Source organism: Ictidomys tridecemlineatus, chromosome 15 (assembly GCF_052094955.1).
Source record: "Ictidomys tridecemlineatus isolate mIctTri1 chromosome 15, mIctTri1.hap1, whole genome shotgun sequence".
NCBI classification, from domain to species: Eukaryota; Metazoa; Chordata; class Mammalia; order Rodentia; family Sciuridae; genus Ictidomys; species Ictidomys tridecemlineatus.
Window position 1 is genome coordinate 3,087,727 of NC_135491.1, and position 70,118 is coordinate 3,157,844.

The following is a 70,118-nucleotide window of genomic DNA, read 5'->3' on the forward strand; positions in this document are numbered from 1 at the left end:
TTTTTTATTTTTATTTTTTTTAGTTTGAGGTAGGATCTCTCTAAGTGGCCCAGGCTGACCTTGAACTTGGGAGTCTTCTGCCTTAGCCTCCTGATTAGCTGGGGATTATACATACAGGATTACTCCTGCCACTGTGCCCAGATAGAATATTATAATTTCAATATCTAACAGATACAAGAATGTATTAATGAGACTTGTCACTTTTTTCATACCAACTCTTTGAAATCAGGGGTGTATTTTGCACTCAGAGAATATCTTCATTCAGACTTGCCGCAGTTCAAGTGCTCAACAGCTACTTGTGGTTGGTGGCTATTGTATAGGATTACTGGGGTTGGAAAAATGGTAGCCTTGAAACCCAAATGTACTCAGATCAGGCTTAAGGCTCTGTGCAAGTGCTCTGCTAAAACACAATTGATTTCACCTTCTTCATATGGAACAACCCTATTTAATAAACACCTGGTCCTTTCCCCCATACATATCAGACCACTGTCGTTGCTCCTCCAAGCTGGTTTTTTTCTTCCCTGCTGTGTGCTGTACTCCTCTCTGTTCCTCAACTCTTTTCCCAGGATCATAGTCCCATCTTCTTTCTCCATCTGCATGATGCTTTTAGCCCACACCCCCGTATTTTTTCCTACTCCCTAGCTGACTTTCTACCCAACAGACTTTTATACCCAGCTGTGTGGTCCCAACATATCTACTTTCTTCTTCCCTGGGAAGTCCCTCCCTCACTAGCCACATTTCTCTTTACCAAACCAGATGCTCTTCCTCTCACAACCTCTCCCTTTTCTGCCTCTGTTACTTGCTCTTTGCCTACCCCCCATTTCTCCTGGAACAAGCTCCTTCTCTCTTGTTATCACTGTGTCTCTCCTTTTGCATGCTTACTCTCTCCCGTACTCTGCACTCTTTCCTCCAAGACTTATTATCTACACACTCTCTTTGCGCCCTTTTCTTCCAGTCCTCATGTAAGAAAAATGGAATCCAGGTGCTGGAATTGTGGCTCAGTGGTAGAGCACTTGCCTAACATGTGTGAGGTACTGGGTTCAATTCTCAGCACCACATATAAATAAAGTAAAAGTCCATCAACAACTAAAAAAATACTTAAAAGAAAAATGGAATCAATCAGGCTCCCTCGCCAAGGAAGCAATGACTAAGATGTCCTACGTAAGTCGGGAACAATAGAGCATGCTCATTCTTATATAACCACACATCACATTTGGCATGCAGCTGGCTCGTTGTAATTCTGTATATAAGCTGAGCAGGGACTTTCTGCAGCATGGATTGAATGAAGATCTGTCAGACCTCCCTGCAGCTCTGCATGTCTTCTGTAGACATATATAGACTATCTCATCCATCAATGATGGAATACACTTTCATCCCAGCTGCACACGGACCCTTCTCCAACACAGACCACGTTATGTAAGCTATCACATATGTTGGCATGCAATTGTAATATTACCTTAAAAGATTTTTTGGCACCTGTAGGGTCATTTTGATGGCTCCCTTTCCATTGGTATTAATTTTTTAAATTCTTGCTTTTTTCTTGATTTGACTTATTTATTTTTAAATCAAACTTTAGCTATATATATTATTTTTCTCTATTTTATATATTTCTGCCCCTGCTCTTACTTTTTCCTTCCTACAACATAATCTGAAAATAACTTGATTGTTATTCTAGCTTCTTTCTGATACAAAGACTCTAAGTTGCAAATATTCATCTGAGTACTGTTTCATCCCAGAGATCCTGATTTTAATCTTTTGGTATCACTTAGTTTGAAGCATTTTTTATTTGCTTTTACTGTGCTTTCTTCCTTGACCTCTGAGATATTTATATGTGCCATTTAATTTTGAAGTAGTTGACATGTGGAGGTGAGGTTCTATATAACTTTTTTTTTTTAGAGAGAGAATTTTAATATTTATTTTTTAGTTATCGGTGGACACAACACCATTGTTTGTATGTGGTGCTGAGGATCGAACCCAGGCCGCACGCATGCCAGGCGAGCGTGCTACCACTTGAGCCACATCCCCAGCCCGGTTCTATATAACTTAAGGTGATTGATTTCTAATGTAATAACTCATTTGGAAAACACAGTCTGCACAATTTCAATTTTTTTAAAAAAGTAATGGAAATGCTTTTATTTTAATTGTATTGGTTACATACATGTCAAAACTGATCAAATTGCAAACTTCAAATATGGGCATTTTATTGTGCTTAGATTTTACCTCAATAAAACTATGAAAAAAATGTAAACAAATAAAGTACACAGGGGTCAAGCTAATATTCTCTGTATCGTTCCAATTTTATTTTATGTCATAAATAAATACTGCAAAGCCAAAAAATATAAGTAAATAAAGAGCAAGCCAGGTGGACGCCCTCCAAGGCTTATGGAGGAGGGCTTCGCTGCGTGTCCGAGCTGTATCTAACGGCAGTGGTGGGGGCGTGGGGGATCCCCGGTGCTTCACTGCCACCACCAGACACATCGCCAACAACAAGCAATGTCAACTTGCAGGGCATGGAGAGAGACTGTGGCCGTGGCAGAGCTGGGAGGGCGGGCACAGTGCCACCGGCCCGTAGTCCCTTCAGCTCCCCAGTGTGGACAGTGAAGAAACCGGATAGATCCCGGAGAACAACTGTGGACTGTTGTGGGCTTAGTAAAGTGGCTCCCCCAGGTCCTGCTGCCGTTCCTTGACTGGCTGACCTGAGGGACGTATTGACTCACGACTTATGGGCATCCATTTTGATTTAGCCAATGCCTTCTCTCCCACAGATATCGCTGTTGGTGGCCAAGACCAATTTTCTTTCATGTGGGATGGGTGGCAGTGCACCATTCCCTTGCTGCCTCGGGGATATTTGCATAGACCATCTATGTACCTTGGTCCAGGAGCCTCTGACTTGGCCATGGCCAAAGCCATCCCCTGTGCGTCAATTCCACTATAATTGGGGATCGTTTGTTACCAGTGGTTCCTTTGCAGATTTAGTGGATGCTGTGCTGAAATCGCTAGTCCATCTGGCAACATGTAGTCTGTCTATCAATGGGAACAAGTTGCAAGGACCTGGATTGTCTGTCAATTTCTTGGGGGCATAAAGTTATTCCCAATGCAGTTATTGATAGGTTCCAGGCCCACCACATTTCCACAACCATAAAGCAATTACAAACCCTTTAGGGATTGTCAGGGTATTGGAGAGTGTTTTTTCCCCTCTCTGGCCCAAATGATACCGACTCTTCTGCCCTAGTAAAGAAGGGAGAAAAGTGGGACTGGGCTATAGGAAGTGACCAGGCACTCAAGGGAGCCAAGCAGACTGTGCAGAGCGCCCAGGGTCCCCTGTTGTCATCCCACAACCTCTGCCTGGACCTGGAGCATGCTGACCCTCAATGGAACTATACAAGGAGTCATATTTTTGCAGGTGTACAACAGTGGGCAACTCCATCACAGCCCTTTAGAGTTATTCAGTGTGGGATGGTGTAAGATGGCGTCCTACTGAAGCTGTGGAGCTTAACCAGAAGGCACCCCAGTGTGACAATAGGGGGCCAGGAGGATCTATGGGGTGGACCCTGCACGTCTTTTTCACTATAACAGTAAAAGGTTCTAACACTGGGAGTCATGAAATGGTGGCTGTGCCTACCTCTTGCCCCTGGGATATTTATGGGTATGTGGACAATGTAGGTAGCCATATTTACCTACCAACTGGACTGGTCCATGCACTGGGGGAAAGCCATACCTCACAGCAAAGTTTCCAAATTCCTATCCAAATGCTATCCAGTTGGGAAATGTAGTAGACACGGCTCTCCAGAGGAACAGTATCAACAGGAAGTATAATTATAAAAAGGGGATTCATTAGGCTGGCTTACCTGACCAGAAGCTGGATAGTCCACAATGGCCATCTGCAGTCTGGACAGCTGGAAGAACCAATAGCTGAAGCCCCAGACAAGAGGAATTAAAGGTGCTACCTGAGTCTGAGACTGAAGGCTTCTGGAGAATCGCTGGCAGAGTCTGGCTTGTGAAAATGAAGAAATGAGAGTCTGATATCCTCAGAGGATGACAGCAGCAACCAAGAGCCCCCTCAAGAAGAACCGAGCTTGCATCTGCTGCTGCTTCCTTGTTCTTCCAACTTTTATCCCATCCAAGCCATCATCCTATTGGACGGTGCTGCCCATGCTTAGGTGGGTCTCCATTTCAGTTGGCTCTCCCACATGCCAATCATTCCTGGACACACCCTCACGGACACACCCATAAGCCTCTTAATCATCAGCATATCTCAATCCAAGCAAGTTGACAATTCAAATTAAACCTTAGGGGACACTTTCAAGAGAAGGCTTTGTGTGAAGTGCACTCCACAGTGGTACTACCCCTTAGCCTTGCTTTCACCACAAGTGGCCACCATTGTTCATGAGGTGGAGAGTACAGCTCTGGCACTGCACACAGCCAGAGCCCTCAATGCCACTGTGAGTCCTTTGCCTTCTTAAATGAAGAAATGTGCCAAATGAAGAAAGCAGGTCAGGGAAATAGGATGGCGCTTGACACACTGACCACCTCCCAAGGTGGAGTATGCACCCTCTTGGCACTGTACCCATGGACCAGAGTGTCCCTGAACTCCTACCTCATAGTGGTGCATGCCTGTAATCCCAGTTACTGGAGAGGCTGAGGCAGGAGGACCACAAGTTCAAGACCAGCCTCAGCAACTTAGCAACGAAGCAACTTAGTGAGACCTTGTCTCACAACAAAAAATTAAAAGTTCTGGGGATATGGCTTAGGGGTTAAGCACCCTGGGTGCAATCCCTGCTACCAAAAAACAAACAAACAAAAAAGCATGCACATTCTTTTTTTTTTTTTTTAAGTAGTTGTTGATGGACCTTTATTTTATTTGTTTATTCACACACGGTACTGAGAATTGAATCTCGTGCCTCACATGCGCGCTACTACTGCGGCACAACCGAGCCCCAGAGCATGCACATTCTTATGAAACCACAGGATACATCTGGCGTGCTGCTGGCTTTGCTGTGACCCGGTATATAAAGCTGAGTGAGACTTTGAGCTGTGCGATGGCCACCCACTGAATAAGGTCACGTGGGGGCTCCTTACAGCCTGGCCAGTCTCCTTGGGGCTGCCTGGATCTGGATCAACCTGTCTGGGATAGAGGATGCACCACACCTGGAACCCTCTGCCCTTGCTCTCTGACAGCCCTCCCCCTGTCCCCGGTCTTCCCACTCCTCCTGCCACCTCCAAGCTCCATTGCTTCCCCGCCAGGCCTCGCCCTTACTCTGCCTCTTCTCTCAGTGGAGCCTGATCATGCTCTCTTCTTGGAGAAAAGCAAACAAAGGAAGAAAAGGAAAAAAGACTTTTCACAAAACTTGAGCCCCCAAACAAGTTCCCATGAGCCATGTTTGAAGAAGTGGAGTCAATCAGTCCCTTCAGGAGGAGGGTCCCTGAGGGAGGGTCCTGAGGCCTGACCCTCTCCCACTTGGAGTCCCTGGAGGGAGGAGGAGTTGGGAGACTAGCCAGGGGGGAACAACTCCCCAGGTTGACATTTGGGTGGGACCTGGAACGGCGTGGCCTCCGGAGAACAAGACAGCTCAGTCCTGAACAAGGACCTCAAATACCGAGTGCTCTTCTCGCTGTGCCCACTCGGGGTCCCTCTGGCCCCCACATTCTCCTGGGTCTTCCGCCTCATTCGCCTTGATTTATCAGCCCTTCTTGTGCCGCGTCCTTCCTCTGCTTGGCGCTCTGGCTCCCCCTTGCTTGGTCTGCACTTCATCCATCTACTCCCAGGGTTTCCCTGCCTTTCTCTTTTCTTTCTGTGTCTGCCTGTCTGTCTGTCTGACCTGGTGTGTCTCCTTCCTCGCTGGGGCCTTTCCGCATCTCTGTCACTTGGCTGTTTACCTAATGACCTGCTCCTTTTGACCATCTCACACCATGTTCCTCTCTGGAAAAATTATAGAATCAGACCCTCCCTGATACAGGTGTCAATCCCAGGTGAGACACTGGGGTCACGTGGGCCCCCTTCGTGCCATCTCTAGGAGCCTGGGGCCGAGCAGGAGGGAGCCACTGACGTCGGAGGAGGAGCAGAGCTGGTGAAGCCCTCCTGGAGTCGGGGGTGAGAGGGCGGTGGGTGGCGATTCCTCTCCTGCAGGTTCTGAGAGATTGCTCGGTTGTCCCGGCCTGAAGAGGTGGGAGCAGCCAGGTTTCCTGCAGGGCCAGGGTCACAGATTCGGAAGATGAACCTTGAGCTGGACAGAGCCCACGCTGGGAGTGAACTGTGCCGCCCGACAGAGGAAATGAGCTTGTTTTCACAGCCCCCCTGCTCACCTGCATGTCCTAGGTGTCCTGTGGGTCCTGCAGCAGTGAAGGACACGCCAGAGCAGGTGTCAGTCTCCTCTGAGAGGGGATCGCTGAGGCATAGACCACCTCTGCAGGCCCCATACCTGATGCCTGGCCGCACCAGGGCTCCTACCTGGACCCGCCTGTTCCCTCAGTTCTGGCTGAGGAGGATCCCTCCCGGGGTTTGCTTGTGTTTTCCCTGGAGGTGATGGGGTAAATCCTTTCAAGGATTCTGGGGAATTCAGGGTGTCTGAGCCTGGTCCCAAACTTCACATTTCCTCTGCAGCCTTATTTCATTAACCAATTCACCCAATGATTCGTTTTCTCACATTCATCATTTATCTGATTTTTATTCACTATTCGGAGAACTCGTTACTCATTTGTTCAATAATTATCATTTATTGGCTGAGTATCTGTGATTCTCGGGCTCTGTGCTGGGGCATAACCAGGGGCATAATGAGGAGTTGGAGAAGTCCTGACCTCCTGGTGATGACAATAAGGCCCGTGTATATGCAGTGCGTATGCCTGTATACACACATTCATTGACATCTGTGCATATACACTTGTGATGGGTAGGCTAGATAGCTATCGTACACATACATATATTCACTGGTACACACATATGCATTCAATACAAAGTGATCTGTATTTTTTCTCTGTGGATTGGAGAGTATATTGTGTGTAGAACACAGATAATATATGATTATATGAATGTTATATATGATAAATGATTAGAGAATTATAGGATGAAATGCACATAAAAAAAATTCAGCTTATCTTATCAGTGGGAATGGCTGTTCATCAAATCCAGTTTTTGTTTCTAAAACACACATTGACACCTTGCGAGCAGATCCCCAGCCAGGGGCTGTATTTCCAGCCCCCTTGCATGCAGGCGTGACCCTGTGACAGTTGCGTTCACTGGAGTGTTGGTGGGAATGATGGGCACTGCTGCCAACATCGTACCCCTGCAGCTGGAGGCACAGATGGCAGGAGCCTGTGTCTCCACCCCCCTCAGGGAAGGCAGAGATGCCAGGCACCCTGGGCCTTCTGGGAGTGAGCCCGGCCTGGCGCAGGTGCACCCCAGCCGCTCAGAAGGTGGTCGGGATCTGTTTCCCACTGACCCGCCTCTTCGCACACAGCAAATAAACCCACTCAGAAGCAGCTGCCGTATTCTACTTTCTAAATGTATGGATCGTCTCCTTCCAAGTCTTCAAACTTTGTAAGAGGGAAAAAGTCCGTTTGAAATGCAGTCTCCAATGAGAAGTCGTTAGCTTATCATTAGGTCAACAGATTCAACTCCCCACTGAGGTTTTCTAACTTTGCTACTAATATGAATAAAGCTAGCTGGGGACATAGCTCCTTTTCAACCTATTTGTGAAGCCATCAAGATATGGAGCAGTCCTCAACAAGTCTATTTTTCTTTCTTTCTTTTCTTTTTTTTTTTTTTTTTTTTGGTGGTGCTGGGGATTGAACCCAGGGCCTTTTGCATCCAAGAATCCAAGACAAACACTCTACCAACTGAGCTATATCCCCAGCCCCCTAACAAGTATATTTTTCAAGGGATCATCTCTAAGATATAAAAAATATGATTCTATTATTTCAGGAAAGTTGTCTGATTTTTATGGAATCTATGAATTTATGTCTATACCTCAGTAATCAAAGGCAACTTGTCTTTTTGGTCTAATTTGTTTACTGTCTCATTCTGAACTCCTATCTGTTACTCAAGGCTGACGAAGCCAAATTTTGAGTATGAAAGCTTTTTGTTTTAGAACACATTTGAGAAGGGCCTGAGAATAGAATTACAAAGACACAAATTCCTTCCTGAAAGCTGATTTTTTAGCTTAAGCCAGCATGGTGGCACATACCTGTGACTGCAGCTACTTGGGAAGCTAAGGCAAGTTCATGGCCTGCCTCAGCTATTTAGTGAGCTCCTGCCTCCAGATAAAAAGGACTAAGGATGTAGCTCAGTCGTCCAATGCTTACCTAGCATGTGAGAGGGCCTGACTTCCAACCCCTGAACTGCAAAACACACACACACACACACACACACACACACACACACACACACTAGCTCAGTGACTATCAATTAGTTCAGACTGAATAAATATCAATGATTTTATTACTGTGTTCATATTGGGGACATCTTTCTCCTCCCTTCAGATACCCAGAGCATCCAACACTTAGTGCTGTGAGGGGATGCAGAGTCCCCTGTCCGCCACTGGCTCCCCCTGTTTGGGCAGGAACTATGGGCCTTCACTCCCCATCAGCCAGCCTCCACTGGTCCCCTGCTTGCTGATTCCAGCCCAGGATCCGTGGCTTGCTGGTCCAGGAGGAGGCCAGCTCCTCTCTGCTCTCTGTTCTCTCCCGAGCCTAATTCAACTGTTGTCCACGCAGGTGGTCCTGGAGTTGACTCACTCGGGTAGAGACAGGTGGACACTTGGTTTAGCCAGAGGCTACCGCAGGTGAATGTGCTCAGAAGGGGGACACAGATGACATCGATGGAGGAGAAGAAGGGACAAACTGTAGAGATCAGCTGGGGTCCCATCCTGGGGGGCCTGGAATGGCAAGCTGGGAAGCTGGGACTTGATCCTCAGGGAGATGGGGAGCCAAGGAAGAGCTCTGAGCAGAGGAGAGACACAGGCTCAGCTCTGAGAGTTAGAGATCTCCCTGAGGTTGATGTGCAAGATGCAATGGCAGGGTGACAGTGGACACCCGAGTCCAGGACACTGGAGAAATGGGCCAGACCTTGGCTGTCCAGTGTGGCGAGCATGAGGCACATGTGCTGTTGAGAACTGGACCGCAGCTCATGGGAAGCGAGGTGTGCTTCACATGCACTCCAGCAGTCAGCGTGGAAATTGTGGATGATCCCCTCCTATCGACTTCATGCTGAAATCATTGTCTTGGACATTCTGAGTTAAATGAAAGACATCACTAACACTAATTCCACTTCTTGTTTTCTTTCTCTCTCCCTCTCTCTCTCCCTTTCCCCCCCTCTCTCTCAACACTAGGGAGAGAACCCAGAGTTGCTCTACTATCGAGCTGCACCTCTGGCTGCTTGAGGCCGGGTCTTGCTGAGTTGCCCAGGCTGGCCTTGAACTTGCCAACCTTCTGCCTAGGCAAGTGGTTGGGATGAAGGTGTGTGCCATGGCCCCTGGCTTTACTTCACTGTTCCTTGTAATGTGACTACTGCAAAACGTTAAAGGAGGTATGCATGCGTCTCGTGTTTGTGGCCCACATTCTATTTCTGCTGGGCATCCCTGCTCTCGATGAGTGGGTATGCCTCTTAGAGGAGGCTGGGGAGGCATCTGCCAGCCACACTCTGCTCAGAGAACTGATGTGGGGAGAAGGTAACAGAAGTCCAGAGTCCTCGGGTTTCTCCCAACCCACCGCCTTGTCCTGACGGCCTTGGGGAGGGCGGCTGACTGCAGGAGCAGAGGGCGCTGCCCTGGTGAGTTTCTTCATCTGTGGCTGCAAGGTGCGGCCTGTTTGTGGACACTGAGCAGATGGTACGGCAGTGATGCTGGCCGTTTCAAAGTGTACGTGAAATCACCATTCAAACGTGAAGCAGGCAGGGATCAGGACAGCAGCACAAGCAAAATCCAAAATCTCTATGTTATCAGAGTTAGTTCCAAACAGTACTAACTCATCTGAATGGAATAAAGTCCCTGGAAATAACAGATCTCATTGCAAAGGGGTTCTTCAAAGCTTTCACTCAGCAAATAACTGACTTCTCCCCAAATAGTGGGGAGCAGGAGGCAAACCCTGTGCTGTCCCATGTCACTGTGCTCCCTGAGCCAGTGTTCCTGCCGTGTTCGTACTGTGCCCAGCAGCCTTCTCAATGTTACCAGAGACCAGCGCTGAGTGTCCCCACGTTATGGAGAAGCCACAGAGACACAGAGACCAAGGACAGGCCAGGAGCAAAGTAAGGAATGGGCTAGGAGAGTGTCTGCCTCCAGCCTCAGCAACACAACTAGGCCCTGTCTTAAGGTAAAATTATTTATTTATTTATTTATTTATTTGAGAGAGAGAGAGAAAGAGAGAATTTTAATATTTATTTTTTGGTTTTCGGTGGACACAACATCTTTGTTGGTACGTGGTGCTGAGGATCAAACCCGGGCCGCACACATGCCAGGCGAGTGCGCTACCGCTTGAGCCACATTCCCAGCCCTCAACATAAAACTTAAAAAGGGCCCAGGATGGGGGCTGGGATTGTGGCTCAGCAGTAGAGCCTTTGCCTAGCACCTGTAAGGCCCTGGGTTCGATCCTCAGAACCACATAAAAATAAATAAATAAAATAAAGGTGTTGTGTTCAACTACCAGTAAAAAATAAATATTTAAAAAAGGGGAGCCGCGGAGGTAGGTCAGTGGTTAGGCACCCCTGGGTCCTACCCCAGCACCAAAGAGAGGAACAAGAAAGAGAAACAGGGCTGGGGTATCTCTCAGGGTAGAGGTCTTGCCTACATGCAGGACACCCTGGGCTCAGTCCCTAGTGCTGCAAACATAATTAATTGATTTTAATGAGAGTTTGTTCCACCTGTGGTGTGTGACTTCCCTACAGGCAAAACCTGGCCTCCATGTCCAGCTGGTCACTGAGCCCTTCTGATTCTACTTTATTAATCCTTTTCAATTTACTCTCTTCCTTTCCACTCCCAGAGCCCTGGCCCAACTCTGGCCTCATCTTGCTCCTCCTGAACATGAATGGCACTGCCAACCACAGGATGGTTCCGGTGTCCTAGGCTAACTGGACAAGGACAAGGTGCTAATCTAAGCCACAGCAAGTCCAGGATTCAGGGAAAGCCTGTGACTGGCAGCGCGAGGGTTAATCATGTGTCGACTTGATTGTCATGAGAGGCCCAGAAGCTGCTAAACACAGTTGCTGGCTGGGTCTGTGAGGGTCTTTCTGGAAGAGATTAGCCTTCGAATCCATAGACCAAGTAAAGAAGGTTGCCCTGGACAGCTGTGGGGCACGCCTGTAATCCCAGTGACTTGGCAGCCTGAGGCAGGAGGATCCCAAGTTCAAGTGCGAGGCCATCCTTTGTGCAATTAAGTGAGGCCCTAAGCAACTCAACAAGACCCTGTCTCCAAATAAAAAAATAAAAATAAAAAGGACTGGGGATGCAGCTCAGTGGTAAAATACCCCTGGTTCTAATCCACCGTACCCAAAAAAATAAATAAATAAATAAGGAAGACTGCCCTGGTCAGTGTGGGCAAGCCTCAGGCAACCTTGGGAGTCCCGAATAGGACCAGCAGGTGGGGGAAGGGTGGATGCACTCTCCTCTTGAATTGGGAGCTTCATGAGGTTCTCTGGCCCTGGGACACTGGAGCTCCTGATCTCAGGGCCTTGGACTTGGACTGTAGCTCTGCCTTCCTGGTTCTCCAGCTTGCAGATGGCAGATGGGAGCCTTCTAGGCCTCCAGGATTGGGGGACCCAATGCCCAGAATAGACCCCTCTCTTTCCCTCTACACTCTTGGGTGGGTTTGCATATCTTTATGGACGTCATGCAATCTCTCTATCCTGGTGGCTCATCTCTGCAGATCCCTGATGTGTCAAGGGGAGATGATGGGTCTGAGAAGTGAGGAACATGAGCCGTTTTCTGGGTGCCTGCCCCTCCTCCTTCACTGTTTTAACATCAGTGGTGTCTGAGTCTTCCTGATTGACAGGGACACGTGGGGGGAGCCTGAAGGCCAGACTGTTTGCCTGTCCCTCAAACCCATGGGGGAGGGGACAGCCAGAAGAGGAGCTTCCCGCCAGGGTCAGTGGTCAGGGAGTGAAGACACCGCTCACAGGAGAGGAAGTTTCACAAGCTCAGGCCCCATGATGTGTGACTGTGCCTTGGGATGTGGAGCCCTGGACAGCTGATGGCTTTGGGGTGCTGTGTGAGGTCTGCCGGGAAGATGTCACTGGCTCAGCTTGCCCCCCTCCTGGGTGGGAGCCTGGCCTGGCGGGTGGGTGTACAAGCACCAGCGTGGTCTCTGGCGCCAGGCAGACCAAGGTGGAGGTCAGCGCGTCCTCTGCCACCTCTGCTGTGTAGGTCCGTCTCTGAGCCTCCGTGCCCCCTCTGTACCTTAGGAAGATGCTTTCCCTCTTCTGGCAGGCTGGCTGAGAGCTGCTGCTGCTGCTGCTGGGGAGGCAATGGTGAGGGCAGCGCTGAGCTCTCCAGGTGTCAGCAAGGTGGTATGGAAACCCAGGATGTGACGGCCACGGGCCAACCCTGGTCTCAGCCAGCGCCTCCCAAGACCTGGGCATTTTGTGACATCCCCGGTAAAAGGTAGTCCATTTCCACACCCCGTTACTGAGCACAGACCTCACTGATGGTGGGTTCAACTGGGGTGGGAGATGGCCCGTCCTTCATACTCTATGCACTAGTCCCTCCAGAAACCCACCAAAGCGTTCCTCCAGGCATCTGAAGTTGGTTTTTTGGTCTTGTTTTTGTTTTTTTCTCTTTCCTTCTGTCCTTCTCCAAGTGACTTCAAAGATGTATTTTTTATCCCACCTGATTTAGCTCCACCTGCAAACAAGCACCCTCAGCTCACCCAGCCCTGCCACAGAGAGGACCCCCACAGGTGGCCTTTGGATGTGTTCCCTCAACAGAAACCAGTCTCTTCTGGAATGAGAAAAGGGGAATTCTATTGATAGGAGCACTTTTTTTCCCTGTTCCTTTACAGTTTATTGTAGAGAAGTGTTTCAGAGCAGAATCTCTTAGGGAGCTTCATGAACAAAAAGCATTTGCCAGGCCCAGTGGCACACGCCTGTAATCCCAGTGGCTCGGGAGGCTGAGGCAGGAGGATGGTGAGTTCATAGCCAGCCTTAGCAACTTAGGCCCTAAGCAACTCAGTGAGACCTTATCTCTAAATAAAATATAAAATAGGGCTGGGGATGTGGATTAGTGGTTAGGCACCTTGGGTTTAATCCCAGATACCAAAAAATAAATAAATAAATAAACCAGCACTTGGTGCCTGACATCTCTCAGTCCCTGCCCCACCCCCACTGCTTCAGGAGGCCCAGGAAGCGCCCAGGTGGTGTATCTACATGCTCATAACTATGCCTATAATTTATGTACAAGAATATAATATTGTATTGCATATGTCTTTGAAAATGTCCTTGGTGATCATTTTTTAAAACATTTATCTAGAAGTAGTTGGACACAATACCTTTTTTTTACTTATTCATTTTTATGTGGTGCTGAGGATTGAAGTCAGGGCCTTGCATGTGCTAGGCAAGTGCTCTACCACTGAGCCACACTCCCAGCCCCTCCTTGGTGATCATAACGTGCACTCTTAGCTGAGAACCGAGGGTGACCACCACCACCAGCTTTAGAGGGCCTTAGCCTGGACCTGCCTCTCACTATGATGGTCAGGGGACACTGAGAAAGTGACCTCAGAGTAGATCTACTTCTCAGTGTACAACAGTCAAAATGCAGAGTCCCTACACAGGGTTGCATGAGGCGTCAGTGGGGTCGTAGAGGAAATGTGCGCAGATCCACTCACTCAGTCCCCACTCACCCACTCCTGCACCAATTTAGTCCATGTACTCCACATTGAATGAGCATCTCCATGAACCCAGCCCTAGGGACCCAGAGGTCACGCTCAGGCAGGGGCCATTCATTCTCACCTCATTGGTGACGGTTGCTCTTTGTGACATCTGAACCCAGAGACAGCCTGTGACCTCTGTCCTTGGCTTCCACTAGGAATCAGTCACAGCAAAAATGACACCTGCCATTGGCTGTAGCTCAATTATATGGATCTGTTCTACCCCCACACGGAATGGGCCTTAGCCTGCTCAGGCGGCTCTAACAAGTTACCACAACCCAGGTGCTGAAGCAGGGCCCATGTTTCCCACTGTGGAGGCTGGGAAGCCCAAGACCAAGGTGCCAGGAGAATCAGTTCTGGGGAACACCCTCTCTGGCTCTGCAGGTGGCTAACCTCTTATTGCCTCCTCACAAGCGCAGAGCAGGTGCACCACCATCTCTCCTTAGAACAGCACTAGCCCCACTCGGGGGCTCCACCCTCAGCTCCTCATTACCTGCCCAATCCCAGCTCCAGGTGCCATCACATGGGGTACCAGAGGTTGCACCTATGAAATGCAGGGGACCTAAAACCTGCAGTCCATGACAATCCTGTAAAGGTGGCTGTGGCGTTCCTCATGACTACAACCTCAGGGTCACTTCAGGGAACAAAGCTGCACAAAATAATCACACAAGAGACAGAGATACCCGTGACGTCCTGTGACGGCTCCTCTGACCTTAGGGGTCTGCAGAAAAGAGAGAAAGCGCACTCTGACCCCTTTTATTGAGGAGAAGCCATTCAAATGAGGCCAGGGGTCAGGTTTCAGGGGGCTGAGTCTAGCCTTGTGATGTCCGCTGTCAGCAGGTTGACTGACATCTAGGAAGGCCACACCAAGGGCAGAGCAAGAGAAGGGGACACACAAAGGGAATTTTTATGGAAAACAGGGCAAGTGGTAATATGACAAAGGAATGAGTGAATGCAGCTCAATCATGGGGTAACTCACCTACATCTGAAGACTCGTCCTCAAACTTCCAGGACGGGAGCAATGTCCAGGTCAATACGAGACGTAGTGACCGTCAAAGCCTCGCTCTCTTCTCCAGGAAGGAGAACGTTAATCATTCAGAGTGGCTCCCCACAGCTGTGTTTTGAGATGAGAAACTGAAGCTCAGGCAGGAGGTGAGAAGAGGTAAATCCTTAGAGTCAACCAGCGATGGTGGGCACCAGGAGCTGGAGAGAGGAGGGTGGAGGTGGCTGCCTCATGACTATGGGATTTTCTTTGGGGGTAAAGATGCACTTCTAGAAATGGGGAGTGGGGATGGTCACACAGGTCTCCCGGGGGTAAATGAGGGAACCAGAATTTGCACCTGGGTCTGAGTCTGATCCTACACGTCCCCTTCTGGGTGGTGTCAGAAATTAAACTCAGCCCCTCGTTGGACTTCTCCATATGAGGGGAAATCCATTCACATCAAACATTCCTGAGAGCGGGGCCGGTGGCGCCCGCCTGTAATCCCAGCGGCTTGGGAGGCTGAGGCAGGAGAATCGCGAGTTCAAAGCCAGCCTCAGCAACTGGGAGGCGCTAAGCAACTCAGTGAGTCCCTGTCCCTAAATGAAATCCAAAACAGGGCTAGGGATGTGGTCAGTGGAAACCCCTGAGTTCAATCCCTGGTACCAAAATAAATAAATAATTAAAAATTTAAATAATTTTTAAAAAATTCCTGCGAAGAGTCCATCTACTGAAGACTCGGTTCAACAGGGAGATGGAGGAGAAATTTACAGCACAGAAATGGCAGCGTCTGCAGAATACGCGTCGCTCTTTAAAACGTCTGGAGATACCCCACACTCCACTCCTGGGGGCATACATCCTCATTCTCTCTTCTCATTCCCCTTTCTCCCAGTTCTATCAGCATCTCACTTTCAGCTGTCAGTCTTTTTTGGCTGACCAATCAGAGACTCAGAAATAGGTCCGTAACGGAGTCTGGCCAATGAGCGCTCTGGAGGGTGGCGCCCTTTCTGGTCCGTGAGTTCCCAGCGGTTCAGCCTAGGGATGCGAACTTCGGCCTTTGACATGGGCAGCTGGGGGTGCTTTAAACGGAAAGGAAAGACAGTCCAGCCAAGAGCGCTGGACCTGCATATCCAGGCCAGCTGTGCCGGTAGTGATGACAATCTCGGGACCTTCCTGCCTCTCAATTTTTTTCATTTTTATTGAGACATTACTCACACGCCACCAATTCGCCCTTCTAAAGTGTTCAGTTCAGTGGCTTCTTTTGCATATTTGTGAAGAAGAACATCTTAATCTCCTAAAAAAGATCCCATGCTGACCTGTCCCTCCTGTTGTCCCTCCCCCACCCCTTCCAGGTCGGGGCACCCGTCGGCTTTACCTCTCCCTGGCCTGTCTCCTCTGCTGTTTGCTCTCGGTGGACTCATCCATTACCTGACCTTTCGTGTCTGGTTTCTTTCACGTTGAAACGTTTTTAAGTTTCCTCCCGTTGCAGCATGAGCCAGGACTAGATTCTTGATTTATGACTGAATAAGATTTCTTTGTGTAACCAGACTTTGTTTTCTTCAATCGCCCAGCATGGACGGTTGAGGGGCTTTCACTAATCAGCTGGGATGAGTAACGCTGCTGCGAACACCCTTGGCAGGTTTTTGTGCGGATCGACTCTGACTCTTCGGGGTATACACCCAGGAGTGGAACTGCTGGGTCCTGTGATAGCTCTGTTTAGTTTTCTGATGGTGGGTGCCAGGAGCTGGAGGGGGGAGGTTGGGGTGACTGTCTCACGGGACCGGGATTTCCTCTTGGGGTAGAGATGCAGTCCTAGAAATGGGGAGTGGTGATGGTGGCACAATCTTCTCAACCTATTTCAAGTCCATGAATTGGATGGGCATAGGGGCCACACCTGTAATCCCAGCACTGTGGGAGGCTGAGGCAGGAGGACCTCAAGTTCGATGCAAAAATGGGCAATTCAGTGAGACTCTGTCTCAAAAGAAAAAAAAATGGTGTGTGGGGTGGAAATGGGGCGGCTGGGGATGTGGCTCACTGGTAAAGGACCCCTGTGTTTAATCCCTAGTAGCCCAACCCTCCCCCCAAAGAATCCCTCTGTGGGAAACGCCACTGTGGGTTTAAGAGGAAACAGTAGCCCACCTGAGATGTTTTCTTGGTTGGTTTGTTTGGTTGGTCCAGGGGGTTAGACCCAGGGGTGCTTAACCACTGAGCCACATCCTCAGCCCTATTTTATACTTTATTAGAGGCAGGGCCTCACTAAATCGCTGAGGCTGGCTTTGAACTCGCCATTCACCTGCCTCAGCCTCCCCAGCTGCTGGGATTACAGGCGTACATCACGGCCACTGGCCCTTTTCGTTTTTTATTTTGGGATGAGGTCTCACCAAGTTGCCCTGGCTGGCCTCAAACTGGCAATCCTCCTGCCTCGGCCTCCAGAATGGGAGGGATTACGGGGATGCGCGTAAGTTCTTGTGGCGCCTCCCCAGAAGAGGCCCAGCCACACTGAGATGACGCAATCCACCAGAACGCGTGAGGGGAGGAGGGTAGGAGGGGGGACGAAGAAGAGGGGCCGGTGTGTGGAGGGAGCCGGGAAGACAGAGCAGAAGTGAAGGTCCAGGGCTGGTGGGTTGCCTCACCGCCTCAGCTTCCCCTTTCTCGAGCCCCTCCCCGCTGTGAGCCGGGCAGGCAGGGGACCCGCAGGTGAGGAAGCCTGTCTCCGCAGCTGTCTCCTCTCTGAGATTGCAGTAGCCTGTCCTCGGGCCTGCGGACCGTCGCGGCGGGCATGCTGGAACCGCCCGCTCTCCTGTGTGCCCCAGCAGCCAGGTCTCTGGCCGGTCCAGAGGGCCCCATGCTGCCGGCCACAGCGGGGGATGGCCTCTGCCGCCTGTCCACCTACCTGGAAGAACTGGAGGCTGTGGAACTGAAGAAGTTCAAGCTGTACCTGGGGACTGCCGCGGAGCTGGGGGAGGACAAGATCCCCTGGGGACGTCTGGAGCCCGCTGGGCCCCTGGAAATGGCCCAGCTGCTCGTGACCCACCTGGGGACCAGGGAGGCCTGGCTGCTGACTCTCCGCATCTTTGATCAAATCCACAGGAAGGACCTGTGGGAGAGAGGACAGAGAGAGGACCTGGTGAGGGGTAAGGAGGTGGTGGGACTGTCACGGCGTCCCTCTTCTCCCACAGACACCTGAGCCTGGGGACATGGGGCCCCACTCTGTCCCTTGGTTTTGTTCTTGTTGTCTTCTGCCCTGGGCACACTCTACCTCCGGTGCCCGGAAAGTTCTTATTTATCCACCAGAACCTTGAGCCACAGGTCAAGTGTCTCTTAGCTGAAAGGCTTGGGATGGGAAGTGTTTTGGAGCTGGGATTATTTTGGATTTGGGAACATTGGCAAATACACAGTGATGTATGTTGGGATGGGACTGAAATCTGAGCATGAAATCCACTGTGCTTCATGTGCACCTCGGATGCAGAGCCTGGAGGGACGTCATACAGAATTTTTATTTGTCTCCATGGTCACCCATGTTCAGGTGTGGAATTTTCTATCCGTGGCATCAAGCCAGCCCTAAAATCTTTGTATTTGTTGGTTTCTGAGTTTCAGATTTTCAGATGAGGGATGCTCAACCTAGGTTCTAGCTTCTCTACAAATTTGTACTCCCTGCTCCTTCCGCTCCCTACCACTGACCGCCTGACTGCTCTAACAGTCCTTTCCGCTGCTTCCTTGACAATTCTCAGTTTCTTGTATTCTGCTTCCATCTTGTGAAATCGTCACAAGGGTGCCAACCCGTGTGGATTCCTTTCTGTGCCCTGTGCATGGTATCCCAGGGCGTGTTTAAAATGCTGGGTGAACCCGGGCATGGTGGTCTACAACTGTGCTCCCAGAGACTCCGGAGCGTGAGGGAGAAGAACGTCACAGATTCAAGGACAGCCTGGGCAACTCCGTGAAACCCTAAGCAACTCAGTGAGACCCTGTCTCAAATAAAAAGCAGAATGGGCTAGACATGGAGCGCAGAGGTAGAGCACCCTGGGCTCCATCCCAGTGCAGAAAAGACCCAGCACATGGAAAAGGCTCAGCATGGCAGGCAGCAAGGGCTCTCAGGCTCCAGCTCTTGCTGGATGGGGCAGAGCTCTGTCTCCTCTCCCTCTGCTCAAGAACAGGGAGCAGCAGGCACAGTGGGAGTCTGAGGCGGGAGGAGCAAAGTTTGAGGACAATTTAAAGAATACTGGTCTCAAAATAAAAAATAAAAATAAAAAGGATTGGGGGTAGCTCAGTGGTACTCAGTGCCCTGACTTTAATCTCCACCCAAGTACCAAAAGAAAAAAAGAAAGAAAGGAAAGAAAGGAAGGAAGAGAAAAGAAAAGAAGAAAAGATAAAGAACATCTTTTGTCATATATCTGACCCTTGCCACTCAGGTCTCATGTTCAATATCTCACCCCCTCTTCTGAGCACCTCCTATTTACCCCATTTATGGAGAAATCTGTCACCCTACCTCGTATGAGATGGCTTCTCACGTGACACACAGCCCTGGATAGATGGGACCGACAACAGTTGATTAGTCACAGGCAGTGGTTCCTCCTTATCCACAGGGGACTCCATGCAAGCCCCAAATAGGTGTCTAAAACCGCAGCTAGGACCAAACCCTATTTTCCCCCTGAGCACACATACCCATAATAAAGCTTAATTTATGAATCAAGCACAGTAAGAGATGCACAACAACTAATAACAAAATAGAATGATTATAACAAGATTCTGCAATAAAATTCACAAAGCACATCCAAATTGCCAGAATTGCTACTCTCATGTTTGGGGGCCATTATCAAGTAAAATAAGGATTACTTGGACACAAGGACTGCAGTACTGCAACAGTGGATCCGAGATGTTTGCTAAAGGACTAATGGGTAGAGAGCACACAGAGCGTGGATACGCTGGGCGGGCAAAGGGATGATTCACATCCTGGGTGGAACAGCGAGGATGGCCTCAGATTCCTTCATGCTAGTCAGATGGGGGCAACTGAAAACTTACGAGTTGCTTATGTCTGGAAAACTCCAGTTCATGTTTTCAGGCCACTGTTGACCGTGGGCAACTGAAACCGCAGAAAGTGAAATGGAGAAGGGGGACTCCTGCAGACTCAGAGCCCGGGGGGATAGGAACCCCACCCACCAGGAGAAGTCACGAGGAGTCACACAGTTACCTGGGGACCGAGTGGACCAGCAGGGGCAGGCTTTCTAGTTAGAGGGCAGGTGCAGTCGCTTGTTTGAATGACTTCCTGGCCTGGCAGGGAGGGAAAGCTGCTGGGCTGGGGACCAGGCAAGGTGCAGCTGGTCCAGAGGATAGGAGAACTGGCCCCCTGGGAGCCTTGCCACCCCCAGGGCCATCGGGAAGAGGCCTGGGGGCGGGCTCTTCATTAACTTCTGTCACTCACCATCTGAGGTCACGGTGGCTGTGTATTTTCTGTGCACCCAGATCCACAGCGCATTGGAATATAAGTCCGGGTGCGATGCAGTCTGCGAGGCGAGTCCCACACGCTCCAGGGAGGAGGCACCAGGGGAGCGAAGCAGCTTGCAGATGTAACAGCAGCGAATGTCGCTTTGTGCTTCCTGATCCCCCCAAATTTCTCTTCCAGTTGCTCCACCGCGTGGTTCCTGCCCACTGGGGAGCCTGTCAGCGGGCCTTGTGGACGTCTGTCCCAACCCTCCAAGAAAAGGTGAGCCACGCTCCGGGTACCCACTAGCTACACCATCGGCGGGCGCCAGCGGCACCGCAGCCCCCACGTCTTCCTGTGCTGCACTTCAGTCAGACCCTGTAAGACACACTTGTCATCTCACGGCTGAACAGTGGCTACCAAGGGATCTCACACCAGGGAATCACGAGCCAGGACAAAGGGGAGGGCCAGGTCTTTCATCCTCAAGAGGCTCAAGAGTCTGCCACTTAGCAGCTGTGGTGGCACAGGACTGTAATTCCAGGGACCCTGGAGGCTGAGACAGGAGGATTGCAAGCTCAAGCCCAGCCTGGCCAACTCTGAGACCACATCTCAAAATACAACAAAACAGTAATCGTAGTAGTAAAAACGACAATGATAAAAGAACCTGTCACTTTATCCAGAAATGCAGTCACTCCAGTGAGCTCTCTGGCTCTTAGCAGTCAAGCTGGGCGGCTCACTGGTCAGCACTGGGGTCCATGTGCCTCCTCCGCTAGTCCCGGGTGTACAAAGCAAGACTTCTCATGACGGGTCTGACAAAGCCACAGTTCACCCTCTGGGGCTTGTGAAGGGGCAACACTGACCGTTCACCAGGACAGTGGTCAACACCCACTGTGTGAGCAGTTTCCTGTTGGTGGGAAGGAAATGGGGCTGATGATGCTGGGATGTGGCTTGTGAGAGAGCACGTGCCCCAAAGCACAACCGCGGGGCACAGGAGCCCTCACCTGTAACCCCAGTGGCTCGACGGGTGAGACTCCAAAGTCCTGTTGCCAGTGGGCTCCTGAAATACAAGCTAGAACACAGAAAGCTCTGCTTCAACAAACTGTGTCACCCAGTGATCCCCTTGAGGACACTTCATCGCCCCAAAGATTGGGGATCCCGGAAGGGAGAGAGTGATGGCCTCAAGATAAGAGGGCGACTGAGTTCCTGTGGGAGAGGCCTCCCACACACACACCAGAAGGCAGCATTCTGTAGATGTTACATCAAGGGCATGGGAAGGTCACAGAGCACATGGACAGTGAAGATCTTTAATATTTTCCCTAGCCCTCCGCCCCCAGAGACTTTCAGCAGAGGATTCCTGGAAGAGATAGCTCTCCTGCACTACAGACATGCATCTGCGGGTTGCCAAAGGGGTGCAGATAAAGGGGCTCTGCTCCTCCAACCAGCCCCGGGTTTTGTTGGGATGCAGCCTCTGACTGAGCTGGTGGGCAGCCTCCAGCCAGCTCCCAGGAAATGCTGCTGCTCTGGGGACTGCCCTTGGAGTCGAAGGCATGGAGTGTGTACTTACCCACCACGTCTGGTAATGCCTCACCTTCTCGTGACAAGGTGACAAGGACTTTATAAAGAAGGGCCAAGGCCCTCAGACTCCAAAACGGCTCCAGGGCCGGGGATACACCTCAGTTGGAAGGACGGTTGCCTCGCCTGCACAAAGCCCTGGGTTCAATCCCCAGCACCCCCCCACACACACACACACACATACACACACAAAGCAGAAAATGGTTCCAAGGACACTGCAGGACCAGCAGGCGCTAGACCAGGAGTTTATTCGTTGCTGATGAGTCTCCCATTCCTCCCCTCTAGATCCCCGGGAAACCTACAGGGACTATGTCCGCAGGAAATTCCGGCTGATGGAGGACCGCAATGCGCGCCTGGGAGAGTGCGTCAACCTCAGCCGCAGGTACACCCGGCTGCTCCTCGGGAAGGATCACTCAAATCCCATTCGGGCCCAGCAGAAGCTTTTGGACACAGGCCGGGGACACCAGTCCAGCCCCATCCAGATAGAGACCCTCTTCGAGCCGGACGAGGAGCGCCCAGAACCACCGCGCACCGTGGTCTTGCAGGGGGCAGCAGGGATGGGCAAGTCCATGCTGGCGCACAAGCTGATGCTGGACTGGGCCGACGGGAGGCTCTTCCAAGACAGGTTTGATTATCTTTTCTACATCCACTGCCGGGAGATGAACCGGAGCGCTGCCGAGCGGAGCGTGAAGGAACTCATCTCCAGCTGCTGGCCGGAGGCCGGGGTGCCCCTGCGGGCGCTCGTCTGTGCCCCCGAGCGCCTCCTGCTCATCATCGACGGCTTCGATGAGCTCAAGACTTCTTTCCATGATCCTCAGGGATCCTGGTGCGTCTGCTGGGAGGAAAGACGTCCAACCGAGCTGCTCCTGGGCAGCCTGATTCGGAAGAAGCTGCTGCCCGAGCTGTCCCTGCTCATCACCACGCGGCCCTCCGCCTTGGAGAAGCTCCACGGCTTGCTGGAATACCCCAGGCACGTGGAGATCCTGGGTTTCTCGGAGGCGGAAAGGAAGGAGTACTTCCACAAGTATTTCCGCAGTGCAGAGCAGGCCACCCAAGTCTTGAGCTTTGTGAGGGACAACGAGCCCCTCTTCACCATGTGCTTTGTTCCCATGGTGTGCTGGGTCGTTTGCACCTGCCTCAAGCAGCAGCTGGAGGGTGGGGGGCTCTTGAGACAGCCTTTCAGGACCACCACTGCCGTGTACACGCTCTACCTTCTCAGCCTAATGCAACCCAAACCAGGGACTCCGACCCTCAAATGCCCACTGAACCACAGGGGGCTGTGCTCTCTGGCAGCAGATGGCCTCTGGAATCAGAAAATCCTGTTTGAGGAGCAGGACCTCCAGAAACACGGTCTGGACGGGGTAGATGTCTCTGCCTTCCTCAACGTGACCATCTTTCAGAAGGACATAGACTGTGAGAAGTTCTACAGCTTCATCCACCTGAGTTTCCAGGAATTCTTTGCTGCCATGCACTATATTCTGGAGGGCGGGGAGCGTGGGCCAGGCCCAGAGCAGACCATGACTCGGCTGTTGACCGAATACGGGTTCTCAGAAAGGAGTTTCTTGGCGCTCACCGTCCGCTTCCTGTTTGGGCTACTGAATGGGGAGATGAGAAGCTACTTGGAGAAGCATCTTTGCTGGAAGACCTTGCCTCATGTCAAGATGGAGCTGCTGGAGTGGATCCAAAGCAAAGCTCGGAGCGAGGGCTCCACCCTGCAGCAGGGCTCCCTGGAGTTCTTCAGCTGTCTGTATGAGATCCAGGAGGAGGAGTTTATCCAACAGGCCCTGAGCCCCTTCCAGGTGGTGGTGGTCGGCGACATTGCCACCAAGATGGAGCACATGGTCTGCTCCTTCTGTGCCAGGAGCTGCAGGAGTGTCCTGGTGCTGCACTTGTATGGGGCTGCCTACAGTGCCGACCAAGAGGGCACCTCCACGTGGCCTTCTGAAACCCAGGCGCAGTCAGGGCCCACGTAAGTACCCCTCAGGCTGACCCTCCAAGTCCATGCCCTCATCTCTTGGTTCTCTGTTAGGGGAAATTTGCAGCCTTATTGCCATCACTGCCATCTGGACCCATGAGGCAATACCTGGGCAGCAGAGTGACTTTGCTGCCATCTAGTGGCTAGAAGGCAGAGGTGCAGCAGGACGTCCCACAATCTGCAGGGCAGTCCCAGGGTGATCTGGCCCTCAAAAGCCCACAGTGCCAGAGCTGGACAGCAAGCACTGGGGCTAAACTGTCATGGAGAACATCCAATCAAGATATCCTGTCAGGCACAGGGCGCTCACTTGTAATCCCAGGGACTCAGGAGACTGAGGAAGGAGGATCACAAGTTCCAAGAGCAGCCTGGACGGTTTAGTGAGAGCCTGTCTCCAAATAACACAGGAAGGGCTGGGAGTGTAGCTGAGTGGTAGAGCACTTGCCTACCACGTGCAAGGCCTTGGGTTCAATATCCAACATCGCAAAAATAGAAAAGACAGAAAGAAGTAGGCAAACAGGCAACAAGCTTGTCAAAGACTAAGAGTTTCAGAGAGGTCACTGCTGTGAGGAAAATCCAACAGGATGATGGGACGGCAGTGATGAAGGGTGGGGGACACCGGAGCTGGCCATCAAGGTGGGAGGTGCTGAGAAAGTGGTGAGTAACCTTACTCACCACTCAAAGAACAGACTTGGTTCTGTGTGATTCCAGCTACCCAAGAGGCTGAGGCAGGAGGTTGGCAAGTTGGAGGCCAGCCTCAGCAACTTAGTGAGACCCTCTCTCAAAATAAAAAGGGCTGGGATAGGGGCTGGGGATGTGGCTCAGGCAGTAGCGTGCTCGCCTGGCATGCGTGCGGCCCGGGTTCGATCCTCAGCACCACATACCAACAAAGATGTTGTGTCTGCCGAGAACTGAAAAATATATATTAAAAAAAAAAAAGGGGGGCTGGGATATGGCTCAGTGGTTAAGTGCCCCTGAGTTCCATTCACATCTGGGGAGTTGTGGGGAGAGACTGTTTGGGTCTGAATGGTTCATTGGTAAATGGTCTTGGGAAAATGAACATGAGTGGAGACAGGCTGGGCGTGACTGAGTGCGGGGCACTTGCCTGGCATGCATGAGGCCCTGGGCTCCATCCCTAGCACCTCAAAAGAGAGGGAGAGAGGAGAGGAGAGCGCAAGGGAAAGCAGCAACAAAGGAGCATCCAGCTCTTCGTCTGCCCCCATAGGCAGGGAGCCAGCCCCTGTCAGTCACTGGTGAGAACCAGGGTCCCCTGTCAGTCACTGGTGAGAACCAGGGTCCCCTGTCAATCTCTGGATGAGAACCAGGGTCTCCTGTCAGTCACTGGATGAGAACCAGGGTCCCCTGTCAGTCACTGGATGAGAACCAGGGTCTCCTGTCAGTCTCTGGATGAGAACCAGGGTCTCCTGTCAGTCTCTGGATGAGAACCAGGGTCTCCTGTCAGTCTCTGGATGAGAACCAGGGTCTCCTGTCAGTCTCTGGATGAGAACCAGGGTCCCCTGTCAGTCACTGGATGAGAACAGTGTGGGTACAGTCTCCGCCCTCCCAGGCAGCCCTGAGGACTGGGTGAAGCCCTGAACTTCCTCAGTGGGGGTGAGCTGGAGACAGCTTTAGACAAGTTGAGGAGGGAGAGTCTGCAGGAGGCAGGAGGAGCCACCCCTGGCTGCAGGTGAGGGTTGTTGTACCCACAGCCTCTGGACTTGGGGCTCATTCCAGCAACCAGACTCTGCCTCCCTCCTGGCTCTGCAGTTGGAACTGGACCCCTCATTTGTAAGAAAGGACATAAATGTGCACCATGGTTTTTCTTCTTTCTTTCTTTTCTCTCCAGGGATGCAAGCCGGGACTTTACATTACACTGCAGGTGGAATGTCCATAACCAAAATGCTTGGGACCAGAAATGTTTCAAATTTCACATTTTTAAGACTTTATTATACTTTCAAATAGGGCTGGTGATATAGCTCAGTTGGTAGAGTGCTTGCCTCACATGCACAGGCCCTGGGTTCAATCCCTAGCACCACACACACACACACACACACACACACACACACACACACACACACACACATCCAAATACATAATGAGGTAGCTCCAAGGTGGGGTCCAAGTCTAAGCACAAACTTCCCGTGTGCATCACCTGGACCTTATAGACGTAGCCAGAAGGTCCCCCACGTTGTCCTGGTTGCTCAGTGCTGGTGATGGAGCCCAGGGCCTCACGTGGGTCAGGGCGGCCTTCCTCACCCCTGACTGCGCCCAGCCCTGCACTGTTCTTTCCCACCATCAGAAGCCTCTCAGTGAAGCTCAGGGTCACTCTCAGGAAGCCCCTGGAATCTTTTTCTGTATTTTTTATTGGAGCGTTGTAGTTGACATAAGGGTGGAATTCCTTGTCACACATTTGTACACGCACACAACCTAACAATAGCAATTTGGCCAATGTCCCTCCCCAGCACTCCCCTCTCCTCTCACCCCTGCTGCATTTCCTCCACTCACCACCCTTAGAGTCTCATGAGATCCCCACCTCACTTTCTATCCCTTTCCCTCCCCAGCTTCCACATGACAGAAAACACGTGACCCTTGACCTTCTGAGTTTGACTTATCTTGCTACCATAATGTTCCCTAGTTCCATCCATTTTCCTGCAAAGGCCACAATGTCTTTCTTCTTTATCGCTGTATAAGACTCCATTGTGCATCCACGCCACAGTTTCTTCCTCCATTCTCCCTCTATGGACACCAGGCTGGTTCCCTGGTTGGCTGCTGGGAGCTGTGCATTATAAACATGGGTGTGCACGCATGGCTGTAGCAGGAAGATTTCAGTTCTTCAGGATAAATACCCAGGAGTGGCACAGCTGGGTCAGGGGTGGTTCCAGGCCTCTTCTTTTGAGGAGCTGCATACTGATTTCCATGGTGGGATGCTAATTTACAGTCCACAGCAGTGAGGAAGTGTTCCTTGTGCCCCACACATCTCCCCACCCCTGCAGTTTGCGCTCTACTGCCTGCCATTCTGCTGGGGCTACACTAGTACAAAGGCGCTTGCCTGAGACTGCTCCCAGGACGTCAGCTGTGGAGTGGCCAGTTAGGGCATCATGCTGGCACTGCAGAGTTTTGCATTGTAGAGCTTTCTGGATTCCAGATTGGGGATGCCCAACCTGAATAGGGGACATAGGGGTGGTGGTTAATAGCCTGGCCTTGCTGGATGCAGTGGAGCACTCCTGTAGTCAATCCCAGAGACTCAGGAGGTAAATCAGGCAAGTTCAAGGCCAGCCTCTGCAACTTAGGGACATCCTATCTCAAAACAAAACAAAAAAGACTGGGTGAGGTGGCATGTGCTTATAATCCCAGCAGTTTGGGAAGCTAAGGCAGGAAGATCATGAGTTCAAAGCCAGGCTCAGCAATCTGAAGACACTAAGCAACTCAGTGAGACCCTGTCTCTAAATAAAATAAAAATAGGGCTGGGGATGGGGCTCAGTGGTAGAATAGCCCAGAGTTCAATTCTCCTGGTAACAAAAAAAAAGAGAGAGAGAGAGAGAGAGAGAGAGAGAGAGAGAGAGAGAGAGAGAGAGAGAGAGAGAAAAGAAAGAAAGAGAAAACAAAAATATACAAAGGACTCTGGCTCCAGAGATAAAATGTTTCTGGGTTCTGCCTCCAGTATCTCCTCCCCCGACCACTCACCCAAATCGCCTGGGCTTTGGAATCAAGCCACACCTGGGTTGGAACCCCAGCTCTGCTGTTCACTAGCTGTGTGACCTTGGGCAAGACTTTTCTCCTTATTGGATCCATTTTCGTGCTTGGAAAATGGGAAGTTTAATTCCTACCCATTAGCGTGACTTGTGTTTTACAGAGTGTGTCTGCAGATGACATCTCTTTTCCATTCCTGATCCCAGGTCTGGAGTCTGTCTGGCTGATGACATGCTGTGGGAGCCAGGGCAGGTAACCCAGTTCATTCAGAAGCTAAATTAAACTAAAGTTGTCTGGGTGCAGGTGACACACACCTAGAATCCCAGCAGGGGATCTCAAGTCCAAGCTCAGTCTCAAACAGCAGCCAGACACTGTCTCAAAAACTAAAAGGGGCTGGGACTGTGGCTAAGTGTGTAGCATGCCCCTGGATTCAGTCCTCAGTTCCAAAAAAAAATAAGTAAGACAAAGTATTTAAAAAATTATAAAGTGACATACCAACTGCAAACATGGTGGTCAAGTGACCAGAAAGGCTAGACCTTGGCTGTCTCCTTCCTGCAGACCTGAGAGGAACAGGCTGCCAGATGCCTACAGCGAGCACCTTGCAGCTGCTCTGCGCACCAGCCCTGACCTAACAGAGCTGGCTTTGTACCGGAACGCCCTGGGCAACCGCGGGGTGCAGCTGCTCTGCCAAGGACTCAGACACCCCCTCTGTCGGCTGCAGAACCTCAGGTGAGTGCCAGCTGGCCCGTGACCTTCTGGCCTGCCGACCACCACCTCTTTCCAGGGTCATGGTAGGATGGTGTATCAGTGTTCACTTGCTGCTGTCACAACGTCCCATGGTCTGGACACCCTCAACGACAGATCTGGGGGCTACAAGTCCAAGGTCAAGGTGGCATCAGGGTCGGTTCTTCCTGAGCACTGTCTCCTTGGCTTTCAGAGGGCCGTCTGCCCAATGTCATCCCTCTGCACATGGCACAGGTTTGTGTCCTAATCACCTTTTTGCAGTGCTGAGAATTGAACCCTGGGCTTTGCACATGCTAGGCAAGCCCTCTACCACTGAGCGACACCCCAGCCCTTTCTAGTTCTTATTTTGAGACAGGCTCTGACTGACTTGCCCAGCCTGGCCTTGAGCTCGCTGTCCCCCTGCTTCAGCCTCCAGAGTCACTGGGGTGACACTGCATCCTTAAAATGGAACAGCGGGGCGTGGTGGCACAGACCGGTAATCCCAGGGACTTGGGAGGCTGCAGCAGGGGGTTGCAAAGTGGAGGTCAGCCTGGCAACATACTGAAATCCTACTTTAATAAAAACATAAAAAGGGCTGGGCTGTAGCTCAGTGGTGGAGTGCCGTCCTAGCATTTGGAGTAGCCCTGGGCTCGACCCCCACGGATGAGAGGAAGGAAAAAAGAAGAGTCTTAAATTCCTTTTTTAAGGGCAGTCTCTGTGAACACATTTCATTGATGATAAAGCACTAAACATTTTATATTATTTTTGTTGCTTTAAAGTTTTTTCGTCTTTTAAAATTAGAGAGCTAAAGCCAGGCGTGGTGGCAAAAAAAAAAAAAAAATGCCTATAATTCCAGCAGCTTCGGAAACTGAGGAAAGAGAAGCACAAGTTCAAAGCCAGCCTCGACAACTTAGCAAGACCCTAAGCAACCTAATGAGACCCTATCTCAAAATAAAAAGTAAAAAGGGCTGGGGATGTAGCTCAGTGGTTAAAAACCCCTGTGCTCAATACCTGGTGAGAGAGGAGAGAGAGAGAGAGAGAGAAAGAGAGAGAGAGAGAGAGAGAGAGAGAGAGAGAGAGAGAGAGAGAGGATAACAGATGAAATGATGTATAATAACACGATGCTTTAAACTAGAGGTATCACACATCGGGCAGAGCTCCACAATAGAGCACTTAACTAGCATGTCCAAGGCCCTGGCCTTGATCCTTGGGGCTGTCCAAAAAATAAAAATTAAAGTAAAATATATATAATTGTAGAATGACAAACTCTAGCTAATCAACATATCACCTGTAAAGTGATCATATTTGTGGTGAGAACATTTAAAATTGACTCTTAGCATTTTTCAGGAATATTTTTTGTTGCTTTATTAAGTATCGAGTTCACATACCAGAAAATTCAGTCCGTGTGTAGATTTCAGCATCTTCAGTACATTCACCGTGATGCAAACATCACCACTATGTCCATAGCATTTTCCTGACTCTAAATGAAACCCTATACCCATTAACGACCTCTCTACCCCCACACCCCACAGTCCCTAACTGCCAGAATCTCCTTTCATTTTTTGGCACTGGGAATTGAGCCCCTGGGTGCTTAACCACTGAACCACATCCCCAGCCCTTTTTATTTTTTTTATTTTGAGACAGAATCTCACTCGCTTGCTTAGGGCCTCATGAAATTGCTGAGGCTGCCCTTGAACTTGCAATCATCCTGCCTCAGCTTCCTAAGTCACTGGGAGTACAGGTGTGCACCACCACACCTCGCTTTTTTTTTTTTTCTTTTAGTTTTGCTTTGTTGGCATTGCTGGATCTCAAGCCCAGGGTTTCATGCATGCTAAGCAGGGGCTCTACCTGTGCAGAATTCCCAAAACTGCTGCAAAGGAGATGACCCGGCTCTTCTCCTTCCTTCTACCGCAGGCTGAAGAGGTGCTGCTTCTCCAGCTCCGCCTGCCAGGACCTGGCCACAGCCCTCACTGCCAATCAGAATTTAATAAGGATGGATCTAAGTGGCAACGACCTGGGACTTCGGGGCATGTCCCTGCTCTGCCAGGGACTCCGGCATCCCCAGTGCAGGCTGCAGATGATTCGGTGAGTCCTCCTCCCTGGAATACAGGCTCTGTTTCATCCTGTTTTAAAGAAAATATTAATACGCATTAAATGAGTCCTAAATGGGGTCCAGTGTGGTATTTACAGACATATATGGGACGTGCACTGATCACATTTCCCTCCCCCTTCCACCCCCTGGGAAGAAGCTCTCAAACGGCGAGTCCTCCAGGCAACCTCGCTGTCGCCTTAGCTGGAAAGAACCCCAAATGCTGAAGATCCCCAACTCTGTTCCTCAACACCAGGGCTTGACCACAAGCCCATGGCCTCACACCTCTGCCCAACACCTAGGCACGTTCAAGTCACTCTCTGGCCTCTGACTCCACCCTCTTCTGCATGGCCAGGAAGCCCTGAGCGACTGCCCACCCAGAACCCACACCCTCCTACTGGCCTGAGCAGTGGGAACCCCAGAGCTGCCCGAACAAACAGGCTCGGGTAGTGGGGCCCCTATTTCCCACAATGCCACCCGCACCCCACTCCTCCCGAATTCTGCTTGGCCCTTGAGAACCAGCCCAACTCCCCCGGGACTCCTCCCAAGAGGCACACCCTATCTGCCAAAGCCCAGTTCCTGGCGCTGCCTTTGAGATGCTTTTAATAGCAGTGGCTCAGCTTATGGAGCTCCCAGGAGGGGCGAGGCCCGGGACTGTTCCCTCCATTCTCAGATCATCCAACCCTAGCAACCTGAGGAAGCAGGCACAAGGCAGCACGGGAAACACAAAACTCCAAGTCCCAGGGCAGGAGGGTGGTGTCCCGGGTGCACACGCAGAGGCTGAGCTAGGACTCTGAAGTCCGCTCTGTGCCCATGGCTTCCACACCCAGGGATTCCACCAGCTTCCACTGAAAATGTTCAAGAGGACAGTTGCTTCTGTGCAGAACGTGTACAGTTTTTGTTTCTGTACCGGGATGGAAGTCGAGCTCATCGGTTCCCCATCCCCAAGCCACTTCCCCAGCAGCAACCCCTCACATTTTTCCCCCTTTGGTACCAGGGATTGGACCCCGGGGCACTTAACCACTGAGCCACATTCCCAGCCCCTTTTTATTTTTCATTTTGAGACAGGGTCTCACTAAGTTTCTTGGTGCCTCACCAAGTGGCTGAGGCTGGCCTTGAACTTGCCTCTCCTGCCTCAGCCTGTAAAGTCCCTGGGATTACAGGTGTGCACCCCTGCGCCTGATCATACAGACTTTGTCATTTTTGCCTAAATGACACAGTGTAACAACTGTTTTTTGGAGCATTTACATTGTATCAGGTATTATAAGTCATCTAGGTTATTAAGTCATCATTTAAAATGCACAAGAGGGGCTGAGGATGAGGCTCAGTGATGGAGCATTTATCTGGCTGGCATGAGGCCCTGAGTTCGATCCCCAGCTCTACAAAAGAAAAATAAAGAAAAATTAAAGATAAAATACATAAGAGGACATGTGCAGGTTATATGAATACCATGTAATTTTATATAAGGGACTGGACCGCCTGCACATGGTATCCTGAAGGGGTCCTAGACAAGTCCCCAATGGATGCTGAGTGACCAGGGGATAGATCTCTGCAGGCCAGGCATACCCAACCTGAAGGCAGAGAAGCATCTTTCCCCTCCCAGGTTGAGGAAGTGTCTGCTGGAGGCTGGGGCTTGTCAGGAGATGGCATCTGTGCTGAGCACCAACCCACATCTGGAGGAGCTGGACCTGACCGGAAACGCCCTGGAGGACTCCGGCCTGTGGTTGCTGTGTCAAGGACTGAGGCACCCAGGCTGCAGGCTGCGGACCTTGTGGTGAGTGCTTGGAGGGCAAACCCCGTCCGGCCGAGTGATGTGGAGGATTGCATCCACCATGTGCCCAGCATTCCCCTGTCACACAGCTCAAGGTGGAGGCCACTACACGTCCATGGGAGAATGACTGCATGGATACAATGTGGTCTACACAATCTGACAATGTTAAGTGAAAAAGGGAAAGAATCAACTTTGTCTTGCAAAAAAAAAAAAATTAAAGTGCTACTTTTTTTGGGGGGGAGGGTGGTGTACTGGGGTTTGAACCCAGAGGTGCTTAACCACTGAGCCACATCTCCGCACTTTTTGTTGTTTGAGACGGTCCTCACTAAGTTGCTTGGGGCCTTGCTAAGTTGCTGAGGCTGGTCTTGAACTTGCAATCCTCCTGCCTCAGCCTCCCAAATTTCTGGGATTACAAGTGTGCATCACTGCAGCTAGCTAAAGAGCCCCCCTTTTTTTTTTTAAGTTGTAGATGGACACAATATCTTCATTTTATTTATTTTTTTTTATGTGATGTTAAGAATCAAACCCAGTGTCTCACTAAAGCCACAACCCCAACCCCCAAAGTACCACTTTTAAGATCCTAAATTAAGGGGAGGGGCACAGTATGGGCAACATAGTTATAACCTGTCTCCTGAAAAGAAAGGAGAAAAGAGAGAAAAAAAGAAAAAAGAGGACTAGGGATGTGGCTCAGGGATATGGTACTTGCCTAGCCTGTACAAGGCCCTGAGTTCAATCCTCAGGACTGCAAAAGAAAACAAGCAAACAAACAAAAGTGTTGTATCCATGCAATGTGATATCATTCAGCCTTAAAAATGAATGACTTCTGGGCTGGGGATATAGCCCAGTTGGTAGAGTGCTTGTTTCACATGCATAAGGCTCTGGGTTCAATCCCCAGGACCACAAAAAAAAAAAAAAAAAAAAGAGTGACTTCTACCACCACATACATCCTGAAGCTTGATATTAAGTGAAATTTACCAGACATAAAAGGACAAAAATTGTGGGATTCCACATGTGTGAAATACTCAGAACCATCAAATACATGCGAGGATCAATGGAGCACACCTGTAATTCCAGCTACTCAGGAGGCTGAGGCAGGAGGAGGATGCAAGTTTGAGGTCAGCCTCAGCCACTTCGTGAGACCCTGTCTGAAAATAACTAGTGGCTCAGTGGTCAAGCATCCCATGGTTCAACCTCCAACCACCACACAACAAAGAGCGGTACCTTTAACTTGGGGTGGGAGTTCAATTCAACTCCCTCCACATTTGCTGCTGGGTCTTCTGTAGGTTGAAAATCTGCCATCTCACCGCTGCTTCCTGTGAAGACCTGGCCTCCACCCTCAGTGTGAACCAAGGCCTGACCGAGCTGGACCTGAGTCTGAACGACCTGGGGGACTCTGGAGTGCTGCTGCTGTGTGAAGGCCTCAGGCACCCCACGTGCCATCTCCAGACCCTGCGGTGAGTGCCGCTGTGCAAACCCTCCCACACTTCTCTGTGCTCTCGGAGGCCAAGCAGCCTCCCCTCCCACCTGAATTCTCCCGACTTCAGCTCCCTCCAAAGGTGCTCCGCCAGGACGTGGCCTTTGCATGGTCTGTCCTGGCTTCCCGGCATGACCATCAGCTGCGCTGTCCTCTGTGCCATCCTCAGCTGTCCTGCTGAGAAGTCTGGCTCATCTTTTATGATTCAGGACAAATTGTCACTTCCCCGTGGAGGCCCTCTGCATTCCGAGTCTCGTGATTCTTTATAACCTGACTCTTTCTCTCAGGTCACTTAACAAAGTTTGTGATTTGGGTGTGTCCTGTGTGGCTTGGCAAAGTGCAAGAGCCGTGTCCACTCTAGCTCTTAGTGGCTAGTGAGAGACCTGGCCTGGGTCGTCACGAGCAGCAAGGGAAGTGATGCTTTGGGATTACTTGGTGTTATGGGTTGAACTGAATCCCTCTCTTCCGAATTCCCTGGTTGAAGTCTGAACCCTCAGAAAAATAGCTTTTTATATTGACATTCCTCCCCAGCGCTGGGAATGGAACCTGAGGCCTCACCTGCTCCAGGAAAAGTCCTCTGACACTGGGCTCTATAGCTCCAGCCCCAGAATGTGCCCTTATTAGGGTCTGGAGCTGCCCTAACAAAACACCCAGACTGGGCGGCTTTGGGGACCAATCCACCCTTTCAGGCTCAGGCAGCAGGAGTCTGAGGTCAGGGTTTGGCAGATTGGTTTCTCCTGAGGCCTTTCCTGGTGGTCTCCAGATGACCATCTCACTGTGCCACCACGTGTTTATCCCTGTACCTGTGTCCTGAGGTCCTGTAAGGAACACAGGCCATGTTGCATCCGGGCCATCCCAGTGACCTTTTTAAAACTCTGTCGCCTCTTTCAAGACCCCTTCAAAGCCGGGCACAACTGGGAGTGTGCACACCTGTCATCCCAGCAACTGGGGAGGCAAAGGCGGGAGGATCTCAAGTTCAAGCCCAGCCTGGACAATTTAGCAAGACCCTGTTTCAGTATTTAAAAAACATATTTTTTTTTTCGGGGGGTGGGTGGGGTGTGTGTGTGTCAGTGGTACAGTTCCCCTGGGTTCCACTCCTGGTCCTGGAAAAATATCTGGGAAAACTTTATTCAAGTCCATGGTGGTTGGCACAGGCCTGTGATCCCAGCCACGAAGCAGGCTAAGGGGAAGGTTTGCTGGTTGAAGGCCAGCCTCACCAACTCAATGAGGCCGTTTCAAAGTGAAGAATAAAAAGAGCCAGGCTCTGAGGCCCAGACCCGGGGACCCCGAGTTCAAAGCCAGGCCTCAGCAACCCTGAGGCGCTAAGCAACTCAGTGAGACTCTACCTCCAAATAAAATGCGAAATAGGACTGGAAATAGTGAGACTCTATCTCCAGAGGTTGAGCGCCCAGAGTTCAATCCCCTGTATTCCCCCCCCCCCACACACACACACACAAAAAGGGATGGTAGTGGTTGTGGCTCAGTAGTTCAGTATCCATGGGTTCAATCCATGGAACCAAGTAAATAAATATAATAAATTGAAAAAGGGGTGATGGTGGCTAGGGATGTGGCTAAGTGGCTGAGTGACCCTGGGTTCAACGCTGGCACCAAAAACCAACAACAAAAAGTCTCCCTGCCCTGCATGGTCAGCGCAGGTTCACGCAGACGCGCTTTGGCGGCACCAAGGGCTCCATTTCTATTGACTGGCCCAGCCTTCACAGTTGCTCCCCGCTACGGCTTCCTTTGGCCTCTTTTCCACCTTGATGGTCACACAGTCTGCGCCAGCACAGGGCTGGGCGCAGAGACCCCTGTCCCGCGTCCCTCCAGGTTGGGCATCTGCCGGCTGGGCTCGGCCGCCTGCGCGGGTCTCTCCGAGGTGCTGCGCCTCAGCGCCCGCCTCCGCGACCTGGATCTGAGCTTCAACGACCTGGGAGACCGGGGCTTGCGGCTGCTGGCCGAGGGGCTGCGGCACCCGAGCTGCCGGCTCCAGAAGCTGTGGTGAGTGTCCGCGGCGCGAGGGCGGCCTCGGGGGCCGGAGCGTCCTCCCTGCCCGGTCCTGACCGCGGCCAGGGTCCCCACGGTTCGTACGCCTGAGGGCACCGGCAGGTAGCCTCGTCATTCCATCAAGCCTGGACGATGCTGTGTGTGTGTGTGTGTGTGTGTGTGTGTGTGTGTGTGTGTGTGTGTCCCTGTCCCTCGGGCAGATCCAGGCTTTTTAGTACCTTCTTGCCCATGAAATCAGGCTCCTTAGGTGGCTCAGAGGTAGCTTTCGTGGCCTTCCGCCCCCCAAAAACTAGGACTTCCCCAAAGGACGTGCTGGACGTGGCCTGAACCGCTCTGCCCCCCACAGGCTGGACAGCTGCGGCCTCACTGCCCAAGCCTGTGAGGATCTGTGCCCCACGCTCGGGAGCGCCCAGCACCTGACGGAGCTCTACCTGACCAACAACGCCCTGGGCGACGCGGGCGTGCGGATGCTCTGCCACGGGCTCAGACACCCGCGCTGCCGGCTCCGAGTCCTCTGGTGAGCGCTGGCCCCTGGCTCTCTGGAGGGCAGACAGGGTCTACCCAAGCTCCCAGCTCAGAGAGGAGGCGCTCCTGCGCCCCCTGCTGGCGCAGTCCTCGCCCAACTCCCTGAGCAGAGCAGCCACCAAGGCTCAGCGGGACCCCTGCTCTGCCTGGGTTCAAGTGCCCTGGCTGCAGCTAGGTGACACATTTTCCAAGTTATTCAACCACTTGGCACCTTCCACACCTGCCTCAGTAGAAGGAGGGAAGGAGCTGCTTCTTCCTGGGGTTATCAGAATTAAACTATTGAGGCCCATAAGATGGGGAGGAGGCCCAGGGGTGGTGCACTCCTGTAACCCCAGGTCTCAGCAGGCCCAGGGGGATGGGAGGTTCCAAGCCAAGCCAGGTGTGGAGCTAAAGCCTGCAGTCAAGTAGGCTGGATGGGGGTTGGGAGAGTGAGGCAGGAGGACCCAAGTTCAGACCAGTCTCAGCCACTTAGCAAGGCCCTAAACAAGTAAGGAACTTGGGAGACCATCTGTAAGTAAAAAATAAAGGGGCAGGGGATGCGACTCAGTGTTAAGAGCCCCTGGGTCCAATCCTGTACCAGAGAGGATGGCCAAAGTCAGCCTCAGCAACTTAGACCTTGCCTCTGGATAACTAAATAAAGGGCAGGTGATGTGGCTAAATGGCAGAGGGCTGCTGGGTTCATCCCCCATGACTGCAGAAAAGGAGAGAAATCAAAGCAGAGAAAGGACTGCGGGGTGTAGCTCAGTGCCTAGAGCGCTTGCCTAGCCCCCAGACACCGAGGATGGACAGTTGGAGGGCAGCCTGGGCAACTGAGACCCCATGGGAAAACAGGGCTGAGGTATGGCTGAGTAGGGCAGCAGCCCAGGTCAGACCCCTCCCCACCCCACTGGGAGCAGCAAAGAGCAGAGACTAGCCTGTTTTCTAGTAGAGTCAGGGACACTAGAAGGTAATGGAATTACTTCACCAGATTTAGGTGCACAATATTGGGCTGGGGAAGCAGCTGTGTGGTAGTGGGCTTGCCTGCTTCGTCCAAGGTCCTGGATCACCCCAACATCCAAAAGAACAGCTCCCCCAAAAAATTTGGCACAATAGCTCAGATCTTCCAGCCCCTCCTTGTTGTAGTAGTGGGGGACAACAGCATCTCCCACTCTTGTCCTCAGGTTGTTTGGGATGGACCTGAGTAAGACCAGCCACATGCGGTTAGCAGCACTTCGCAGATCAAAGCCATCCTTGGACCTGGGCTGCTGAAGGTTCTGTCCTGCACTCAGGAAGATGTGGACACTTCCCAGGCCACAAGGACCAGAGTCTTCAAACTGCACGCAAAAAGCTCTTTCAGCTTAGGATCTTGTGAGCAGCCTTTGATGGAACTTTCATGTCTTTAAACACAGGGACTTGGCACACTGAGGACACAAGAGTTCCAAACCCGCCTCAACTACCCACTAAAAAACCCTGTGTCAGTAAAGGCTAAGGACGGGAGGTGTGGATCAGTGGTTAGATTCTTCTGGGTTCAGTCCTCAATAGCAACCCATAATAGGGGGTATAAAATCCCAAATGGTTAGAAGGCTACTTTGCCCTCCAGAGAATGCTTGCCCAGGTCAGCAGATATGGTGACCATGGGGGTGGATGTGAAAATTCATGCCCAGAACTTAATGGAGTAACCCAGTTCAAGCTTCCAGTGATGCTGAAGAATCAACAGACCAGCACCAAGAGTTTATTAAAAACAATGTTCTGGGGCTGGGGATGTGGCTCAAGCGGTAGCGCGCTCTCCTGGCATGCGTGCGGCCCGGGTTCGATCCTCAGCACCACATGCAAACAAAGATGTTGTGTCCACCAAAAACTAAAAAATAAATATTAAAAAATTCTCTCTCTCTCTCTCTCTCTCTCTCTCTCTCTCTCTCTCTCTCTCAAAACAAAACAAAAAACTCTGAATTCCCTCTGTAGCTGAACGGTTAGGATTGGACATTTCCCCAATTGGAACATTAAAGTCAAAACCATCAGTTGCTGGGCACGGTGACACATGCCTGTAACCCCAGGCAACTCAGTGAGACCCTGTCTCTAAATAAAACACACACACAAAGGGCTGGGAATGTGGCTCAGTGGTTAAGTAGCCCTAGGCTCAATCCCCAGTATGGGGAGTGGAGGGTGGGGGGGGGGAGGGAGGGTGGGCCACTAGAAATTAGGCACATTGAAAATAGGATAGAGTTAAGGGTCACAGCTGGGCATCCAGAAATAATGCCTCTAGGGGAAACCAGATTCCCATTTCATCCCTGCCTGTCCTGTTTAGTTGAGGAGCAGAGTGGGGTCCCAGAGACAAGGGTTCTCTACCCCCACTACTGACCCCCTCATTCAATGTGCTAGACTTATTTTCATGTGAAGAATTAGCTTAGGCCAGGATGGGCAGGTGCTCAACCCTGTAAGAGACTCAGGAGACCAAGGGAGGACATCAGCAATTCCAGGCCAGCCTGGACCATTTAGCCAGACCACCTCTAAAAGGCTAGAGATGTTTCTCAATCCCAGGAATCAAAGACAAAAGAATTAGCTTACTATGGGGGCACACACGGAGTGTGTGTGTGTGTGTGTGTGTGTGTGTGTGTGTGTTGCTGAGGATTGAACCCAGAGCCTTGTGCGCAAGAGACAAGCACTCTACCAGCTGAGCTACATCCCAGCCCCATGAAGTCTTATTCTTGAGGGCTGGATGGTAGTGCAGAAGTCACATACACCTAGAAGAGTGGCTGTGGAAGGTCAAAAGGCACACTGGCTCCAGTACGCCCCCTCAAACAGCAACACTCAAAACAGAAGCACTTTCCAATCCTGACCAAGGCAAGTGCCTCCCTTTGGGCCTCACTGTCCGAGCCTTTAACTCAAGAAAAATGGCTCTTGCAAAAAATAAGGCTGTCTTGCATGCTAGGGGTGGACTCATGCCTAGAAAGGACTGCAATCTTAATTGTCCCCACTTAAAATACAAAGTAGCAAAAACAAGTCCAATCTTAAATGCAAAGTAGCAATAGGTTAAATTTAGTGTAACTTTAAATACAAAGTAGCAATATCAGCTCAGCTTGCCCCAGGCCTGGAGTCACAGCAGCCCTGGGGGCTGAGGCAGGATCACAATTCATCACCAGCCTGAGAAACTTGGTGAGAAAGGCTCAGGAAAGGAATAATAAAAGGGTGGGGTTGAGCAGTTGTTATGCTCGAATTCGGGACCCCCAAAGACCACCAGAGACCCAAGATCGATGTAAGCAGCAAAGAGGTGTTTATTGCGAGCTAGCTCGGTCCTCCGCACACACACACACAGCAACTGATGACGCTGAGAGGCCCCGAGCCCAGGGTTTGCAGCATTGTTATACATTCTTTGGAGAGGGCAGGGACTTCACATACATCATAGCAAATCATCACACACCGCGGGAAAATCAAATAACAACTCTAAAACATGATTAGCACATTCACTGGCGGGAACAAGTTGGGTAGGGGTGATTGGTCAGTACAAAAGGGGTGAAAGAGTAAAAGAAATTGAAGTTAAAGTGTAAAAGACCGGGTATTGTAAAGTTTCTAAGCTGCAAAACCTGAGTTAAAATGTAAAGGACCAGGTATTGTTAAGTTCCTATGCTACACTCAAAACCTGAAATTCCTGTAGCTGTTAGGACAATTCCCGGGACTGCCCAGTAGATATTCCCCCTGACCATTTAGTTGTTTAATAACCTAGGACCCTGTGCAGCTTGGCACATAGGCATCTCAGGGCCCAAACAAATCAGTTTGAATGTATCCCCCTCCTTAGGGCTGACCTATCACCCCTGCCCGACCTGTTCCCGCCAATGAATGTACTAATCATGTTTAAGAATTGTTGTTTGATTTTCCTGCGGTGTATGATGATTTGTTAAAGGGGACCATGACGTATGTAAAGTTCCTGCCCTCCTTAAAAAAGTGTACTTAAGCACTGCTCAACCCCTGCTCGGGGCTCTGGGCTGCTCTCCCTTGTTGAGTGAGCACGGAGCCCCAGCGCGCTGGATCTTCAATAAACCCCCTTTTGCTGTTGCATGGGCCGATCTCTTGGTGGTCTCTTCCTCCATAGCAGCGCTGGACCCTTACATTTGGTGCATTGGCCGGGAATCCTGCAGCGCTGGACAGGAAGACCCCAACGGACTCCTCTAGGGGTAAGTAAGGCGCCTTTTTCCTTTTTCTTGTGATGGCTTAGAGCTCTCAGTAGCTCTCGGTTTGGTTTCAGTTTTCAGTTTAAGGGTTGGCAGAGTGGCTGCCGGTGGAGAGCATGAGCTCCCCCCGGTGGTGGTAGACAGACGTGTCCTGAAGCCACAGGCCATGTCCCCAAGGGACACCTTGGAGGACTCGGGAAACAGAGGGACGGAGGTGCCCTCATCAGGCGGAGGGACAAAGGTGCCCTCATCAGGTGGAGGGACAGAAGTGCCCTCATCAGGTGGAGGGACGGAGGAGCCCTCATCAGGTGTGATTCAGTGACTCTGCTGCCAACCCATCAGGTTCTGCCGGCTACTTTAGTCTTGTTCATTGTCTTGTGTTGAGTTTACTGTCTGCCTTTAGGGTACTCATGTTAAACGTTTACTGTTTGTCCTTGTCTGTGTCACGTTTGTATTGTCCCTGTCTTTGCCTGAGTAACTCTCATTATGGGACAAAGCCATTCCATGCCTCTGTCCCTGACCCTTGACATTGGACGGAGGTCCACTCAAGGGCCCAGAATCTTTCTTTTTCAGTGAAATGCCGGGCCTGGCAGACACTCTGCGCTTCAGAATGGCCCACCCTCGGAGTTGAATGGCCCCCTGGAGGGTCCTTCCACCTCCCTCTAATCCGCAAAGTCAGAGATATTGTCTTTCAGCCGGGGCCGCATGGCCATCCAGATCAACAGCCGTATATTTTAACCTGGCAGGACCTTTGTGAATTTCCTCCCACGTGGGTGAAGCCGTTCCTTGTCCCAACCCCCACTCCAATCCCTTCCCACACGATCCTATCACTCAAACCTTCCGCTCTTCCCTCTCGTCCCTCCATTCTCCCTGAGTCACAGGATTTAACTTTACTGGACTCCTCTCCCCCTCCTTATCCTCTACCCATGCTCCCAAACCCCCAACCCGTCCTAGATGACCCTCCCAACCACTAACTCAGTCTCTCCGATGCTAGAGGTGATTGGGTCAGACCCAAGCCCTCCTGGGGACTTCCCCACGGTAGCAGCAGCAGCAGCAGCCCCTCCCCCAACGGAGGAAACTGGGCCAACTAAAGGAACCCGCAGGCGGCGAATAATGGAAAACTTGGAAGCCCCGGTGATGCTTCCTCTTCATCCCTATGGGCCCACAATAGATGATGGGCACGGGGGGCAGATGCAGGCTTACCAATACTGGCCTTTCTCCTCCTCAGATCTATACAACTGGAAAAATAACAATCCCCCTTTTTCTGAGGACCCCACCAACTTACAGGTTTAGTCGAGTCGCTGATGTTCTCACACCAGCCCCCCTGGGATGACTGCCAACAACTTCTGGGGATTCTCTTCACAACAGAGTCCTCTTGGAAGCCAGAAAGAATATTCTTGGACCAGATGGGCAACCAACCCAACCTCCCAATATCATCGAAGCTGGCTTCCCCTTAAACCGACCCAACTGGGACCCCAACACCTTTGAAGGTAGGGAGCATCTGTCCACCTATCGCCAGACTCTTATAGTGGGTTTCCGAGCAGCCGCCAGGCGGCCAACTAATTTGGCCAAGGTAAGAGAAATTATCCAGGGGCCCAGTGAATCTCCCTCCATGTTTCTGGAGAGAATTATGGAAGCATATAGGAGATACACTCCCTTTGATCCTCAGGCAGAGGACCAAAAGGCATCTGTTGCAATGGCCTTTATCGGGCAGGCTTCCCTAGATATTAAGAGGAAGTTACAACGTTTAGATGGACTACAAGATATGACCTTAAGAGATTTAGTCAGAGAAGCTGAGAAAGTATATTATAAGAGAGAAACTGAGGAAGAGAGGGAACAGAGGAGGGAGAAGGAAAGGGAACACAGGGAAGAGGAGAGAAACATAAGGCAGACTAAAGCGTAGGCTAAGGTCCTGGTCACAGCCACAGATAGGCCAGAAGTTGGAAGGCAGGGAGACAGGAAGGGATACCTGGGCCCACGCCAAAGGCTGCCCCTGGCCTCAGATCAATGTGCCTACTGTAAAGAAAAGGGACACTGGGCCAAAGAGTGCCCCAAAACAAGCAGCCACTCCAGCCTGCCATGCTGACTCTAGAAGAGGACTAGGAAAGTCGGGGCTCGGATCCCCTCCCCGAGCTCAGGGTAACATTTGAAGAGGAGGGGACCCCAGTGGACTTTGAAGTGGATACAGGAGCAGTATATTCAGCCCTCAAGACCCACTGGGCCCTCTATCTAATAAAAGATCCTTAGTTCAAGGGGCTGATGGCAGTAAATACCGGGCTTGGACAACAAAGAGGACCATGGACCTAGGAAGGGGAAAAGTCCACCACTCTTTCCTAGTGATCCCAGAATGCCCGGCCCCATTGATGGGCAGGTGGTGAAGGCGATCTCCCACTCACTGTCTTGACAGGGTCACAGTGAGAAAAAGTGTTGGCAAAGCCGCTCTCCCACTGTCTTGACAAGGTCACAGTGAGGATGAATGCTGGCAAAGCCACGCTGATTGGTGGGAAACCGAAACCATGAGACCCTTTTTTATGTAATTGGGACTTTGCATTTTCATGCTTATGTTTCTCACAGGAGGCATGAGTATGTTAAATGCCAAACAAGTTAAATTTCAGATGGCTAGAACATAACAGGTAGTTCATGCCTTGGAGGCTGTTCTACTACCCCTCAGCATATCAAGGACAAAGTAAAAGGCAATTCTTCTATCTTAGTACATTGTGGACAAACCTAATAACGGACAACAATCATCCTCTGAAAGGACATGAGAACTAGTGCACATTGACTGAGAAACAAAGAAACTCTTTGAGAAAGCAGCTCAACCAGTTTTATGAGAATGAATTTAGGAATTAATTAAAATATGTTTATAAGACACAGTTTTAGAATAATGTTAGAAATATTATTTTTATTTAGATTCTTAAGTTTAGAAATTCTTAAGTCTTTAGTTGTATAGGTTTCTGATATGTTTTAAGGATGATTCATAAACTTTAGGATATTTTAAATATAAGATTTAAAGGGACTTTTTTAGATGGGAATTTTAGATTAAAAACAAAGTACAAGTGTACTTTAGGTTAATGATTGGCTAGGAGACTTAGAGTCTGGTTACATAGTTTGGCATTAGTTAATAAGAAAATAACATATCTTGGGAAAAATAGTAAATCTTGGGAAAATCTGAAAAATGTAAATTAGTGACATATTTTATTAATGATTCTGTACTTTTAATAATTATGTAACTGAAGGACATATCCTGGAAAAATGTAAATTAATGTACCCTCAATCATGGTTAAGGAAATGTCATGTCTTGGCAAAGTTTTAAATTATATAATTAATGACGTATTGTGAATCTAAAATGATGAGAAAAATTGTAATAAAAGGGGACCCAGAGAAAGCTGCTTTAGCTCTCTCTCTGGAGATTGCTCAAACGGAACGACTCCTGTCTCATTTCGCCGACGCCACTCATCCTTCAGGACTCCCTGGACCCCGCTGGGGCAGGACCCCGGCAGGCAGGGATCTACTCACCAAGCTCTGGGCTAAAATAACCTTTAATCCTGATGGTCCCCAAGTGGAATTTCTAAATCCTTCAGTAAAGACCCCCATAGTCACGGCTCTGACTATGTCAGTAGAAGATGACAACTCTTCATGGCCCCTGGGACCGATCAAACAGGTAGACTACCCCAGAGATGGATAAAAGATTATCCTGATGCCTGGGCAGAAACTGCTGGGTTAGGTCTGGCCATAAAACAACCTCCAATTGCCTCTCCAATCAGTGTCAAACAATATTCTCTAAGCAAAAAAGCTAGGGATGGGATAAGACCCCATATTCAGAAATACCTGGCTCTAGGGGTCCTAAGGCCCTGTCAATCGGCCTGGAATACCCCCCTGTTACCAGTAAGAAAGCCAGGAACTGGGGACTACCGTCCTGTTCAAGACCTGAGAGAGATCAACAACAGAGTGCAGGACATTCACCCCACGGTACCTAATCCATATAATTTGCTTAGCACTCTGAATCCGGAGCGGAGATGGTACACTGTGCTGGACTTAAAAGATGCTTTCTTCTGCTTGCCCCTGCATAAGGACAGTCAGTTGTTGTTTGCTTTCGAGTGGATAGACCCAGAAACAGGAACATCCGGCCAACTAACCTAGACTGGACTCCCACAGGGGTTCAGAAACTCCCCCACTCTCTTTGAAGCTCTCCACAGGGACCTCAACGACTTCAGAACTGCACAGCCCGAAGTCACCCTACTCCAATATGTGGATGATCTGCTGCTGGCAGCCGACACCAAGGAGAACTGTGAGTCTGGAACCCGAGCACTATTATCTGAGCTTCCTCACCTGGGATATAGGGCTTCTGCCAAAAAGGCTCAAATTTGCCAACAAGAAGTAATCTTCCTGGGTTATTCTCTTAGGGGCGGCAAACGATGGCTTACAGAGCCCAGAAAACGAACTGTTGTGCAGATACCGCCCCCATCTAATAAGAGACAGCTCAGAGAGTTTCTTGGGACTGCCGGCTTTTGTAGGTTATGGATTCCTGGGTTTGCGTCTTTGGCTGCCCCTTTATACCCATTGATAAAGGGGGATGTCCAATTCCAATGGACCCCTGAACACCAACAGGCTTTTGATAATATCAAAAAGGCGCTACTATCTGCTCTGGCCTTAGCACTCCCAGATGTAGAAAAACCCTTCACTCTCTACATCGAGAAAAAGAAAGGAATAGCGCGGGAAGTGCTCACTCAGACTTTGGGATCTTGGAAAAGGCCGGTAGCATACTTATCAAAAAAACTGAACCCAGTGGCTAGCGGGTGCCCCCATTGCCTAAGGGCTATAGCAGCAGCAGCCCTTCTAATAAAGGATGCTGATAAATTAACATTGGGACAGAAGCTGACCATTATAGCCCCCCATGCCCTGGAGAGCATCATCCATCAGCCTCCAGACAGGTGGCTATCAAACTCCAGAATAACCCATTACCAGAGCCTCTTGCTTGGACAAAGACAGAATAACGCTGGGACCCCCTGCTCCACTCAACCCGGCTACACTGCTGCCAGAAGAATCATCAGGACCCGTCGCTCATGATTGTCAACACATACTGGCAGAGGAGACCAGTGTACCACGAGACTTAAAGGATCAGCCACTGCCTCGCCCTGAGGTCGTATGGTTCACGGACGGGAGCAGCTTCCTCCAAGACGGTAAGCAGCAAACTGGAGCAGCAGTAGTTAGCAAAACTAATGTTATCTGGTCCTCTGGCCTCCCAGAAGGGACATCAGCTCAAAAAGCAGAACTAATTGCCCTTACGAAAGCACTGGAGCTAGCATCAGGCAAAAGAGCCACCATATACACTGATAGCCGCTATGCATTCGCCACTGCTCATGTGCACGGGGCTATTTACCAGCAAAGGGGGCTACTAACCTCTGCCGGGAAGGAAATAAAGAACAAAGATGAGATCCTCCACCTTCTCTCGGCAGTAAAAGGCCCTAAAGAACTAGCTATAGTGCACTGTCAGGGGCACCAGAAGGGGAACGACCCCGTGGCAGTTGGAAACAGACGGGCAGATGAGGAAGCTAAGTTGGCAGCCCTAAATGGAGTGACCCTGCTAACTGTTTCCACGCCGGGGGAACAACAACCAGGAAAAAACTTGGCTGCACAGGAACATTCAGGCAACTTATCATCTGGGGACACAGAAACAGAACTCTGGGATCCTTCAGAGCCAAGTTTACAATTTCAAAAAGCCCAACTTTATGTCAAAGATGTACACCAGCTCACCCATTTAGGCTCAAAGAAGTTACAGGCACTCTTGAAGGACAAAAGAAAGGACTTATTGTTGACTGACTCGCAGAGGAAAGAAATAGCTGAGCAGGTGACTAGAGCTTGTCAAGTCTGCCAGTTAGTTAACGCATACCCATCCAAGCTTCCTGTAGGGAAGCACTTACGAGGGACCAGACCCGGACAGTTCTGGGAAGTGGACTTTACTGAAATCAAGCCAGCAAGGTATGGACTTAAGTATCTCCTAGTCTTTGTAGATACTTTTTCAGGATGGGTAGAAGCCTTCCCCACGAAGAAAGAAACGGCTCAGATGGTGGTCAAAAAGATTCTGGAAGACATCCTTCCAAGATTCGGACTGCCTAAGGTAATGGGGTCCGATAACAGACCAGCGTTTGTGGCCCAGGTAAGTCAAGGATTGGCCAGGACCCTGGGGATTAATTGGAAGTTATGTTGTGCTTATAGACCCCAGAGCTCAGGACAGATAGAAAGGATGAATAGAACCATCAAAGAGACCTTAACAAAATTAAGCTTGGAGACCGGCATAAAAGATTGGACTATGCTCCTGCCTTATGCACTGTTTCGTGCAAGAAATACCCCCTCCGCCTCTTTGTGTAACCTCACCCCCTATGAAATTCTCTATGGTGCTCCTCCTCCAATCAGGGACCTGACCCCAACCCTGAGACTTAAGGATTCCTTTTGTAAAGGTAAAATTTCCAAGCTGATTCTAAGCCGCAGAGCCTGAGTTAAAGTGTAAAGGACCAGGCTTGTAAACCTGCTTCTAAAACTGCAAAGCATGGGTTAAATTCCTGAGGCAGTTAGGACAAGGCCCCACTGGCCATTTAGTGATTTATGGACTGGGCTCCTGTGCAACTCCTCACGTAAGCATTCAAGACCCTGTGCAGTTTGTCACGTAGATATTCAGGGTCCAAACCAATCAGTTTGAATGTGTACCCCACCTAGGAGCACCAATCACTCCTGCCCTGATTGTACCCGCCAATGTATACGCTAATCCTGACTCAGGGTTGTTGTTCAATTTCCCCGCGCCTCATGATGATTTGTTCTGATGTATGCAAAGCCCCCCACCCTCTCCGAAAAGTGTACTTAAGCTCCGCTTGACCTCTGCTCTGGGCTCTGGGCTGCTCTCCCTTCTTGAGTGAGCACGGAGCCCCAGCGTGCTGGAATGGATCCCCAATAAATATCCCCTTTTGCCAATTGCATGGAGTCAGTCTCTTGGGTGGTCTCCCTCTCCGACCTATCGCCAGAACTTTACACTTTCACACCCCCTTGTTTAACAGACTTAAAGCCCTTGAACACATCTTTCTGGTCTGCCTGTCTTTGAGTCTCTGGCACACTTCTCAGTAAAGCCCTCTAGGATTGTAATTTTTGGCAAATGGCTTTCTGAGCCTGTCCCACAAAGGTTGCATTGATCGCCTGACGCTTGCAACTGTGCATTTTTTCACTGACATTTCACTTGCATTGCGGCTGCATGTTTGTATGGTGCCCCTCTTCCCCCGGGTACCTCTGGGCAGGGAGAGGGGCAGAAGCAGCGGTGGCCTGGACATTTAGCTCTGAGTCAGTTGGGCACATCTCTTTTGATTATTGCTGCCAGTTTCATAGGGCAGAGGGGCCTTAGGCAGATGTGGGGCCGAGAGAAATATTCAGGCTATCGAGGGTGCGAGAGGGAGATGCTGGAGCAGCAGGAGGCTTATCTCCGCTGTTTGTCTGCAGATGCTCGGCTTAGGCTGGGGCTCAGGGTTGGCTCCCATTCCTTCTAACTCTTGGGCACAGTGTGTTTTGTTGTCTCTCTCTCTCTCTCTCTCTCTCTCTCTCTCTCTCTCTCTCTCTCTCTTTTCTTTTCTTTTAGACTTTCTATGAGGGCTTCTTGACATCTCTTCATTTTAGACCTTCTTCTTTGTTGGGGCCCCATCCTAGGTCTGGATAGTGGGCTGCATCAGATCAGCCCAGGGTTTCTCCCTGTAGGAGGGAGTATGATTTTCCAGCTTGTGAGCTCAATGGTGGAGAAAGGCTGGCACACAAAACTGCCTTGTCGTCTTCAGACATTTCCCTCTGGACAACATGGGTAGGTCCTTTAGTCCCTCGCAGGGGCATCTGGAGAGTTTTCATCTGTAGGTTGTGGCTCTGGTCTCGGGACAAATCTCCCACCTTCATCTTGGGGGGTGAAAGAGTCTTTGGTCCTAGGAAGCCTTTGGCTCTGAGGCCATCACAGAGGAAGGAATGGCCAGTATGGGGGGGGGGGCATCATTTGTTGCCTCTGAGGACAAGGGGACTGAGGGGACACTCTGCTGTCCTATTGGTCTTGACAAAGTTGGTCCTGGGTACTCTTCTGGCTCACAGGGAAAACTGTTCCCTTTCCTGTCTTTCCTAGTCAGGTTTTCTGTTTAGCTGATTTCCGCTGGGTCTTAGAGACCACTATGCTCCTGGCTAACATCTGCTTGGACTGTCCATCTAGACAGGCTCTCAACCAAGGGGACTGTTTCTGTACTATCTCTTGACAGCAATCAATGTAAGAGAAATGGTTCAGGGGTTCCAATAACAATCAAAGGACCTCAGCAATGACTCTCATCTAAAGATCCTTCTGGTGGCCAGCCCACATGTTGGGCGGGCCACTCTAATTCACAGAGTATGCCACCTTTGTGGAGTGAGTCTCACCCACAGTTACCAGGAAAACCTTCCTAAAGCTTTCTAACACACATTTCAGAGGCTCAGTTTCCTTAGTGTGCCTCCCATGATCCACCCTGCATCCGTGTCGCACACTTAGAACCAAACACACTTAGGACAAGACTCGCTTCGTCCATCTCCAGCCGCTCCCCTCTCGGGGACTTAGGGCCCTCTTAGCCTTGCGGGTCGGTATCAACCCCCGACCTGGAGCTTTCACCTGGACGTTGGTTGGTGAAATTCTGCCATAGACTGTGTGAGGTACCACGGAACCGCGGATCAGGACTCTGCACTCGCTTCGGCCCTCGGGTTGGGTCGGAACCCTTCCCTTTGTCCGTCTCATTCACACACTTTCCCACAGACATGGCCAGGACAGAATTTCCACACCGCCCAAATTCCAACAATTCCAAACCAAACAGAAAAGGGAGTCACGGTTTCCCCTCTGCTTGCTGACTCGGAACCGAGGCTACTCGGGCGACTCTCGGGGTCCGTTTCAGCTCCAACCACTTTGGAGGTACTCGGGACCCAACAGAGGGTGATCAAGCCTCTCTTCCACCCACTTAGGCCTCGAAGGGGGAGTCAGGTGGCTGCAAAACCAAATGGACCCGGGTCCTACCTGTTCAGCTGGGCGGTGCTCCAAACCCTAACTCTGGTTCCTGCTGCCTGTGGGTCCCGTTGTGCTCCAGGGTGGCAGCCCCAGGGCGCTGGGTGAGCCGATCTTCCTTCAGGCCAATAGTGGCCTGGGCGAGCCAAGGGGACCACTGTCCCTCATCACCCCAGGGAAGCCGGTCCCCAGAGACAAGAGAGGCAGAATAGCCTTCCTTACCTCCTCTGTCCCATCTGGGTCACCAAAATGTTGTAAGGACAAAGGAGGCAAGGCACCGAAGACAGCAGGAAACAGTTTTATTTGGCTGCAGCCAGGTTCAGAGGACACAGCTTTTGCTGTAATCAATCAATCCCCTGAACCCCGAGTTCATGTAGTTTCAGAGTTTTACACCCAGCATGTAAGGGGAGGGGCTCAGAAGTTCACAGTCTGCAGAAGTTCCCATAAGAGCAGCTTTTTCTCTCACTGTTCTGGGCAAGTTAACCCTCCAAGGACCACACCTGAGAAGGGGAGAGCTTCTTCTCCCCTTTCTTTCCTCCCCTGCCAGCTGTTACCATGGAGCCCAGTTGGTAACTCCTCTTATCCTAAAAATGTAGACATCTCTGTGAATCCCAGCTCAAGGCCAGAGGCCTTATTTGCACATTTCTTCAAAGTACTATACTCATATGTTTGTGAAAAACTAATAAGGGGGTGTTCAGCACCTGGAGTGCTGGTATCTTCTCAGCCAGTGGCCAAGTAAACAGGGCGACATGAAAATAGGAAGTTTATCTACATTGGCCTCTTTTGCTGACAGTCTAAAATCAGCCATGGGGAAGAGGGCTTTTCTGTGGAGAAAGGGGGTGCCACTTCATTCTGGAAATCCCAATAAAGGTGCTTCTCCCTGCTCACCTGGTGTTGGGTTCTGTTGTTGCAGTGCTGGGGCTCCACACCTACACCAGGCCCTTGCATATGACAGACACCAGGCAAGACTCCTGCCACGGAGCCTGCTCCCCTCAGCATGACCTGCCTCTTAGCACTGTAGCCTACCATCCCTGAACCTGGGAGAAGGAAATCTCTTCCCTCCCAACAACCTGCAGCCATGACCTGAAGAGCAGGCCTGCCCGCCTCTGGCCCAGCTCCTGTTCCAGTCCCCCCTCCCCTGGACAGGACCCCTGAGGGCTGCCTGCTCTTTCATGTTCTGTTAATCCTCCTCCCAGGGGTACCAGAGTGGAGCCCACAGGAGCCAGCAAGGGGTGTCCTGCAGCCCTGGTGTACACCAAGGTCAGGCCTTACATGTCACTCACTCCATGGTAAGGTCACAGGAGACATCACCTACCTCATTTCCAACACCTTCTGCAGCCCAGATGGGGGTCCTAGTTTGAGGTCCAGCAGCAGGTGGGTTGCACAGCCTCTCCTCCTAATGGAACGAAGCCTCATCGCCCATGCACACCTAGGGTTTTTTCCCCATAACTTTCCTTTGGATTGGGGTGGGGAGTACCTATAGAACTGCTTAGTGAGGCCGGGTGTGGTGACACACACCTGTAATTCCAGCAGCTTGGGAGACAGAGGCAGGAGAATTGCAAGTTCAAAGCCAGCCTCAGCAATTTCGCAAGGTGCTAAGCAACTCAGGTCAGTGGTGGCTACATAGAACAAAGCAGCCAAGGAGAAAGGAACATCAGTCAGGTGCCAGTGGAAACGCCTGTCAATCAGGGAGATCTCCTGGCTAACGCCTGTCAATCAGCAGGACACCCTGGCCAGTCCTGGAGTTCAGCCAACTCCCCTGACCAACCCCAAAGGGACAAGGGACCCTAAAAACACCTTTTCCTGTCCCAAGCCCTTCCCTTCCTGCTGGAAGCCCCATAAAATCCAATCTGGTCGAGCTCTCACGCGTTTTCTCCTCAGACCCTTCTCCTGTCCCCTCTGTGGGTCTGATCGAGTTCCGCCCAGGAGTGGATATCTGAATAAAGCCGCATTCGGCGGCCTTTTTAAATCTGCCCCCTTTGGTTGCTACCTGCCTCGCCGGATCTGACACTCAGTGAGACCCATTTTCTAATAAAATACAAAATAGGGTGGGGGTATGGCTCAGTGGTGAAGTGCTTCTGAGTTTAATCCCTGGTCAACCCCAGCGCCCCCTTCCCCCAAAAGAACTGGTTAGTGGAACATTTGGGGGACAGAATTGGAGGCAGCCAGTCCCTTTCATGGTGGATGGGGGAGCATGGTGGTGCACAGTGGCTTAGCAACACATGGGGTTGGGTTTCACTTAACTGGGTGAACACTCAAGGTGGGGAACAAGGCCATTCCAGATGGTAAATGGGCACAGCAGCACCCCCCTGTGGGTAGTGTCCACCTGACTGGGATCTCACTCAGGCCTTGCACAGGCTAGGCAACTGCCCTCCCTGGGCCACACCCCTGCTCCTGGCTCTCTTGCTGTCTTCAACCTGCACCCTGGGGTGAGTGTGTTTGCAGGATGGAGCACCTTTGTCCTGTGCTGTCCCTCTCCAGCTCTCCAGCAGGGTCACAGTGGACTCCAGCAGCAGGCCACCCTTCCTGCTGCTCTGATTTAGCATTGCATGTTGGCTGTGCCCTGCAGAATGTCATCCCCAGGGAATGCTTGAGCTCCACAGTGAAGCAGGCCACCAGGAGAGGGCACAAGATCCTCTGGGAACAAGGGACTTGGGCAGCCAGGAAGTAGAACTCCCCATTTCCCTGACAGGAAGACAGGTGACAACCCTGGGCAGTGAAGGGTGCATCCTGGCTGGGATAGCAGGGCACAGTGGGAGGAGAACTCTGGGGCAGGGGGAGCTGTGGCCTCTCTGCAGTGACTGAGTCACACTCCCTGGCTGGGTGCTGGGGCACCTAGTCACAGAAATGTGGCAGAGCTGTCCCACTCTTCTTGGGTGCGGGGGTGTCTCCTGCATGGATATGTCTTGCTACAGCCCCATGGGTGAAGCTACGCTCACCTGTTCCTTTGTAATATGACCCCTTGCCCTGTTTAGGACAGAATCTTCCAAGGAAGTGTCTTGTGTGTGTCCCCTTCTCTTACTGTACCCTTGGGTGTGGCCTACCCAGGTGTCCGTCAACCTGCTGACAGTGGACATCATGAAGATAGACTCAGCCCCCTGAAACCTGACCTCTTGACTCATTTGAATAGCTTCTCCTCAATAAAAGTGGTCAGCTCATGCTCTGGCTCTCTCTTCCTCTGGACATTTAAGGTCAGAGGAGCCTTCAGAGTGACCCCCAAAAAAGAAAGGATTTGTTTCTCTTGTGTGGTTATTTTGTGCAGCCCAATTAACCTAATTTAACTGAAGTGACCCCTGAGCCTTTTAGTTGCTAACTGAAGCCCGGCAGATAATTTTTTCTTTTTCCAGGAAAGAAAGTCCCACATAATTGCACTCCTGGACAGACTTATGCAAACAATAGTTTGTTGTTTGGGGGAGTCCGTGTGGTGGCACACAGAGTATGGGGCTTTATTTTTTGTACCCAGGACCTTGCACCTATAGGCGAGCCCTATAACCACAACTACTACCCTGACTGCAGGTGACTTTGTTTAAACTGGAAATTGGACCCAAAGACACTTGACCACTGAGCTGCATCCTTGCCCTTTTGCATGTTTTACTTTGAGACGGGGGCCCTCTAAATTGCCCCAGCTGGCCTTGCAATCCTCAGGCCTCAGCTTCCTGGAGTCCCTGGGCTTACAGGCATGGGCCACTGAGACAGGCTAGGGACATCTTTATTTATACTAAATGTTCACAGTGTTTCTGAATTTTGAGTTTAGTAGGGTTGTATTTTATTTGACAACCCTCCTCTGGCTTCCAGTCACCCAGTGGCTTCTGATCACCCTGTGTGGCCCAACTGGCTCCCTGCCAACACTGTGTCCAGATGACAGTAAGTCTGACAGGACAACTCTGCAATCTGCAGTGACTGGAGAAATATCTTTTTGAAGCCTGGTGTGGTGCCATGTGGACTCCCAGCCTCTCTGGAGGCTGAGACAGTAGGGTTGCAGTTCCAGGCCAGCCTTAGGAAGAAACATCTTGTCTGGTTATCTCCACCCTCATCTTCTCCTTTCTGTCTCAAAACAAACAAGTAAACCTGGGGTTGGTGCTCACTAGTATAGCTGCCCTGAGTTTAATCCCTAGTACAGAAAACAAAAAGGCAGGGTAAGGTCATGGGGCGGCCTGCAAGTCCTGGTAAGAGAGCAGTGGTTCAGGGTCATTGAGGGCTTTTTCCTGGGTAAAAGTGAGGATGATTGTGTGTGTTGGAAAGGACCCTGCAGAACAGGGTGACCTGGATGCCCCTTAGTCATCCCAGGAGTCCTGGGGCCACCAAGGGGAAGGCACTGGGGTGTGACAAATGTTTGCCCTCAGGGCACTTTGGAGGCAGAAGCACAAGGTCCCTGACTCCTCCCCAGGGCTCCCACCCTGGGTCCCCACCAATGCCCCCCACACACACACACACAGCTTCCCCTGGCACTGGGCATAGAACCCAAGGGGGCCCTGCCCCAGAGCTTCATCCCCAGTCCTCTTTCTTTTGGGACAGGGTCTGGCCAAGTTGCCCAGGCTGGCCTCCAACTTGGAGCCCTTCTGTCTCAGCCTCACGAGGGTTAGGGACAGCAGGCCTGCAGGCTTCTCCCACCTTGGGTCCCTGGCGCTGAACAGACTCAGGATGTAGGAGACCTGAAGGGTAATAACTGGTGCATGCGCAAAGCCAGAATGCACACAGAGCAGTCGACCCCAGTTTATCTAAACAGAGGGCCCTGGCTCCCAGGTGCAGGGCGGCCCTCCCTGCTCAGTAAAGGGGAGGAGCACAGGCGCACTTTTCCCTCACGGCCAGCAGGCGGCACGCAGCGAGGGCGCGTTGGGCACATGCTTCTCCTTCTGGCCAGCAGAGGGCGGCAGCCAGGGCTCGCTCAGGGAAGTCAGAGCTGGAATCCTGGGGTCCTGGTTCCTAGCCGGCTCCCTCCCTTTATGTCTGTCTCTATTTCTCATTTGTCCCCTTGTAAAGTGGGGCCAGTACGACAGTGACCCACAAGGTAAGTATTAGCACGTGGTCAGGAGGACATCAGTGACCTTCTTTCATGTCTTTACCTTTACCTGGGGCTGAGGATCCACCCAGGGCCTCACAGGTGCTGGGCAAGCTCTGCCCCTGGGCCACAGCCCTGGCCTCAGAACATGGTGATTTTATTTTATTTATTTTTTTTTTTTTAAAAGAGAGAGAGAGAGAGAGAGAGAGAGAGAGAATTTTAATATTTACTTTTTAGTAATCGGCAGACACAACATCTTTGTTTGTATGTGGTGCTGAGGATCGAACCCGGGCCCCACGCATGCCAGGCGAGCACGCTACCGCTTGAGCCACATCCCCAGCCCCAGAACATGGTGATTTTAAAGCAGCTCCCTGTCCCATTCCCAGGCAACCAGGTGACCTGAGCTGAATGCTGCTCCTGAACCTCTGGTTCCTTTTTTGTGGCTGGTGCTAGGGATGGAACCCAGGGCCCTGTGCAGGCCAGACAAGCACCCGACCAACTACATCCCAGCCCCTGAAACTTGTTCCTACACTGGTAACTGTGGGAGTCTGGAAACCAGGGTCACATGGGGCTGACCTTATTTATTTCCTCTTCAGCCCCTTCAGGATATGAAGATGCTGAAAAGTGAATGTCCACAGTTCACTTTTTTACCTTTTTTCAAAAAAAAAAAAAAAAGATTTTGTAGTTGTAGTTGAACACAATACCTTTATTTTACTGATTTATATGTGGTGCTGAGAATCGAACCCAGGGATTCCCACATCTAAGGAAGCATCTACTCCTGAGCCACAACCCCAGCCCCTTTCTTTCTTTCTTTTTTATTTTTTAGTGCTTGGGATCCACCTGGGGTCTCTAGCACTGAGCTCCACCTCTAGTTCTTTCTCTTTCTGGGGTACAGGGGGTGAAGTCAGGAACCACCCAGGCCTGTTTTATATTTGATTTAGAGACAGGGTCTCCCTGAGTTGCTTAGGGCCTCCCTTTTGCTGGGGCTGGCTCCTCCTGCCTCTGTCTCCTGGGCCCCTGGGATTTCAGGCCTCCATCACAGCACCACGCTCTAGTCCTTCTTAATTTAATTTTTGGTACGGGGATCAAACTCAGGGACACTTTACTGTTATTGAAAGCTCTGTCCTTGTCCCCCATGCCAATTCAATTAGGAGGATATGTATTTGGGAAAAAGGAAAAAGTTTATTGCTTTGCTAGCAAAAGAGAAGCCCAGGGGCTGGGGTTGTGGCTCAGTTGGTGGAGTGCTCACCTCCCATGCACAAGGCCCTGGGTTCAGTCCAGAGCAGCACAAAATTAATAATGTTATGCCCATCTACAGCTCAAAAAATATTAGACAGAGAAGCCCAGGGACCAGGTATGGTGGCACACACCTATAATCCCAGCAGTTTGGGAGGCTGAGACAGGAGAATCCCAAATTCAAAGCCAGCCTCAGCAACTGAGAGGCACTAAGCAACTCAGTGAGACCCTCTCCTTAAAATAAAATACAAAATACAGCTGAAGATGTGACTCCGTGGTCGAGTACCCCCGAGTTCAATCCCCAGTACCCAAAAAAAAGAGAGAGAGAGAAGCACAGGACTCCAGTCTCAGAGGCTGTGTTCTGCCCATGAGCAGGAAAGGTGGCTTGGAAGGAGGGGACTGGAACCTCCCTGGGTGCTCTGTTGGAGGGTAATTCACTTGTTAACTTGGGAGGCAGTCACTTCTAGCTCTTCAGGTACCATCCCCTGAGCCAGGCCCTAAGCAATTTAGGGAGGGAGACCTGCTTCAAATTTGTTGCCCTGTTTGCCTACTTCTTTCTCTCTCTCTGTCACTCTGTTTTTTGGGTTTTTTTTTTTTATCTGGGATTGAACTCAGGGGCACTTGACCACTGAGCCACATCCCCAGCCCTATTTTGTATTTTATTTAGAGACAAGGTCTCACTGTGTTGCTCAGCACCTTGCTGTTGCTGAGGCTGGCTTTGAACTCACCATCCCCTGCCTCAGGCTAAAGAGCAACTGCAATCACAGGTGTTCACCACCACACCCTGCTCTCTTTTTGCCATACTGGGTATTGAACCCAAGGCCTTGCACATAGTAGGCAGGTGCTCTACCACTCAGCTACACTCCCAGCCCTTTGTACTATTGTTATTATTGTTATTAGTGCTTGGGAATGAACTCAGGGCCTTGTGCATGTGAGACAAGCACTTTACCAACTGGAGTATATCCCCAGCCTTCTGTATTATTTTGAGAAAGGCTCTAAATTTTCCAGGGTGGTCTTGAACTTGCAATCCTCCTTCCTCAGTCTCCCAAGTCCGTGTGATCACAAGTTAACACCCTATATCTGGCAGTTTTCCTTGATTGAATGTTCTTGTTGACATAACCCAATTTAGTCCCAGTGTGTGGGGGTCAAGAGCAGGTTCTCAGCTCTGGCACTGCTGGCATTTTGGGGCCAGATGAACTTGTTAGAGCCGCCTGAGCAGGCTAAGGCCCATTCCGTGTGGGGGTAGAACAGATCCATATAATTGAGCTACAGCCAATGGCAGGTGTCATTTTTGCTGTGACTGATTCCTAGTGGAAGCCAAGGACAGAGGTCACAGGCTGTCTCTGGGTTCAGATGTCACAAAGAGCAACCGTCACCAATGAGGTGAGAATGAATGGCCCCTGCCTGAGCGTGACCTCTGGGTCCCTAGGGCTGGGTTCATGGAGATGCTCATTCAATGTGGAGTACATGGACTAAAGGAGTGCAGGAGTGGGTGAGTGGGGACTGAGTGAGTGGATCTGCGCACATTTCCTCTATGACCCCACTGACGCCTCATGCAACCCTGTGTAGGGACTCTGCATTTTGACTGTTGTACACTGAGAAGTAGATCTACTCTGAGGTCACTTTCTCAGTGTCCCGTGACCATCATAGTGAGAGGCAGGTCCAGGCTAAGGCCCTCTAAAGCTGGTGGTGGTGGTCACCCTTGGTTCTTAGCTAGGAGTGCATTATGATCACCAAGGACATTTGCAAAGACATATGACATATGAAGTGGAATGTTATATTCCTGTATGTAACTACAGGCATGGTTGTGAGCCTGTAGATACACCACCTGGGCTCTTCCTCGGCCTCCTCAAGCAGTGTGGGTGGGGCAGGGACTGAGAGATGTCAGGCACCAAGTGCTTGTGTCCCTCCTTCCTTCCTTCCTTCCTTCCTTCCTTCCTTCCTTCCTTCCTTCCTTCCCACCTTCCTTCCTTCCTTCCCACCTTCCTTCCTTCCTTCCTCCCTTTTCTTATTTATTTCTTATTTATTTATTTATTTATTTCTGTACAGGGGATTGAACCCAAGAGTGGATAACATTGAGCCACATCCCCAGCCCTTTTTTTATATTTAGTTTAGATAATAAGGCCTCACTAAGTTGCTTAGGGCCTCACTACGTTGCTGAAGCTGGCTTTGAACTTGATATTCTCCTGCCGCAACCTCCCACTTGGCGACAATCACAGGCCTGCACCCCAGATTACAGCTGTGCACCACTGGGCCTGGCAAATGCCTGTTTTCAAAAGGCTGCCTGAGAGATTCTGCTCTGAAACACTTCTCTACATTTAAACTATAAAGCAAAACAAAAGGCAGGAAATAAAATGTTTCTATTCCATAGAATAGAATTCCCCTTTTCTCATTCCAGAAGAGACTGGTTTCTGTTGAGGGAACACATCCAAAGGCCACCTGTGGGGGTCCTCTCTATGGCAGGGCTGGGTGAGCTGAGGGTGCTTGTTTGCAGGTGGAGCTAAATCAGGTGGGATAAAAAATACATCTTTGAAGTCACTTGGAGAAGGACAGAAGGAATAAGAAAAAAACAAAAACAAGACCAAAAAACCAACCTCAGATGCCTGGAGGAAGCCTTTGGTGGGTTTCTGGAGGGACTAGTGCATAGAGTATGAAGGGCGGGCCATCTCCCACCCCAGCTGAACCCACCATCAGTGAGGTCTGTGCTCAGTAACGGGGTGTGGAAATGGACTAGCTTTTGCCCGGGATGTCACAAAATGCCCAGGTCTTGGGAGGCGCTGGCTGAGACCAGGGTTGGCCCGTGGCCGTCACATCCCGGGTTTCCATACCACCTTGCTGACACCTGGAGAGCTCAGCGCTGCCCTCACCATTGCCTCCCCAGCAGCAGCAGCAGCAGCTCTCAGCCAGCCTGCCAGAAGAGGGAAAGCATCTTCCTAAGGTACAGAGGGGGCACGGAGGCTCAGAGACGGACCTACACAGCAGAGGTGGCAGAGGACGCGCTGACCTCCACCTTGGTCTGCCTGACCCCAGAGACCACGCTGGTGCTTGTACCCCCACCCACCAGGCCAGGCTCCCACCCAGGAGGGGGGCAAGCTGAGCCAGTGACATCTTCCCTGCAGACCTCACACAGCACCCCAAAGCCATCAGCTGTCCAGGGCTCCACATCCCAAGGCACAGTCACACATCATGGGGCCTGAGCTTGTGAAACTTCCTCTCCTGTGAGCGGTGTCTTCACTCCCTGACCACTGACCCTGGCGGGAAGCTCCTCTTCTGGCTGTCCCCTCCCCCATGGGTTTGAGGGACTGGCAAACAGTCTGGCCTTCAGGCTCCCCCCCACGTGTCCCTGTCAATCAGGAAGACTCAGACACCACTGATGTTAAAACAGTGAAGGAGGAGGGGCAGGCACCCAGAAATGGGCTCATGTTCCTCACTTCTCAGACCCATCATCTCCCCTTGACACATCAGGGATCTGCAGAGATGAGCCACCAGGATAGAGAGATTGCATGACGTCCATAAAGATATGCAAACCCACCCAAGAGTGTAGAGGGAAAGAGAGGGGTCTATTCTAGGCATTGGGTCCCCCAATCCTGGAGGCCTAGAAGGCTCCCATCTGCCATCTGCAAGCTGGAGAACCAGGAAGGCAGAGCTGCAGTCCAAGTCCAAGGCCCTGAGATCAGGAGCTCCAGTGTCCCAGGGCCAGAGAACCTCATGAAGCTCCCAATTCAAGAGGAGAGTGCATCCACCCTTCCCCCACCTGCTGGTCCTATTTGGGACTCCCAAGGTTGCCTGAGGCTTGCCCACACTGACCAGGGCAGTCTGCCTTATTTATTTTTTGGTACGGTGGATTAGAACCAGGGGTATTTTACCACTGAGCTGCATCCCCAGTCCTTTTTATTTTTATTTTTTTATTTGGAGACAGGGTCTTGTTGAGTTGCTTAGGGCCTCACTTAATTGCACAAAGGATGGCCTCGCACTTGAACTTGGGATCCTCCTGCCTCAGCCTGCCAAGTCACTGGGATTACAGGCGTGCCCCACAGCTGTCCAGGGCAACCTTCTTTACTTGGTCTATGGATTCAAAGGCTTATCTCTTCCAGAAAGACCCTCACAGACCCAGCCAGCAACTGTGTTTAGCAGCTTCTGGGCCTCTCATGACAATCAAGTTGACACATGATTAACCCTCGCACTGCCAGTCACAGGCTTTCCCTGAATCCTGGACTTGCTGTGGCTTAGATTAGCACCTTGTCCTTGTCCAGTTAGCCTAGGACACCGGAACCATCCTGTGGTTGGCAGTGCCACTCACGTTCAGGAGGAGCAAGATGAGGCCAGAGTTGGGCCAGGGCTCTGGGAGTGGAAAGGAAGAGAGTAAATTGAAAAGGCTTAATAAAGTAGAATCAGAAGGGCTCAGTGACCAGCTGCGTATGGAGGCCAGGTTTTGCCTGTAGGGAAGTCACACACCACAGGTGGAACAAACTCTCATTAAAATCAATTAATTAATTATGTTTGCAGCACTAGGGACTGAGCCCAGGGTGTCCTGCATGTAGGCAAGACCTCTACCCTGAGAGATACCCCAGCCCTGTTTCTCTTTCTTGTTCCTCTCTTTGGTGCTGAGGTAGGACCCAGGGGTGCCTAACCACTGACCTACCTCCCAGGCTCCCCTTTTTTAAATATGTATTTTTTACTTGTAGTTGAACACAACACCTTTATTTTATTTATTTATTTTTATGTGGTTCTGAGGATCGAACCCAGGCCCTTACAGGTGCTAGGCAAAGGCTCTACTGCTGAGCCACAATCCCAGCCCCCATCCTGGGCCCTTTTTAAGTTTTATGTTGAGGGCTGGGAATGTGGCTCAAGTGGTAGCGCACTCGCCTGGCATGCGTGGGGCCAGAGTTTGATCCTCAGCACCACGTACTAACAAAGATGCTGTGTCCAGCGAAAACTAAAAAATAAATATTAAAAAAAAATTCTCTCTCTCTCTCTCTCTCTCTAATAAATAAATACATACATACATAATGATCTTTCCCCAACACACTCTAGATCAAATGCTCTGTCATCTATTGGTTAGGGAGTTTTTGTTGTTGTTGTTGTTCTTGGTTTTTTTTTCAATTATACTTAAAAGACATATCCCTTTTCCCATCTAAAAATATTCAATTTGGAACGTTTTTGGAAGATTCCCTACTTTCCAAACATATAATATGTGCTCTGATTTTCCTATATTTGAGACCAAACTGATTACAGGGTCCACAAAGACCCAGAGCAGGGAGCAGGACCTGGCGACCTGAGACTCCCGCCCCCAGCGCGCACGTGCTCTTTCAGCCTGCCCCGCCCCTGCCCCGCGCCCCGTTCCGCCTCATTGGCCGGTGCTCCCACAGACACGCCCACCTCCCGCTTCCATTGGGCGCTGGAGTCAGGGACTTCGACTGGAGGCTGGGGCACCGCTATAAAAGGCGTGAAGAGGAGCAGCTCCGGATCCTGGCACAATTCCTCCTGTGCACGTTCGCGTAACCTCCTGGCGGCTTTTCCCGACCATATGGACCCCGGAAAACAGCTCCAAAGCGCTCAGGAGGGCCCTGCCTCGCCCACACCTGTATCGTCCTCCACCCGGAGGCGGCGGTCGTCTCGTGCACCGCGTAGATCCGCAGGTGAGGGGGGAGCAGCGGAACCTGTGGGCAGGGGCCCAAGGGCCAGTCCCTGGAGGGGTGGGTGCGCTGAAGAAAGAGTTTGACACCTCTCTCTTTCCCTGCCCCCCTGCCCTCCCTCCCTCCCTATTTCTCCTCCCAGGAGCTGCAGCGGGGCAGACGCGACCCGGAATCCTCGCCGTGTGAGTGCTTAGCCTTGGCATCTGGAAGGGGAATGGGGGGCTTCCGAGGGCGCCAAGCTCGGCCTGGGCGAGTGCAGTGGAGGGTCGGCGCCTGTACGTGCGCTGCTGTTTTCCAACCAAACACCCCAGGCTGGGCCCTCAAGACGGGCAAGAGGACCTCGGGCCCCTTACTCCCCTCCACCTGCAGAACTGGGGATCCTTTCTTCCTGTCCACTTAGGAAGCGCTTCACAATCAAAGACTTTGAAATCGGGCGTCCTCTGGGCAAGGGCAGATTTGGGAACGTCTACCTGGCTCGACTGAAGAAGAACCATTTCATCGTGGCCCTGAAGGTCCTCTTCAAGTCCCAGATCGAGAAGGCGGGACTGGAGCACCAGCTGCGCAGGGAGATCGAGATCCAGGCGCACCTAAGGTAAGGACAGGCTGTGCCTGCGCCTCTCACGCTGGCTCTCTACACCTGTTTCCCCTTCCTGCTGCACATCCCAACTCGGCCTTTCCCACTGCCCCCAAGTAAGCCCTGGGCCTTGATTTTTCTGTGCTGCTCATTCCAGTTGGACCATATAAAGTTTCCTCCCTGGGTGGACATCCCAATCCTGACTACGGTCCCTGAGCCCAGCACAGTTTGCCCCTTGTGTGACCTGTCACTGTTGATAGCAGCAGTTTGGGCTCAGGGAGAAGTTTGACCCACCCTCTGTCCCTCCTGCAGACACCCGAACATCCTACGCCTCTACAACTATTTCTATGACTCTCCCCGGATATACCTGATTCTGGAGTTTGCTCCCAAGGGTGAGCTCTACAACTTGCTGCAGAAAAGCGGCCCCTTGGATGAGCAGCACACAGCCACGGTGAGGGGGCCTGGGCTCTGGGGGCCTTGGGCTCACTGCCGGCCTGTGGTGGGGTGGGGGGCTCTGGCTGGTCAGATTGCCTTATAAGTTGATTTCTGAATTTTATTCTCAGAATTTGAGATAGTGAATAATCCTCACATTTTGATACTTTAGTTACCCTAAGTGTACCCAGCATATTACTTGTATGTGTAAAAGTTGAAGTCATTTCTTGAATCTGACTCTACTCTCTTGTACAATATAAGGAGCCAAAAACACTTGTTGAAAGGCTATGAGGGATATACTGAATAAATGTATGGAACTCATAACTAGACGTTTTTTGTTTTTGTATTGTGGGAGGGGGGTGGATTCTGAGAATTGAACTCAGGGGCACTCAACCACTGAGCCACATCCCCACCCCTGTTTTGTATTTCATTTAGACACAGGGTCTCACTGAGTTGCTTAGTGCTTCACCATTGCTGAGGCTGGCTTTGAACTCATCCTCTCCCTGCCTCAGCCCCCAGAGCCTCTGGGGTTACAGGCATGCACCACTGTGCCCAGCAGTAACTGGAGATTTCTAGAGGGCACCAGGACAGGACCCACAGCCATGGCCATGCCAACAGCGGTGGCTGGTGGCCTGCTATCAGGATGAATGACCCCACTTAGCCTCCTGGTTCTCCTATTCCCTCTGTTGGGGCTCAAGTCTTGGGAGATGGTGATTGGCTCAGTGGAGGTTCTGTCTGGCTACTTGCTATGGGAGGGCAATAGGACCTGTCCAGTTCAACATCCATCCTTTCCCCTTCCCAAACTGGACCTCTGGTGCCACTAAAAGGTGGTGTTGGGGTGAGTTGCAGAGAGCAAGATTCCTCTGCACTCCCAAGGTTCAGGAGGAGCATTCTGTCTGATGGGAAGTGTGGAAGGCTTGCCTTTCAAATGTCTTCACTTTGTTCACAGATAATGGAGGAGGTGGCAGACGCCCTGACATACTGCCACAACAATAAAGTGATTCACAGGGACATTAAGCCAGAGAATCTGCTGCTGGGACTGATGGGTGAGGTGAAGATTGCAGACTTTGGCTGGTCTGTGCACGCCCCCTCCCTCAGGTAGGTCAGATAGTGGTTGGGTGGGCCCCGGGTGCCAGTGAAGAGTGGTCCAGTTGAACTCATTGCAAATGTAAGACCCAGATAGATACAAACCTGGGTTTGTACCTGAACACTGCCTTTTTAAAGTAGAAAATGGTCAAATATTTCCTGGGCTGGGGATGTAGCTGAGTGGTAGAGGGCTTGTCTAGCAAACGTAGGTCTCTGGGTTCAATCCTCAGTACTGCAACTTAAAGCCTTATTGTGGCCCAACTGGAACTTTTATTTTCTCATCTTTTTTAATGTGTGACTTTAGCAATAAGATTTCATGTAAATACCTAATAACTTATGAACCATTGCCCCATACTTCCAGCAGTATGTTGTTCTATAAGAATAGATTAGAATCCATTCACTGGGTCCTTAATGTACCTTCACTCTATTTCTTGATGCTGGGAATATTTTTGTGAAAGCGTTCAGGATCATGAGTTAAATGATTGCATGAATTTCAACACACAGTTGTTAGTGGTCCCGGTACTTGCTTTCTCTGTACCTTGGTCCATGTTAAACTTTGGTGTCTTCAAACTCTGGTGCTTGGGTGGGGACTTCCAGGATTTCCCTGATCTGGGCCTCTGCACAGTGCTCCCCTCTCCCTCCACCAGGAGACAGACTATGTGTGGGACTCTGGACTACTTGCCCCCAGAAATAGTGGAAGGCAGGACCTACGATGAGAAGGTGGACCTGTGGTGCGTCGGGGTGCTCTGCTACGAGCTGCTGGTGGGACGGCCACCCTTTGAGAGCCCCTCTCAGAGCGAGACCCAGAGGCGCATCCTCAAGGTGGGATGGCCACACAGCGGGCATATACGGGGAGCTGGGTGGGGGCAGCTGCTGAGCCTGGGGGGGACTGGGGCACACACATGAGGTTACCTGCTAGGGTCCCGAGGAGTGCCTCGAAGAGGCACAGAGAACATGGAGCAAAGGAATGAACCAGACTCCCCTTGTTTCTCCTTGGCCTCATCAGGTGGATGTGACCTTTCCCCCCTCAATGCCCGAGGGGGCCCAGGACTTGGTCTCCAAGCTTCTGAGATATGAGCCCTCAGAGCGGCTTCCCCTGGCTCAGGTCCTGGAGCACCCCTGGGTGAAGGCTCACTCCCGGAGGGTGTTGCCTCCCGGTGCTCAGAAGGCTTCCTGAGCCCATCTACCTCTGTCCTTCCTGTGCACCCAGGGAAGGGAAGGCTTCCTCGTTTGTCTTTTTAAATATAGGATGCTAACTAATAAAGACTTGAGTCATTTACTACAAGGACTTTTTGGTTCTGTGCATTCATGCGCAACTGGGCAGAGTGTTTTTTGTTTGTTTGTTTTTTGGAATCAGGAAAACTGCCCGAGATGGGGTGCTCTTGGCCTTGGAGATGGTGAAGATGTGGCTCCATGGTCGAGTACCCCCGAGTTCAATCCCCAGTACCTTTAAAAAAAAGAAGAGAAAGAGAGAAGCACAGCACTCCTGTCTCAGAGGCTGTGGTTCTGCCCATGAGCAGGAAAGGTGGCTTGGAAGGAGGGGACTGGAACCTCCCTGGGTTCTCTGGAGGGTAATTCACTTGTTAACTTGGGAGGTAGTCACTTCTGGCTCTTCAGGTACCATCCCCTGAACCTGGATGACTTCATGCCTATGGTGGGTATGCACTCAAGGACAGATAAATCTGCCTAAAAGGGGGGAGAAAGGGAGTGCTATTTCCCCTGAGATTAGGGAGGGGGGAGATTAGGGAGGAGATAGAAGAGAGGAAGACCAATAAAATGTCCATTTTAAAAACAGGTGACATCAGTTACACATCCATTGATTTACATATTGACAATACTCCTGTCTGTTGTATTCTGCTGCCTTTCCTCTACTATCCCCCCTCCCCTCCCCTCTCCTCCCCTCTTCTCTTTCTACCCCCTCTACAGTAATTCATTCCTCCCGAACCACCAACAATAAAAATAAATAAAAGAAAAAAATAATAATAAATAAAATAAAATTTAAATATAAAAAAAAATAGGTGACAGTGGCAGAACAGCAAGAGCTCTCTTCAGAGCATAAAGTGGGCACTGTTGCAGGAGGACTGCCTGTTTGTGGGAAGTTTACCAGGACTTTGTCTTAAAATATTGACAATCACAACATATCTAGGAACATTAGCATGATACAGACTTGTCCCTTGCTGGGTGCAGAGGTGAGCAGCTCTACTCCCAGAGGCTGGGAGGCCCAGGCAGGATTGCAAGTTTGAAACAAGACTCACCAATTGAGCCAGGCCCTAAGCTATTTAGGGAGATTTACTTCAAAACACAGAGGGCTGGGGATGGGTCTTAGAGGTTAAGTGCTGCTGGGTCCAACCTGTGGTGTCAAAATCCTCTCCTTGACTCTTCTCTTTTTGGTACTAGGGATTGAATCCAGGGTGTTTACCCTTGGGTATTTCTACTACACTAGCGCCTTCTCCGGCACTGACCTAATCTTAATCTTACTCAGGGAAACTTCTCTGCTAAGCCTCAACCTGGCTGCCATCTTGTCTTTGACCCACCCAGCCAGGTCTTACCAAAGAATCCTGTTATGTCCCTGATCTTATAATCTAATCACTTCTGATGCCTGGCCAAGTTCCCCACCCCCCACTGGGACTTGACCAAGAATCCTGCTGGGTCAGTTGAAGCAAGATCCCTGCACCCTTGAGAGAGAGAAAGAGAGAGGATCTATTTTTTTAGTTTTTGGCGGACACAACATCTTTGTATGTGGTGCTGAGGATCGAACCCGGGCCGCACGCATGTCAGGCGCTCGCTTGAGCCACATCCCCAGCCCTGTCTCCTTCTTTTCTACCCCTGAAGCCTCCCTGTTCTTGGATGACAAATCCCATTTGCCTTCTCTTCTTTGGACTTGGACTCTGTCTGTCCCCCTGTTGGGATAGTCTGGACACCCACTGCAGGGTGTTGAGTGAAGTCCTAACAAGCTGTGGACAGGGATGTAGCAAGGGCAGACGGCACCCCCAGCATGTGGAGGCCAGGATTCCATCCAGCATTGCCAAGAAAGTCACCCTCACCCTGGGCAAGACCAGATAGTGGAACCTGAAGGGTGTTTTGTTTTTATTTTTGGTACCTGGGAATGAACCCAGGGTGCTGAATGACTCAACCACATTCCAAACCCCATTTTTACTATTTAGTGACTCACTGAATTGCTTAGGGCCTCACTTAGTTGCTGAGGTGCTCCTGCCTCAGCCCCCCAGCCACTGGGATTACACACATGGGCTGTAGTGCCTCCTAAATGCTCTAAGTCTTGCAGCTCACATGTCCTTGTTGGGATCACTCCACTCTGCATGGGAGGAAAGGGACCATGGAGAACAGGAAAAGCAAGGAATGTGGCTGTGAGGTATCCACAGGCCTTGAATTTCATGGGTCAGAAGCTGTTATTCTGTTGTTTCTTTTTCTTTCTTTTTTTGTCAATAGACCTTTATGTTATTTATATGTGGTGCTAAGAATAGAACCCAGTGCCTGACACATGCTAGGCCAGTACTCTGCCACTGAGCCACAACCCCAGACCCCCCAAAATGTTGTTCTTTACAATTTTTCCTTCAATACATTCAAAGGCCGATTTCAGGGCCCAGACCTAGATTCTCACATACTCAGGAGGCTGAGGCAGGAGGATCCCAAGTTGGATGCCAGCCACTTCAATGTACTGAGACCCCATTCAAAATGAAAACAATAGGGGCTGGGGATGTGGCTCAAGCGGTAGCGCGCTCGCCTGGCATGAGTGCGGCCCGGGTTCGATCCTCAGCACCACATACAAACAAAGATGTTGTGTCTGCCGAGAACTAGAAAATAAATATTAAAAATTCTCTCTCTCTCTCTCTCTCTCTCTCTCTCTCTCTCTCTCTCTTTCTCTCCCCTCTCTCACTATCTCTTAAAAATAAATAAATAAATAAAGGTCTTGGGACATAGCTCAGTGGCAGAGCACCACCTGGATACAATTTCCAGTACCAAAGACAGACAAAACTCTCAGCTCAAGGGCAGTTCCATACCCAGTCCTGACTGCAGGAGAGGGAGGGTGGGGACCTCACATGGATGCACAGAATCTGGCCTGCTCTGCAGGAGGTTCTCAATGCCCATTGGATGCCCTTCAGCTAAAGAGCAGGAAGAGGTCTCTTGTGCTGTGACCCTCTGGACTGTCTCTGGCAGCAAGGGGACCAAGCACTTGGGGACTCAGGTGGATGGTGGATGGGGGTTAGCAAGGAGGGGCCTTCTGTTGGTTCCCCAGGTGGGTCTGAGGAAGCCTGGGAGCTGGCTGACTCTCTGCAGATTTGCCCTGTCCCCAAGCAGGTGCCCTTCCAAGCCTGGGTCTTCTGTGGACACCAAGGTCAGGCTGTTTCTGTGGGTTTCAACAGCATCTGAAATGGTCCTCTTTCTTTTCCTTCTGCCATGCTTCAAAATGACCTTGTGTGAGGTTGGTGTTGTTAGACTATTTATGTCCCAAGGAAAACAAGTGTCCTGCCCAGAGCCCCAGACCACCTTCTACTAGTGTTGAGCCCTGAGGTCCACCTGGGACCAGGTCCCTTCTGGTCTTTTCTTTGTAGGGGGACTGACCCCGGGGGGGGTGGGGGGAGGCTTTCTCACTGAGCCACAAACCCAGCCCCTTTTATATTTTGAGACAGGATCACCCTAAGAAGTTGAGGCTCTTGCTAATTTGGGAAGACAGTGATGATAAATTCCAACATTTTGGTTGTGGCTCAGTGGTACAGCGCTCACCTGTTGTGCATGAGGCATTGGGTTCAATCCTCAGCACCACATATAAATAAAATAAAGATATTGTGTCCTAAAATTAAAAAAATAATTATTAAAGAAAATGTGGAGCTGGCCCCAGTCGTGCATACCTGTGAGACCAGTTGCTGAGGAGGCTGAGGCAGGAAGATCAGGAGTTCAAAGCTAGTTTCAACTCTTTAGCAAGGCCCTTAGCAACTTAGCAAGACCCTGTCTCTAAATAAAGAATAAAAAGAAGGTTGTGGATCTGGCTCAAGTAGTAGGGTGCTCACGTGCGGCCCGGTTTCGATCCTCAGCACCACAGACAAACAAAGATGTTGTGTCCGCTGATAACTGAACAATAAATATTACCAAAAAAAAAACAAAAAACCTCTCTCCTCTCTCTTTAAAAAAAAAAATAAAAAGAATAAAAAGAACTGGAAAAGTGGTTCCCTGGTAAAGTAGTCTTGGGTTCAATCCCCAGCATCCACATAGATGAATTAAAATGAGTGGAGGAGCTAAGCAGTGGAGGTCTGGCCTCCTATGTGTGAGGCCTTGAATTTGATTTTTCCCACTCTGGAAAAATAAGTTGATAATAATAATACCATGTGCTCCTTGTGCTCCAGCAAACTAACAACTGGGTCTGAAGCCAAAGGAAAAAAAAATTTTTTTTTTTTTAAATCTTTTGTATATACTACTTTATCCCCAGCACCTAAGATGCAGCCCAGCACACCTCAGGTGCTCAGTATGAATTAAGTGATATGCATTAAATCTTGGAGCTGTGTGGTACACAGACAAACAAAATAGGTGGGCACCTCTGGCCTTCAGAACTAGTCAATCCAGTCAGCAAGGAACCTTCCCCCACTCCCACTTTTTCCTAACTTCCCTCCCAGAGAAGGAAGTGTGAATCCAAGGGCGGTTTCCATTGTATACTGTGAATAGGACCCTCACCCACCTGAGCCTGAGCCTCAACAGGGGACTGGTAGGATTACAGCCAGCAGCACAGGGCAGGAAAGGATTTACTAAACTGCAGGAATCTTGACAAAAGAAAGCATTGTCATTACCATTCAGAGAGCAGGCAGGCAAAGCCAGGGACTGGGTGGGGGTGCAGGCCTCAGGGCACTGGGAGGACCAGGACCCAGGATCACTTGCAAATTAACTCTCAATTCAGGGGAGACTTTTGTTTTTCTTTTATGCAGCTGGGGTTTCGACCCAGGTGCACTCCACTGTCCCAGTGACTTTGATTTTTTATTTTGAGCCATTGTCTTGCAATTTTCCCTTGGCTGGGCTGGAAGTGGTCTCCTCCTGCCTCAGCTTCCTGGTTAGAGGGGATGAGTAGCATGCGCCGTGCTGTGCAGCTCACGTTCAGGAAGGATTTCTTTCTTTTTTGAAAATACATATTGTTTTAGTTGTAGATGGACAAGATGCCTTTGTGGATCCCTTTATGTGGTGCTGAGGATTCAGCCTAGTGCGTCACACATGCTGGGCAGCACTCTACTGCTGATCCAAGGTCCCAGACTTGCAGGAACAAAATCTGGGGAGGGAAGCAGAGTCTTTTCTCCCCCAACCCCCTCAGGCTGCCCAACCTCACTTCCTAGGTCTTGGATTTTCTCTTTCCTCTCACAGTTCCAGTGAATAAAGTCAAGCCGCTCTGCCAGGCATGGTGGCCCTTGCCTGTAATCCCAGCAACAGGGGAGGCTGAGGCAGGAGGATAGAAAGGTGGAGTTCAGCCTGGACCCAACACCCCATCTCAAAATGAAAGATACAAGGGCTGGGGCTGTGCCTCCATGGCAGAAGCACCACTGTCCCCGAATCCATCCTACAGGTGACAGTGCCCTTTAGCACTTGGCCAAGCCCCTGGCCAGTACGGGGGACGGGAGAAGAGAGGCTCTGCTTCAGTTGGTTCTCTGGAGGGGAGATTGTGCTGTTACCACTGTTGGCCAGTGACGAGTCCTTGCTTCCCCCATGCTGAAGTATAACACCAGAGGAGCACGCCAAGGCAAGGTCAGAGTGGAAGGCAGAAGTTTATTAAAGGACAGCAGAAAAGACTTCTCCCGGAGGAAGAAGGGGACCCAAGAGGTGGAATCCATGAAGTGGGTTGTCTCCCCTTTTTATACTTTTGGTGATGGAATGTAGATTGGAAGGCCCCAGGGGTGGGACGCAGGTGGGCCAAACAAGT

At 50.8% G+C, this 70,118-nt stretch overlaps 2 protein-coding genes, 1 non-coding gene and 1 pseudogene across 3 annotated transcripts; 2 read left to right on the top strand and 2 right to left on the bottom strand.

The window, feature by feature from the left end:
- Positions 1 to 2,226: 2,226 nt before the first annotated feature.
- LOC120888184 (U6 spliceosomal RNA) lies at positions 2,227 to 2,322 on the bottom strand (annotated as a pseudogene).
- Positions 2,323 to 7,767: 5,445 nt separating this feature from the next.
- On the bottom strand, positions 7,768 to 7,848 carry Trnap-ugg (transfer RNA proline (anticodon UGG)). Its single transcript is given in 2 exon segments — positions 7,768 to 7,803; positions 7,812 to 7,848. It is a non-coding gene; the product is annotated as a tRNA-Pro (tRNA).
- Positions 7,849 to 17,415: 9,567 nt separating this feature from the next.
- On the top strand, positions 17,416 to 37,890 carry Nlrp12 (NLR family pyrin domain containing 12). The gene is made up of 10 exons (XM_078031492.1): positions 17,416 to 17,958; positions 20,445 to 20,525; positions 22,101 to 23,784; positions 28,036 to 28,206; positions 30,115 to 30,285; positions 31,893 to 32,063; positions 33,344 to 33,514; positions 35,362 to 35,532; positions 35,885 to 36,055; positions 37,224 to 37,890. Exons 1-10 carry the CDS (start codon positions 17,604 to 17,606, stop codon positions 37,309 to 37,311), a joined length of 3,234 nt encoding a protein of 1,077 aa, XP_077887618.1. The 5' UTR covers positions 17,416 to 17,603; the 3' UTR covers positions 37,312 to 37,890.
- A 23,080-nt stretch (positions 37,891 to 60,970) lies between these two features.
- Positions 60,971 to 64,462, top strand: LOC101972657 (aurora kinase C). The gene is made up of 7 exons (XM_078031493.1): positions 60,971 to 61,116; positions 61,256 to 61,295; positions 61,514 to 61,705; positions 62,000 to 62,138; positions 63,069 to 63,217; positions 63,853 to 64,027; positions 64,212 to 64,462. Exons 1-7 carry the CDS (start codon positions 61,005 to 61,007, stop codon positions 64,380 to 64,382), a joined length of 978 nt encoding a protein of 325 aa, XP_077887619.1. The 5' UTR covers positions 60,971 to 61,004; the 3' UTR covers positions 64,383 to 64,462.
- Positions 64,463 to 70,118: the final 5,656 nt, after the last annotated feature.

Coding starts and splice junctions, on each gene's coding strand:
- Nlrp12 (XM_078031492.1), top strand. CDS start 17,604: ATGCTGGAACCGCCCGCTCTCCTGTGTGCCCCAGCAGCCAGGTCTCTG. Junction 17,959..20,444: donor GAGAGAGGACCTGGTGAGGG/GTAAGGAGGTGG, acceptor TTTCTCTTCCAG/TTGCTCCACCGCGTGGTTCC. Junction 35,533..35,884: donor TGCCGGCTCCAGAAGCTGTG/GTGAGTGTCCGC, acceptor TGCCCCCCACAG/GCTGGACAGCTGCGGCCTCA.
- LOC101972657 (XM_078031493.1), top strand. CDS start 61,005: ATGGACCCCGGAAAACAGCTCCAAAGCGCTCAGGAGGGCCCTGCCTCG. Junction 61,117..61,255: donor TGCACCGCGTAGATCCGCAG/GTGAGGGGGGAG, acceptor TTCTCCTCCCAG/GAGCTGCAGCGGGGCAGACG. Junction 61,296..61,513: donor CGACCCGGAATCCTCGCCGT/GTGAGTGCTTAG, acceptor CTGTCCACTTAG/GAAGCGCTTCACAATCAAAG.